Below are 72,089 nucleotides of genomic sequence, written 5' to 3' on the forward strand. Positions count from 1 at the left end.
TTGATAGGGTGTGGGCTTGAGTTACCAATTGGAAGATAAATTGCTTATCTATAGCTAGAAAGAAGGTCTTACTCAAATATGTCCTGCAGGCTATTCCCACCTACACCATGGGGATCTTTCTCCTCTCTCAATCTATCACAAATAGGTTGGATTAGCTTCTAAGGAAATTTTGGTGGGGCTTTAATGAGGACCATTCCAAAATTTAGTGGGTCAAGTGGGACAAACTCAGAAAGCCAAAGAATCAAGGTTTGGGATTCAAAAACTTCAAAATATTCAATTTGGCTCTTTTAGCAAATCGGGGTTGGCAAGTTCTCACGAAACCTGGCTCCCTTACTGCACAAAGCCTAAAACAGAAGTACTTTGCCCATGGTTCCATCTTGAATGCAAAAATGGGGCAAAGACCTTCTCTAGCCTAGAGGAGTTTGAAAGCTAGACTTAATTTATTGAAGGAAGGCCTATTTTGGAGAATTGGCAATGGGGTAAAGGTCAACATATGAGAGGATAGGTGGCTGCCAAGGCCCTAACTCCAAACCACTGCAGGAATGATGCAATGGTAGTAACTCAGGTGGCTAAATTGATTGATCCAGTTTTAAGAAAATGGGATGACAGCTTGTTAAATAATCTATTCTCACAGGATAGTGTGGACATCATAAAGGCCATCCCTATGAGTTTGGGCAATAGAAAGGATCGTTTGAGTTGGGACATCAAATGGCATCTTCATAGTAAGAAGTGCATACCAGCTTCATAGAGAGTTACAAACGAATCTAGAGGGTGGTACCTTATACAATCCGGCTCAAGATGGTTTTTGGAAGTCAATGTGGAAATTGCAGGATATACCCCTCCATGGTCCGTGAGTTCTACATGGAGATGTCATCCATGCCATAGGATGTAGATACTCAATTTGTAACTGTACACGGTGTTCAATTTGAGGTATTGACAGATGTCATCACCGAGCTACTCGGGATCCATTGCGTATTTAAGGCATCGACAATAGTGGATGATCAGCCTGAGGATGTACTAGATGTAGGCACATCTGTATCATCTACTGGCCCAATCAAGTCTATGGCCAGAGATGTAGACCGGTTGGAGGGCGATGGGAGTGATCAACCTCAGGATGACGATTGGAATGAGGATTTCTTGATTCTCACTAAGAGATATTGTACATCGTTCAATAAGAAGAACGTTCTCCCAAACATTGTTGTAGCCATTTTTCCAGATGTTCCATCTCATAGTTGCAACAAACGTGGATCCTATGGCACATAAGGCCACCTTCAATCAGACTCACACACAGCTCCTCCTATAAGTGGCATGTAGAGAGCCCATTGACTTACCAGTGTGGATATTTGAGAAGATCCGTTACAATGTGATCATCATCTCCACTGACAACCTACCATATGGGGTGATAATTACTCGGCTATTACTGGAGCGGAGGTGGCACCCCAAGTAGTGGAGTGGTTGACTGAGCAGATGAACCACCTAGACATGACCTCACATTGTTGGAGCATTGGACAAGGAAAGGGTTGTGCTTAGCATGAGCCTGTGCCTATACCAGATCTTATTCCACTGACCTAGTCTGGGGCCGATATTGCTCCCCATAGCAAAAGTACTAGTCAGCACCCTAATTAGTTCGATAGGATGGTCTCATATATTACTGCACACATGGATAGACAGATCATGTCAATACAACAAAGCATCTTCAAGGTTGGCCATCATTTAGATATCCTAACCAAAAAGGTTAACACATTGTCTGAGAAATTTCATACATTTATAAGCACCTCATACTTTGCTTTGTTGCACTTATATCGTATTTTTTATTTATATTTTAATATATTTCTTTTTCTAGTCATTATGTAATGAATGATATCATTTAATATATCTAGTGTTTTTGTATTTCCATTCTCAATCTTTTTTAATTTGAAATTCGATGTTTAATTTTAAAATAATTCACATTCGAATGTTATGACTATTGTTTGAACATAAACTAAATCATTTAAACTGTATAACAAAATGTTGGAACGAATAGTCTACACATTTGAATGAATAATTTACAATTTCACACGTAAGGTGGCTTAGTGTTTGAACATACATGATATTTTATACGTTTGAGTTATGTTTAAACAAAACACTACCATTTCTCATCCATCTTTCGTGACAATTTTCTTAAACAGTCATAGAAAATCATTTTTGGTGACGGGTTCAAGATTGTCACAAATTTAAAATGTCACCAAAACTTAATTGCGTGGTAGTGGGGAGGCAGACACATCAACCTTCCATAGATGTCAAAGAAAATTTCTACACGTCAAGAACCAATTCATCCTCCCCATTATAATTTGGGGATCTTTAAGATTTTTTGAGATTTTTGATAGATTTAGGGTCAAAGTTGCTCGAATTTGTGTTGTTCTGCATCCCTTCCATCATCATTCTCTCTCTCTTGAGTTTTTAGTGGCCAGTAAGATTGAGATCACCATGTTCAAAAATCAGATCAACAAATCGAAGAATGGTGTAAAGATCGCAAAACAAAATCGAAACACTAGCAACAAACACTAGTTCCAATACCCAAAAACCACTAATACTGCTTATGCAAATGCTCCAACCTATGTAGATTAGTGCTATTTTCTTTAATGATAAAAGAGGGATGAAACTTACCATCCTTGCCAAGAATACTAATAATAATATTATCATAACAATATCAATACTAGAGTCATTCAAACTTTTGGTATCTTTTGTTTACTTTAAACTCGCTCAATTTTTCGTTGGATGTTAGACTTTGGAGGAACAGAGGTATCAAATGAGATTTTTACGAAAAGTAAAATCCTAGTTTCAACCTGCTGTTGAGAGAGAGAGAGAGAGAGAGAGAGAGAGAGAGAGAGAGACCTAATTAGGGCCAGTTTGGGTGTTGAGATACTCTCAACACTTCTCAACACTCTCCACTACTATTCATTACTTTATTATTACTTTTCACCTCATTTTTACTATTATTTATTACTTTTTACTACTATTTAATATTTTATTATTACTTTTTATCTACTTTCTCACTACTATTCACAACACTTCTCAACACCCAATCTGACTTGTGTATTCTACGTCTGCCATCTTCTAGGGCCACTAATGAAAACGACCAACTGAAAGCAAGATTGATCTAGCAAATTAACATCTTCTTCGTCCTCTCTAGCTCTACCGCTGATGAAAGCTACCATTTCTCTCAATTTCTTTTCATGGGTAAATATCTCTCCATTTCTAACGAATTGTTCTCATACCTATTCTTCGTTTTCTCATTGTTTTTGGTTGATGATTTTCTTATTATTAGATCTGTGATTTTTTATGTTTTTTCACATGTTATTGGTTATCGAATTTTCTATTTTGTGTTCTCCCCTACACTTTTCATTTGTTGCTGATTTTTCTATTTGGAGGATCTGTGCTTGGTTGTTGATTTTCATGGATCTTGGTTGTTGTTTTTGGTTGCCAATGAATTATGGTAAATTTGGTTGATTTTTAATTTATGTTACTTAGGATGTGATGATGCAAAATTTGCACACTTTAAACCATTTTGTGTATACATTCAATATCCCAACAAAACACTGAAATATTTATTTTTTGGAAAATTTGGTGACCTACTTTTCCTTGCAATCCCTGAATATATGTTGCAATTTCGCAAGCGAGCCACTTTTGTATGACTTTGGAAAGCAATCTTTCATTGCGATTTCGTCACTACATTGCAAGTTAAGACCAGACCATGCAACCATTTATAACATATTAAAGCTCTTTATTTTGTATATTTTGTCCTTTTTTCTCTCTACCATAACATCAACCATAAGTTTTATCGGGAGTAGATTATGTTTAGTTTCTTTCCCTCTAGCCTTTATATTCCTAGGTACACATGAAACATTTTAGGAAATTTGTATAATCAATATAATCAATTTTTTAGAATATGAACTCAATTCCAATGGAATGTGGCTATATGTGTATAATGGTGTTGCCCATTGGTGAGCAGCAGTGGGCAGCAAGCTCACCAATGGGCAGCACTAGTCATTCATAGAGGTGTAACTGGTCCGGTCCGGTTTTGGATAAAATTTAGAACCGAACCGATATGCATCGGTTTTACATTTTTCAAAACCGATTATGCACCAGTTACCCTCCTAAACCTGTACTCCGATTTTATCGATTTTCGGTCCAATTTTTCATTTTTAATGTACTATATTATATATTATATAATATATATATATAATATAGTATATTATAGTATATAATACTATAGTGATAATATATTGTAGTATATTATATTTGTATTATAGACTATAATGATATATTATAATATATAATATAGTGATATATTATAATATATTATAATTTATAGTGATATAGTATTAGTATAACTATTAATATGCATTATATAATATTAGTATAACTATTAATATAATAAACAAAATGATATAAGATTTTAAAATTTAATATTATATTAATTAGTAATTTATCATATAATACAAAACTATTTTATATATAATTATATATTATATATAAAAATTATATAAAATAGAAAAAATTAAAATATATATATATATGAACAGGTCTGGTTCGGTCTGGTCCAGTTTTAGAAAAAGAAAAATCGAAACCAGATTGATTTTGACTGATTTTAAGAAAAATAAAATCGGTACCTGATCGAACCAAACTCGGGAGAGGACCAATCCCACTGGTTTGGTCCAGGCCAGTCCGGTTTACTAGTTCACCGGTTTTTTTTTAATACCCCTAGTCATTCATGTTGATTCCATGATGAAATGCTTTACATTTTACACTTGCAAGAACCACCAATTCATTCACAATTTTTTATTTTATTTTTTGTTATGGTCCGAAGATCTTTTGGGTAATTGAACGCTTACAATGGAGGAAGCTATTCTATTCATGATGCTTCTCTAAAATTCTTTTGGTTAATTGAAAACTGGGGTTCTTGAGTTGGAGTTATAGAAGTATTCGAATAGTTTCTAGCAAACAATCAATTGATTAGGTTTTAGCAAACTATTTTAGTCGCACCATCCCCCTATAGAAATAACCTTTAGGATTAGAGTTGGTCTTCATGCTCTGTTGTTCCATTACAAAATCTGACTTGATCTTTAGCAAATAGAGTTTGACAAACTGCCTTGAAGTTTGATAGCAAAAGTGTACCTTTGCTTTTGTGCCACGAAATCATGAATGGAAGAGATCAGGTGTCGGACAATACATTTATTGGAAAATTTCCTTTTGCTTGATTTGGTCCCCATATATGGAAGCAGTGTTTTTATTTAGAAATATGCTCACACTCAAACATATATAATATATTAGTGTGAGGGGGTTTTCTCCCCCCCTGCATTAAGGACCCTCATTTACCAAAACCCTAAACACTGGCCCCCGATAACCCGGGTTAGGTTACAGACACCCGTTTGCAAGTTTACAGCTGGCAAAGGAACAGATGTGACAAGCCACCCAGATACTATATAGCCCACCCCCATTGGAGATCAAACCTGGCGAGATAGGATCAAGAAAAAGGAGCGATTGATCCTTCTACCCCAGAAATCGGACTGATAAGATGAAGGCAGTTTAGAATAAGGCCAGTTAAGAAGCGACCGCATTAATGATAGTTCTGCCCGAGCCATGCGCCACATTAATGGTGCCACCACTGAAGCTCACCACCTTAGTGAGAGTTATGGTAGAGAATTATGACAAGAGTGAGGGCCCCACAAAAATAGAAAGGATATGTTCCTCCCCTCAGGCACCATTATAAATAGCCATATCCAGGTACGAGGAAGGCTCTCTGATTCTCCCATTCTCTCTCAATCTAAAAGCTTATTTGCAAACATCCAAGAACACTTACCTTAGTGTTTTGTAGGCCCATCATTGAAGGCCAGAGTCCTTGGGACCCCGCCAAGGGTGTATGAAACATCACATTAATAGTGGCACCATTTGTGGGATTCGAGTAAAGATCTGTGTAGGTCTTACGTGTACTTCGTGCGCCTGAGACATTTCGTTCCAGGCTCCTCGGGTGTCGGAGGTGACCAGTCCTAATAAGCATGGAGGCGTCTCCACAAGGAGATGAGATTCCTGGAAAAGAAAAAGGAGACATCTCAAAGGTGATTTCGGGCATCGGGATAAAAGTCGTCCACCCTCGAGCCTAGAACAGCACCTTGCCACTGTCGCCTAAACACCCCTCGACAGAGAAGAAAGCTCGAGACAAAAAAACACTTAAGAACCTGGATCCGAATGAGCCATTGGAGTTCATTCATTTAGACCCTAATTGACCAGAAGCAACCTCAAGGATTGGGAGCGAGATGACGCTGGAAATGCAAAATGCCCTATGGCAGCTTCTTGTTGAACATCAGGATGTCTTTGCTTGGGGCCATGATGACATGCCTGAGATCATCCAACACTATCCGAGCATGGACATGTCCATCAGAAGCGTCAAAATTTTAGCATAGAAAAGAACATTGCCATTATAGAAGAAGTCGACCGCCTGCTATCTCGAGTGGCTGTCAAACGTAGTGCTAGTAAAGAAGCCCAACTGTAAATGGAGGATGTTTGTTGACTTCACTGACCTCAATATGCGTGCCCGAAAGATAGTTTCTTGCTTCCTCATATTGACCTTATCGTTGACTCCACGGTGGGCCATCGAATGTTAAGTTTCATGGACGCGTACTTTGGGTACAACCAAATTTGTATGAAGCCTGAGGACGAGTAAAAAGCCTCGTTCATCACCGACCACAGCCAGTACTACTACACGGCGATGGCCTTTAGGCTAAAAAACTCAAGAGCCACGTACCAACGTTGGTCAATCGCATGTGGAAAAGTCAGGTAGGCCGCAATATGGATGACCTATTGGTTAAAAGTGGAACCATGAAACAACATCAGAATGACTTAAGGGAGGCTTTTGCTATATTGAGACAGTACCAGATGAAGCTAAATCCAGCAAAGTGTGCTTTCAGCGAAAGATCATGAAAGTTTCTGGGGTCCATGATGTCCTAGTGTGGAATTGAAGCAAATCTCGAGAAGGTGAAGCTAGGTACCCCAGTACAGAGCAACTTCCCTTTGCCCTTGTAGTCACCTTGTGCAAGCTACACCCCTACTTTCAGGCTCACCCAATGAAGGTCTTCACAGAGGCTCCCCTCAAGAAGATACTACAATGGCCGGACATATCGGGTCAACTCATGAACTGGGTGGTGGAGTTAAGCGAGTTGAACATCGAATATGTGTCATGCATTGCTATTAAGGGACAAGCGTTGGCAGACTTCATAGTTGAGTTTACTGGCGTCCCTAGCGAAGTTGAGCATGCATCACCGTTAAAGCCCTAGAAAGTCTTAATTGACGGCTCATCTTTCTGGGTTGAAGGGGGATTACAGGTGCATATCATCACACCAGAGAGGGAGAAGCATAATTACCCAATTAACTTGGCATTCAAGACTACAAACAACAAAGCAGAGTACGAGGCCTTGTTGTCGGGATTGGCGGTCGCCAAAGCTTTAGGCACTATGGAAATAGATGTGTGTGCCGACTCCCAATAGTGATCAATCAAGTGCGAGGGGAATTTGCTATAAAATGTGATAAGTTATGAAAGTATTTAGCGTTGGTGAAGACTAAGTGCTCCCACTTCAAGTACTTTCAAATTCAAGAACCAGAAGGCGAATAAGCTGGTGTGTGCAGCCTCCGGGCAGGAAGATCTCCCCCCACCAAAGCAAACGGTAACACGAATGGTCGAGATACCTATTGTGGGAATTGAGGTGATAGAGGTACAACCTAAAGCTCCTGACTGGGCAAGGGACATCATCAAGTACTTGGACAATGATGAGCTACCCGAGGATCGATAGGAAGCCAGGAAGGTTAGAGGTAAAATCGCAAGGTACACGTTGATTGAAGGGGTTCTATACCAAAAAGGGCACTCGGCTTCGCTCTTGAGGTGCATCTCCTTAGAAGAAGCCTAGTATATGTTGTCGGAGATGTATGAGGGAATTTACGATCACCATTCAAGTGGAAGAACTCTGGCTGGAAAAGCAATGAGGATGCTGACAAGGATGCTGACAGGAGAAAGACCCTTTACCCTCACATACAACCACAAGGCGATGCCTTCGGTGGAGATTGGGATCCCCACATACTGGGTGCAGACTTTGACCAGTCTTCCAACGATAGGAAACTCGAAGAGTAGGTGGACTTGTTAGAAAAGGTTAGGTTAGAGGCCGCAGTAAGGTTAGTGGCTAACAAGAGAAGGGCAGAGTGATGCTTCAATAAGATGGTGCGTCCAAGGACATTCGTAGTTGGGGACCTTGTGCTCAAGGAAACAGGAACAACGACACGGGATCGGGAAAAGTTGGGACCCCGTTGGGAAGGCCCATATGGGGTCTCTGCGGCCAATCACCCAAATGCCTATAGACTCAAGGACTTTCAAGGGAATGAACTGCCACACCTCTAGAATGCTGAACACCTATGCAAGTTTTATTGCCAGAATCAGTCTAGTTATTCTAAAGTTATGTTTCCATGAATTCCTTGCGAGATGCCTAATGAAAGAAGTGTTGTGCTTTAATGTTAAAATTTAGGAACGCAACTTTCGTCAACGTGACTCTCTTCTAAGGAAAATCTTCAATTAATTACCTTCCACATGAGCGTCAACAGGAGGGAGTGGGATCAGTAACAGACTGCCCGAACAACTTACCTCCTAGAGGAATAAGGAAATAGGTTAAGCCAAAGGCCGCCCTATTTTCCTGGTGGCGGAGGGCAAAATCGGCCCCACGACCACCCCAATAACTTACCTCGACCTCTGCTGTGATGAAGTGTGGTATTAGCACCAGCCTAACCCAAACTTACCCTTTCCTGCAATGTCAACGAGTGGGAGTAGGTTTAATAATAGACTACCAGAAGAACCTACCTCCTAACGAGCTATGATAGGTGGGCGGGAATCTCAACCTCCTCTTCTAGGAGAGTGGGACCTACCCCAAGGTAGCCTGAATACCTACCCCAATCCCCGTTGGAGCAAAGGAGCCCATCAGTCGCAATACCGTTTGAATTACCTCCCCCGTAAGGTGCCAAAGGGAAAGGTAGGCCTAAAGGTTGCCTTGCCCCTCCTGTGGTGAAGTGCGGGTTAGTCCTCAGCTACCTAAAGGAGCAGATTTACCTTCCTCACAAGCATTAATAGGCAGGAGCGAGTTCAGTAACAGGCTGCTCGAACAACTTACCTCTCTGCAAAACAAGGAAATAGGTTGAGCAAAAGGCCGCCTTATTTTCCCCACGGCAAAGAGCAGAACCAGCCCCATGGCCACCGAAATAACTTATCCCGACCTCCCTTGCAATGAAGTGTGGGATCAGCACTAGCCTGAGCCAAACTTAACCTTTCCTGTGATGTCAATAGGCAAGAGTGGGTTTAGTAATAGATTGCCTGAACAACCTACCTCCCGACAAAGGATGATAGGTGGGCGAGAAGCTCAACCTCCTCGTCTAGGAGAGTGGAACCTACCCCATGGCGGCTAGAATAGTTACCATGACCCTCATCGAGGTGAAGGAGCGGATCGGTTGTAGTACTATCCGAATTACCTCCTAGAGGGACAGAATGGGCAGTTTGGCTTGAAGCATTCTGACCCCTACCCGATGAAGTGTGAGCGGTCCTCAGCCATTTGAAGATGGAGACTTACTTTTCTCGCAGGCATTAACAGGCAGGAGTGAGTCCAGTAACAAATTTCCCGAATAACTTACTTCCTCATGGAATAAGGAAATAGGCTTAGCCGAAGGCCGCCCAATTTCTCCCCAGAGAAGTGCGGACCTCACCCCCTTTGGTTGCCCAAAGGCCACGATAAAGAAATCAGGACAGCAACACAACCGAGAGTTGTGGACCTCATCCATCCATGAACCTAGAGGCCTAGGGCAAGTGACTCGGTTTCGAATGTGCTTCCAAGTGTAGAAGTGTCAAGTTGTATCAAGGATAAGTCCAGGATCGTATTCCACAGGGACAATGGGTTATCAAAGCGTATAAAAGATTTGTGAGTAACAAGTGAATCGAGTATGAGAGATGAAAATAAAGTTAAAATGCAATGCAAAAAGATAATCGAAATTGAAATTAGAGTTTCTAAAATAAAAACAAATTAACGAACACTTGGGTTGGGTTTGGGACTCTCTTTATTTTGGATTCTAGATAATTTTCTCGATTAACAACCCAATCAAGGCATTGATAATCGGAAGATAAAAAGGTTAAGCTCAAGTTTTGCAATATTTTCCTAAGGGATTTTCTATTCTACTAGCCGAACACACATTAACAAACAAACGAGAGAAGCCTTGATAATTTTCAAGCTTTTGATGTGCCTTACGTCAACAACAAAACAAGAGCAAGAGCTTCAATCTATTTTCAATTTAATTCCAACTAGTAACTTAGTGAAATCAACATTATCAACAAAATATTGCATCGATCTAAAATCCAAAACAAATCATGCCCCATTCCACAACCCAAGCTTAAAATTAGCTACACATGATATTTCTAACAATAAAAATTAATCTAAGTGAAGCCATATCAAAAACTAAGAAAATACCAACTAATAAACCCTAGAATGAAAAATAAATAGTCTATAAAATATCAGCTCAAAGAAATAAAACAAACGAGACTAAATAAATAAATAACTAAGAAAACTAAAATGAAGCTGCCACTTCTGTCTAAAAGCAAAGCAAGAATGGAATAAATTCAACACCAGCTGCGCCGAATGACTCAAACGAAAAGCAATAAAAACTAATGGGTGAAAGACAAATAGCATGCCAAAAGGCTACCGAAAATTCCCCCGTTCTGCAACGAAAATGACCAGATCTGTCTGTTGCTCTCCCTAAACGAAAAGCAAAAAAAAATAAAAATGAAAGAAGAAGAAGCCATAAAACCCCCTGCTGGTGTAAAACCGAAAAGTAGAAATAAAACTCAAAAGCTCCCTGCTCTCTGCTGCCTCCAGGTCTGAACTGCCTGCTGCGTCCAAACGAAGGCCCCTCCTTCCTGCCCAGCAAGCCGCCTGCTCTTGCCTAAAACGAAAAAATAATTCAAGCCAATAGTTGTCCCCCTATCCTCAACGAAAAAGCCAAGCAAAAGCCAAATAGCTCACGGAACCGAAACCAGCTATCAAGTCCAAGCCGAAAAAGAAAAATAACTAAAAAACAAAAACTGCCGCCTAAGAGTCTAAAACCAAAAAGAAAGCTACCTCTTACTCTCTAGGTCTAAGTGTGGAACCGAAAAAATAAAATGTTAAAAAGGCTCGAAAACTGTCTGGCACGAAATAAATAAAATAAAGTAAAGCTAAGCACTCCTTTCTCCCCTGCTCTTTCGGCGTGAATTTCTTCCTGCGTGATTGGCTGCCCTCTCCATTTCCTCTGATGTCCGAATGTTTGGTCTGCTACATGTGTGCATTCACACTTGAATGATATCTTTGCTGTGTATTGCCCAAACTATCCCTGTTATGAGAGGAATAAAAATGAAATATTTATTTTCATGTGAAACAATTGCATTATAAATCTTTTTAAGCACCAAAATACTAGAATTTATCAATTGACTCAAGTAATGTGATCTATTGCATAATTAAGTACTTAAATCATTTTTTATTAAACAATTTGTTCGCTTAAGTAACTTAATCATGCAATTTTAGCGCTTCATCACACCCCCCAACTAGCTTTTTGCTAGACTCTAGCAAATAAAGCGAACGAATTCATGCAAATGTGAGATTACCAACTACAATTTCAGAAAATCCAAAAATCACATGCTATGTAATAGATTTGTTGAGTTTAAGAACACTGGAGATAGATTAAACTGAATTTTGTATCAACTGAGAGATTTATACACAATTTAGTCAATCAACCAAGGGAATTACATGTAACAAAGCTTGCTTTCTTTCAAGTGCATGGAAATGGGGTTAGAATTCCAAGATTGACTACCAAGAGACATTAACAGTTTCAATCACAACAACCAATCTGAGAAAACCACATGGTCTTACTCTAATTCAAAACCATTGTAGTGGCGGCTTTCACGCTATTACACTTTGAAAGGCGCCTACTTTTTTTTGTAAGAACCCCGGTAATAAGCAGCCTTTTCCACTACACAAACGTAATTTTTGTTTTTGTTTTTTTTTTTTTTTTTTTTTTTTATTGTTTAGATCCCTGGCTTGTCCCTTTTCTCATTTAATTCATTTCAAATTTCTTCCTAAGCCATTAGGATATGGTTCATTAGAGTCTCAAACAATTGAAGTGTAAATCAACCAACAATGACTCAATGTAGTCTTTCTAGGCCTTCCGGGTATGTGTTGTGTGTTTTAGCAAAACTTTTAACATCTTTCCCTTGGTTTAATAACTAAATAAAATGGATAAATCCCTCTTTTGACATATACTCATATTTGCACTACATTCCACATGTTCCATGACCTCAACAAATCATTTTCTTTTTTTTTTCTTTTTTTTTTAACACATTTTTAACAGAAAACCCTCCCCCCAACTAAATGTGACATTGTCCTCAATGTTCAGCAGTTGAATGTTTGATGATGTATGTTATACAGACATGAATTGGAGCAAAATAAACACTGTAGAACATATATTAAGACGAAAATGATTAAACAGAGAGGAAAAAATTCACCTGAGATATTCGAACGTACACAAGGAGTAGATTTCTGTCAAAGTTAAAAACACAAAAAGCAAAAAAAAGAAAAACAAAACAAACAGATACTCCAGAGTAGTGGACTCAAAACAAAATAAACAAAATGCAAAACAAGCAAGAAAGAAAATGTTTTTTTTTTTTTTACATAAACTTGAGGTTCTTAGCCTCCTGCTTGAGACGCTCATTCTCTTCATATAGTATCATGTCATCCCTATTCATGGGAACTGGCAAGCGGAATGAAGAATCTAATAGAGATTTCAACCGTTTATTCTCCTGCCGAATGATTCCTTCCCTTATGTGAGACTCTTGAACAATTCGTTGAAGTACAACAATTTGTTCTTTAAGCCTTTCAACCTCATGGTTTTTGGCTTGTACCCGCTGGGAAAAAGCAACAATGGAGGATGAGTAGCGAGTCCCAAGACTCACCAAGTCATAGATAGCATCGGAGTCTGACTTATTAGCCATACTCGTATTCTCTTGTTGCAACATGGCACCAATGGTAGCTGCAGAAAGGATAGGAGGTTGAGATGCAGAATGCCTCATGGATGGATCTAGAGAAATGTTAGAAGAATGAGCCATTGACAAGGGAATAGAAGGCTTAAAACGAGAATGTTGACAGAATGCAGATGAGTTATAGAGATGAGAAGAAAACTTGATGCGGATTTGATGAAGTTCAGGACTGATTTTATAGAGATAGCATAAAGAACCAGACGAGCTGTCATCCAAGTCAAAAAGTAATGTGATTTTTTTCGGTGAAAATGACATTTCTTAGAAACTCGGAGCCTCCAATCTCGTTTGTCAACAACATCATGCGATTTTTTTCAAATCTCCAGCTACACTTGTCAGGTCACGGACGGATCCGATTTTTTTATTTTATTTTATTTTATTATTATTTATTTATTTATTTTTCTTTGGATCACTTTCCAGCATGTAAAATTCAAGAATGAGAGATTTAATCTGCTTTCAACTCATTACTAACACTCCTCCCAAAGTGGACCAACATAAGTGTAAGGTATGCAAACAGAAAATTAAATTCTCTTCCACCCCCCAACTAGATTGTAGCATTGTTCTCAATGGTGCAAGAGAAGCGAAAGAATTTACACAAAGAGAGTAGTTAAGGGGCAAAACAACTAACAGAAGAACCGAAAATTTGAAGAAAAACTGGAGGAAAGAGGAAAAGGAAGTACCTGGATAACTTTGAAAGGAATGCAACCAAAAAAAATAAAAATAAAAAAATAAAAACTGAAGAACAAAAGAAAAAAATGAAAAGAAATGGATAGATCAAGAACCATCAATTAGGATCAAGCAAATGCAAAGTAGGTTCTTCAGGTGCAACCTCAATAGCACCATGAGGGAAAACTTTTTTTAACCAAATAAGGCCCACTCCACCGAAACCTTAACTTACCAGGATCAAAAATCTTACTTTGGATGTGTTTGTTGGCTAAACATCTTCGAAACATTTGGTCAGAGCAATATTTAAACAAGTGAAGGTCATCATAAAAAAAATTATTCAACCTCAGATTTGAATTTTCGAGTGTCCTGAGTACTCCAATGAAATGGTGTCTGTTATCTGAAGATGGTTTTATAGGTGCTGCCCAAGGTGGCGACTTTTCAAACATTGGTTGCCAAAGCACCTCATGACCAATCCCTGCAAAAGAAATATTAGAAGTATCATTAAGTATATTCACATCACTTAGAATACTTTCTAATGACAATTGTAAATCAGTGGAAGAATGATTCAAGTGAAAATCCTCATCAATGATATTTTCCAGCAAATTAACTTCCTGGACTTCTTCCAAATCCTGAGGTTGCCTGCAAGTATTAAAGATATTCAGCTCCAATGTCATGTTTCCAAAACTCAATTTCAAAATTCCACTTCTACAATTAATTAATGCATTAGATGTAGCAAGAAATGGTCTACCAAGAATTACAGGAGCTTGGAAAGTAGATGGATTTGACAAGTTCATATCAAGCACCACAAAATCCACAGGATAGTAAAATTTATCAACTTGAACCAAAACATCCTCAACTATACCCCTAGGCATTTTTATTGATCTATCAGCAAGTTGCAAAATGATAGGTGTGGATTTCAGTTCACCTAAACCAAGCTGTTCATACACAGTGTAAGGCAATAAATTGACACTTGAACCAAGATCCAACAAAGCGTGACCAATTTTTGAATTTCCTATTACACAAGCAATTGTAGGTGCTCCAGGGTCCTTGTATTTAGGTGGTGTATTACTCTGAATGATGGCACTAACCTGCTCAGTAAGGAAAGCTTTCTTATGCACATTTAATTTTCTTTTCACAGTGCATAAATCCTTTAAAAATTTTGCATAGGCAGGAATTTGCTGAATAGCATCTAACAAAGGGATGTTAATCCTAACTTGCCTAAAAACCTCAAGAATTTCAGCAAGATGCTTATCTTTATGCAACGAAACTAATCGTTGAGGGAAAGGAGCAGGTATAGGACAATGAATTTTCTCATGCTCATCAGACACATGCTCTCCATCTTTATTAGAAGGGTTAGAAGCCTTACCAGAATTGTATGGCTCATGTGCTGGAGTGTTTACCACCTTACCGCTTCTTAAAGTAGTCACTGCTTTGACCGACTTTAAGTTAGGATCCTCACTTATTGCTTGCACTTGATGAGGCTGCCCTTGTGGATTTGGTTGTGACTGTGCAGGAAATTTACCCTTCTCTTGGGTACTTAAAGATGTAGTTAACCTTGTGAGGGAACTCCGCATGTCATTAATTGCCAATGAATTCTGATTGTTGAGTGTTGCTTGACCTTGCATGAACTGTTGAAGTGTCACACTCAGCTGCTGAATCGTATCTTCAAGTCCCTTCTTTTGCATTGGAGGTGCTTGAATTGTGAGTTGAGAGGGCCTCGGAGCCAAGGTTGCTGGAGCTACATGCTGGTCACCCCTCCAACTGAAATTTGGGTGGCTCCTCGATCCTGGATTATAAGAATTAGAGTAAGGACCAGAATATGGTTTATGTATCATGTTTACAGCATTAGATTGGTCCAACAATACTTCCTTGAAAGCAGGGATCGTGGGACATTCATTAGTTGAATGCTCACGATCCTCACATATGCCACACTTCTCAGAAAATTTAGGGACAGCATGCACTTCATTTACTTTCTTCAATTCCATGGCTTCCACTTTTCTAGACAACAATGTTAATTTAGCACGCAAATCATCATCTTCATTTAAAGTATATTTTCCATGACTAGACTCAACTTGCCTAGACCTATCATGCACATTAGTTGTGTCCCAAGATTGGGCATTTTCAGCAAGATAATCAAAATATTCAAATGCCTCCTCAGGCTCTTTGTCAAAAAATTCTCCATTACACATGGTTTGTACAAATTGGCGCATTTTAGGTGTCAAACTTTCATAAAAAAAACTAATCACACGCCAATGTTCATAACCATGGTGTGGGCATGAATCTAATAGATCTTTGAACCTTTCCCAACATTGATAAAAAGTTTCAGAATCCTTTTGAGAAAAATTCATGATCTGTCTTTTCAAAGCATTTGTCCTATGTATTGGAAAGAATTTTTTCAAAAATCTTGTTTGCATCTCCTGCCAAGTGCCTATGGTTCTAGGTCTTAATGAATTCAACCATGTTTTAGCTTTATCTTTCAAGGAAAATGGAAACAATTTTAGTCTAATGACCTCCTCAGTGCAGGTCCGGTCCATGAATATAGAACAAACCTCTTCAAATTCTTTTAAATGCAAATAAGGACTTTCTGCATCTAAGCCATGAAAATGTGGAATTAATGGTATCATTCCAGGTTTACAATTGAAATTATGAGCATTCAAAGGTGTAATGATGCATGATGGAGTGGTGGTCCTAACAGGATATAAATATTCTCTAAGTGTCCTATTAGGATTTACCATTTCCCTATCATTGTGTCCTTCTTCTTCAGCCATGTTACTATGAGTGTCAAATGATGATTCAAATGCTGAATTAAGAGAAACAGATGATGCACTCGATGATGAGGTTGATAATTCAGTCCTAGCAAGTCTATGTGCTATCTCTAGCCCAACCAGACATGCAAGTTCAGCACAAAACAAGATAAAAGTAAACAAGAAAAATGAAAGGTAAAGATATCACCCAGGCTGTGAAGAGGTTCACAGCTCCATAAACGTCCTCTCAGGAAAAAGAGAATGCTCTGATAAGCACCAGTTGTCCCCGGCAACGGCGCCAAAAACTTGACTCGGTTTCGAATGTGCTTCCAAGTGTAGAAGTGTCAAGTTGTATCAAGGATAAGTCCAGGATCGTATTCCACAGGGACAATGGGTTATCAAAGCGTATAAAAGATTTGTGAGTAACAAGTGAATCGAGTATGAGAGATGAAAATAAAGTTAAAATGCAATGCAAAAAGATAATCGAAATTGAAATTAGAGTTTCTAAAATAAAAACAAATTAACGAACACTTGGGTTGGGTTTGGGACTCTCTTTATTTTGGATTCTAGATAATTTTCTCGATTAACAACCCAATCAAGGCATTGATAATCGGAAGATAAAAAGGTTAAGCTCAAGTTTTGCAATATTTTCCTAAGGGATTTTCTATTCTACTAGCCGAACACACATTAACAAACAAACGAGAGAAGCCTTGATAATTTTCAAGCTTTTGATGTGCCTTACGTCAACAACAAAACAAGAGCAAGAGCTTCAATCTATTTTCAATTTAATTCCAACTAGTAACTTAGTGAAATCAACATTATCAACAAAATATTGCATCGATCTAAAATCCAAAACAAATCACGCCCCATTCCGCAACCCAAGCTTAAAATTAGCTACACATGATATTTCTAACAATAAAAATTAATCTAAGTGAAGCCATATCAAAAACTAAGAAAATACCAACTAATAAACCCTAGAATGAAAAATAAATAGTCTATAAAATATCAGCTCAAAGAAATAAAACAAACGAGACTAAATAAATAAATAACTAAGAAAACTAAAATGAAGCTGCCACTTCTGTCTAAAAGCAAAGCAAGAATGGAATAAATTCAACACCAGCTGCGCCGAATGACTGAAACGAAAAGCAATAAAAACTAATGGGTGAAAGACAAATAGCATGCCAAAAGGCTACCGAAAATTCCCCCGTTCTGCAACGAAAATGACCAGATCTGTCTGCTGCTCTCCCTAAACGAAAAGCAAAAAAAAAAAAAAAATGAAAGAAGAAAAAGCCATAAAACCCCCTGCTGGTGTAAAACCGAAAAGTAGAAATAAAACTCAAAAGCTCCCTGCTCTCTGCTGCCTCCAGGTCTGAACTGCCTGCTGCGTCCAAACGAAGGCCCCTCCTTCCTGCCCAGCAAGCCGCCTGCTCTTGCCTAAAACGAAAAAATAATTCAAGCCAATAGCTGTCCCCCTATCCTCAACGAAAAAGCCAAGCAAAAGCCAAATAGCTCACGGAACCGAAACCAGCTATCAAGTCCAAGCCGAAAAAGAAAAATAACTAAAAAACAAAAACTGCCGCCTAAGAGTCTAAAACCAAAAAGAAAGCTACCTCTTACTCCCTAGGTCTAAGTGTGGAACCGAAAAAATAAAATGTTAAAAAGGCTCGAAAACTGTCTGGCACGAAATAAATAAAATAAAGTAAAGCTAAGCACTCCTTTCTCCCCTGCTCTTTCGGCGTGAATTTCTTCCTGCGTGATTGGCTGCCCTCTCCATTTCCTCTGCTGTCCGAATGTTTGGTCTGCTGCATGTGTGCATTCACACTTGAATGATATCTTTGCTGTGTATTGCCCAAACTATCCCTGTTATGAGAGGAATAAAAATGAAATATTTATTTTCATGTGAAACAATTGCATTATAAATCTTTTTAAGCACCAAAATACTAGAATTTATCAATTGACTCAAGTAATGTGATCTATTGCATAATTAAGTACTTAAATCATTTTTTATTAAACAATTTGTTCGCTTAAGTAACTTAATCATGCAATTTTAGCGCTTCATCAGCAAGGCCAAGGCCCAAGCAATCTGGATAAAGGATAGGAGGTGTGCATTTCAGCCCAACCCTTTGCCTAAGGCTGTTGTGAGATAGCAAGGGTCGGTGACATTCGGCACTGCAAGACTAAGAGTTCCAATGCCAGTGAGGTAAGCCGTGGCACCCGGAAGAACGGCGTTTCGATCCCCATCCGACCTGAAATTCTAGCAGTTCACTTTGCTACAAAAAAAAGGAGGAAAGAAAATTTTTATTAAGGAATAATGTACAACAAAAGAAGAAAGCGTCAAGCCACGATATGAAGTCATGAGTTCACTACACAACAAGTTACAACAGTAGGCCAAAAAGATCAATAGCAAGAAGAATGTGTGTATTTAATACAACACAACTTTTTTAATTGTAAGTTGCAAGGGCCTTTTTTTTGGAGCAAAATATAAAATAAGCTGGCCATTTATGGATTTTTTTTTCTTACCTTTTGAATGAATTTAGCCTTGAATAGTATACAGGCTTTTATTTTATAAGTAAAAATTTTTACCATTTCTCGATAGTATACATCCTTGAATAGTATACAAGCTTGGTATATTTTGTATATTAAGTTATGTATAATTAAGTTCCATTTCTTGGTTAATATTGTCACATAGCTCTCTCTCTCTCTCTCTCTCTCTCTCTCTCTCTCTCTCTCTCTCTCTCTCTGTGAGTAAAATCCAGCAAATCGCGCCACCCAGTATTTGTTACTGTTTGCCGAGGGGAGGAGGGTTGTGCTTCGGCTCCACCCACCTCTCCTCCTCGCCGGCCAAGGTACTGTCTATTTCCGTTTAGTTATGTCTTTTTCCGATTGGTTTTTATGTGTTTTTCTGGTAGCACCATCATTTGCCGATCTACTGCCTTTCGGTGATCAAACGCCTACAAGCGCCCCTCCAGCAGCTTCCCCAGGCGCCGATTGTCCTGTTAGCGGCATAAATTAGCTATTTTGTGTGGCGCGTATGGCTCACGCGTGACCTATACCGCATGTGAAATTCATGCGCCTCTGTGTCTCAGGGAGTCTTCTGCCGCCACGCGCGGCAGTTCTGGATTAGCGTCGTCGAATCTTCCAGATTCGACTATTTTTCACTCTCCAGATGTGGTGCGTGTGCATGGCCTACACGCACTGCCACCACCTGTTTTGGCCATTTTTCGGCGATTTGACACAGTGATTGGTTGCTACACTATGTTCCAGCTTTTCCTAATCCAGGATCGAGTGAAAGTGGATGTAATAGTTCCTTCCGGCCAGTTTAGACCAATATGTTGCAGCACACCCCTTTGTACTGCGGCTTTCAATCGTAGTCGTATAGTCTGTTTATCAAACTATATTAAAACCGTCACCAAGCGGTCTTGCCCTTATGGGAATTGGATGTGAGCCGTTTGTTTGATTTCGATCACCCCCTTTGTTTTTTTCTTTTTGTGTTGTAATGTGTGTTGGCTTTGGAAAGACTGTAGGGGACTGTCACCCCATCAAACTTGTATCTTGTATCTGACAGTTTATCTATAAATGTCCTACTTTCTGAGAAAAAAAGAAAAAGTTCCTTTTCTTGGTTTGTGTCATTTTACTAATTACCTTATTGTTGTTGGTCATTTTGTTTTATATAGGCCAACCTTGCTCTTGGGGATCTCATGTCAGTCAAGACTCTTGGTTTCTGTCATTTTACTAATTACCTTATTTTCTTAGTTGATACATAAGAAAAGGAAGAAAAGCAACATCATTTTAATCTTCCCAGCCAAACTTTCACGTAATTTTGAAAGTGATAAATGTTTCAGACGCAGGCGTAGAAGTTTTTGAAGATAAATGATGCTTGTCATGAAAGCTTGACTCTTGATATTTTAAAGAAAATATTGGAACTCTTGAAATTATAATATATTATAATGATACAACATTTATATAACTCTACTCAACTCATATATGCTCGGATCAAGATTTTCCGCCCTTGCTTTGACATAGAAGGGCCCTCCTCATCAACGTTTGTGGGGGACTATACTCTTTCACACTTCAATACTCGTTTAGGATAGGATGAGGATTCTTGAAGAGTCTCCTCTCTAGTTTCGCTTGGAGAAAATAGAGGTGGTGGTATGTCTATGTTCTATTGAACGGTGGTGGTTTCTTCATTGTTTGTTCTTGATTTAGCGTAGTATCTCTCTGTTGGGCTACTTGCAATGGATAAGCTTAATAGTTTGTGGAGTAATCTTCGGTTGACTGAGGAAGAGGATACGTCTATTATGATTGAAGAAGAAGCAGTTTCTGAGATGAAGAAGAAGGGCGATCTTAGTTTGATTGGTAAAATATTGTCTGATAGACAATTGGCAACACAAGTGGTAGAGTCTACTTTGAAGAAGATTTGGCACCTGAGTAAACCTACAGCTTTAAAGGAGGTTGGGAGAAATATGTATGTAATGATATTTGCAACTCATGTTGACAAGCAGAGGATTGTTGAGGGAAGACCATGGTTCTTTGATGGTCAGCTGTTTGTCATTAATCCTTTTGATGGCATTTCTCCAATACATGATCTAAAGTTTGATACTGCACCTTTATGGGTGCAATTCCATAATCTACCTATGTTTGGGATGAATAGAGAGGTTGGTGTAAGGTTGGGTAGTTCAATTGGTGAAGTCCAAGAAGTAGATGTCGATGATGATAATGTAGGGTGGGGTAGTAGTTTACGAGTGAAGATTCTGATTGATATGAAGAAACCTCTTGCTAGAGGCAGTACTTGTATTTTGAATGGAGTAAAAGTCTGGAGTCTAGTGCAGTATGAAAAGCTTCCACGCTTTTGTTTTACCTGTGGTCGAATTATTCATGAGAATGTTGAATGCCAAAGTAAGACAGATTCTTCTCCTCAATATGGTGCATGGTTAAGGGCTACTTCTAGTGCTAAAAAGAAGTGGGATTCATCAAACGAGTATAGTAAGATGATATCAACTAGTACTGGGGAGAAGCAAGACATGGTGACATCTGATGAAGATGCTGTGCAGGTGGAGAGGAAGAGTCAAGGTGAAGCTACTCAGGTGGAAAGTCAAAGTCACAGTGAAGCTGCTCAGGTGGAGAGGGAGAGTCACGGTGCAATTGCTACCCCGATGGAGAAGATGAGTAACGGTTCCTCATTTAATGAGAAGATACTGAATTCAACCATAAGTTCAGCTGCTGTTACAGAGAACTTAAATAGCAAAGTAGTTACTGACTGTTTTGAGGTAACGGTTACTAATGATCCTTTATTGGCTAGTAATGATGTGGAAGGGTCGGAGCTGAAGAGTTCTAAGGGGCCTAAGAAAACTGTTGTTGGCCTATATGATGGGTTTGTTGCTGGACCATCCTATGGGCCTACTGCTGGACCTATTACTGGACATGTAGAAAGACAAAAGAGGCAACGCCTTATTTTTCAAGCCCAAGGTACTGGAAATTCAAACTCATCCCTGCATGTTGCCCAGAAGCAAGGAAGAAATACTAGAAGTACTTGGAAGGAGAAAGCAAGATGGCATTCTACTGTTGATGAATCAAAGAAGAAAAGAAATGTAGAGGAGATTTCAGGAGGCAAAGCTACTGCAGGTGGTAAAAAGAGAGGTAAATTTACTGCCTTTTCTAGTGATGAAGTTGATTGCATTAAGAAGAGTAAACAAGAGGGGATGGATTCTAATGAATTGGTATCGGCAGAGGCTGTGCACCAGCCCTGCCAAAACCAATGAGTATTGTAAGTTGGAATTTCTGTGGGCTTGGGAACCCACTGGGAATTCAAACCCTTTCTGACTTAGTCAGAAAAAAAGCTCCTGAGTTTTTGTTTCTTCAAGAAACAAGACTTCATTCAAAAGTTATGGAAAAGTTAAAATTTAAGCTGGGGTTCTATGGTTGCTTAGCAGTAAGTTGTGAAGGTAAGAGTGGTGGGATTGCTCTATATTGGAAGAAACACTTTAAAAAGCTTTTCAAAATTCCATGTGCATGCGAAGGTTACTGAGGAAGGGGAGAATAGTGAGTCTTGGTGGTTGACTGGTGTGTATGGCCAACCAAATGTTAGTAGGAGACATGAGTCATGGGATTTGTTGAGATCTATAAAAGTCCCTAGTGATAAGGGATGGTTGTTAATGGGTGATTTTAATGAGATTATGAGCAATAATGAAAAGAGTGGGGGTAGAGTTAGATCTGATAGTCAGATGAAGGCTTTTAAAGATGTTATTGAGGAATGTCACTTACATGATCTAGGCTTTGAAGGAAATCCTTTCACTTGGTGTAACAGAAGAGAGGAGGGACAAACTATAAGTGAGAGGCTAAACAGGTTTTTTTTGAATTTTAAGTGGCATTCTTTCTATCCAATGGCCACTGTGTTCCATGGTATTGTGGCATATTTTGATCATGTGCCTATAATATTGAAGTTGACTGAAAGAGTTCAAAGGCAGGTGGGGAGAAGATTATTTCGTTTTGAGGCCATGTGGGTTGAAGCTCCAGATTGTAAACAGATTGTTCAAAGAGCTTAGAGGGGAGTTAATGGTAGGAGAGAATTGAGCACTGGGATTAAGAAGATTCAACACTGTGAAGAGAAGCTAACAATGTGGAATAAATCTAGTTTTGGACACGTGCAGAGAAGTCTTAAAGTGGCACAGGAGAAATTGCAACTGGCTCACCAGATGGATCCTCTTTCTCATGACAAACAGAAGCTGCAAGAAGCAAGAGATGAGGTTCAGAAATGGCTACAAAGAAATGAAACTATGTGGAGACAAAGATCTAAGGCTTTATGGCTAGCTCAATGAGATAAAAATTCCAAAATTTTCCTTCATAAAGCATCTCAGAGAAAGAAAAAGAATTGGATAAATGGTATGAAGGACTCAAATGGGGAGTGGCAGAAAAATGAGGCTAGAGATGAAGTTATTATTGAGTGCTTCTCTAATCTTTTCAAAACAGCTGAAGTCTCTGGAAACATGGAGTTCTTACAAGGACTAACAGGTAGAATAACCCTAGCTATGGTGGAGAATCTTGATGCTAGCTTTACACAAGAGGAAGTGAAAAGAGCCCTTGATGAGATGCACCCTACAAAGGCACCTAGTCCAGATGGCATGGCTCCAATTTTTTATCAGAATTTATGGTCTGATGTAGGTCAAGATGTTACGGATGCAGTTCTTTTTGCTCTTAATTCTGGCCATTTTCCTGCTGTGATCAATCATACTTTTATAACTCTGGTCCCAAAGAAAAACAAGCCTGAATTTGTATCTGACTATAGGCCAATCAGCCTCTGTAATGTGATTTATAAGCTTATATCTAAGGTTCTAGCCAATAGACTTAAGAGAATACTGTCCTCTATCATTTCCCCCTCTCAAACAGCTTTTGTTCCTGGAAGATTAATAACTGACAATGTGTTAGTTGCTTATGAGGTGGTACATTTTCTGAGAAGGAAAAGAAGTGGAAGAGATGGATTTATGTCTTTGAAGTTGGATATGAGTAAGGCTTATGACAGAATTGAATGGTCTTTTCTTGAAGAAGTGATGAAGAAGATGGGCTTTAGTGAGAAATGGATGAAACTGATCATGCTTTGTGTAAAGTCAGTATCATTTTCAATTTTAGTGAATGGAGAGCCAAAAGGTCACATTGTTCCTTCTCGTGGATTGAGGCAAGGGGATCCTATTTCACCCTATCTTTTCCTGCTATGCACAGAAGTTCTTATTTCTTTTTTGGATCAAGCAAATACTTATCAACAAATTGAAGGTATTCGAGTATGTAGAGGAGCCCCTAAGTTGAACCATCTGTTGTTTGCAGATGATAGTGTCATTTTCTATAAAGCAAACTTGCAAACTTGTTTAACACTTCAACATAGGTTGGGCATATATGAGCAAGCTTCAGGTCAGAAGATCAACTGAGAAAAAACCTCTATGGTGTTTAGTCACAATGTACCATCTTCTCAAAGGGAGGAAATTATGGAGTTTTGGGGTGTTCAACATTACCAACAATATGAAAAGTACTTAGGCCTTCCTCCTATGGTTGGAAGAGGGAAATATCAGGCTTTCTCACTTTTGAAGCACAGAGTTTGGTCTAAGTTGCAAGGATGGAAAGAAAAACTACTGTCTCAAGGAGGGAAAGAAATTCTGTTGAAGGCAGTGGCCCTTTCAATTCCTACCTACACAATGAGCTGCTTTAAACTACCTAAGTCCCTATGTTCTGAGCTAGAGGGCATGATGGCAAATTTTTGGTGGGGACAGAGGAAAGAAGAAAGGAAGCTGTGTTGGGTGAGTTGGCATAAAATGTGTAGTCCCAAACTTGAGGGTGGGATGGGTTTTCGAAATCTACATATTTTCAACAAAGCTCTCCTTGCAAAGCAGGGGTGGAGGATCTTGTCAAATGAAAACTCACTCCTCCATAAGGTTTTTAAGGCAAGATATTTCCCTTCATCTAGTTTTCAAAACTCTTCTTTAGGGAGTGCCCCTTCCTATGTTTGGAGAGGTATTTGGGAAGCAAAGAACAATTTACTTCATGGATGCAGGTGGCGTGTTGGAAATGGCTTGTCAATAAAAATTTGGTTTGATTATTGGCTGCCAAATCATAAGCTCATACCTGCTCAATCTGACTTAGGACATCTAAGTGATTATCTAGTGGCTTACCTGATGCATGATGATCAAAGAAGCTGGGACATTGACAAGGTCAGAAGTCTGCTACCAGTTCAAGAGGCTACTGAGGTGCTTAGTATCAGAATCCCTTCTGAAAATGTGGCAGACACACTTGTGTGGGAACATGAGAACAGTGGAATATATAGTGTCAAAAGTGCATACACTTTTTTCATTAAATTGGAGCAAAACAAATAGGATGCTGAGAGTTCAATAGTTGCAGATCAGAAATTGATATGGAAGAACAATTGGAAACTTCATGTATCTCACAGAATTAAAGTTTTTGCATGGAGGGTGTGCAAGAATATACTTCCTACTCTCAGAAATTTGAAAAGTCGAAAGTTAATTGAGGATGACAATTGCATTTGGTGTCAAGAAGAAATGGAAGATGTTAACCATGCACTGGTTTACTGCCCTTTAATTATTGATTGTTGGATGCAACTCTTTCCATCTCTCAAAACATCTACTCAGAGAGAAGATTTTTTACAACTTGTTCTTTCTGTTATAAGAAGAAAATCTGATGGTGAGTTGGAGAAGCTCTTTTTGATGGCAGGGGGTTTTTGGTATAGGCGTATTCAGTGGATGTATGAAGAACAATTTCTTACAGCAAACCAAGTCATAAAGCATGCATTATCTTTATATCAGGAGCATAAGGCAACTGCAGTAGCGTTGAAAGTTGGACTGAGGTATAAATGTAGATGGAAACCACCTCCTTCGGGCATGCTAAAACTTAATGTGGATGGGGCCCTCTTCAGTGATCAATGCAGGTCAGGTATTGGAGTGGTTTTAAGAGATGACAGAGGACAGGTCTTGCTTGCAGCTAGTAAACCAGAAGATGCACTTGCTGATCCAATGGAAATTGAGTTAATTGCTATGTTAAGGGGTCTGCAGTTGTGCATTCCTTTGGGCATATTAGAGTTACAAATTGAAACATATGCCTTGCTTGTTCTTCAGGAACTGCAAAAAGAGGATTACTCTTCAACTTTGTGGGGTACTCTTATTCAAGACATCAAGTCAATACTTAACAGATTTCCATCATGGAAAGTGCAACACAAAGGGAGGGAAGCAAATGGAGTGGCTCATTCTTTGGCACAATATGCATGGAATCTTAATGATATAGTTGTTTGGTGGGATTCAATCCCAGAATGTACGTATCTCCCAAGCTATGTGGGCAGATTTATTTTTGTAATGTTTGATATTTGCTTATTTGAATAAAGTGCATTGTGGTTATCAAAATATATATATATATATATATATGCTCGTATAAATTTGAATAATTAAATAAGTATTATTTTAATATTATAACCTTTTATTTATTAATGAGAATATCTTAGACATGATTTATACGAAGGATAAGAGAAAACTATGTTCCTAAAACTATTGATGTAATTGTTTGAATCCTCATGATTATAATCTGCCTACTACTCGTTGGAACTCAATACGAGATTACAACCTTAATTTGAATAGGTATATTAGAAAATTAATTATGTGGATTTTCAGTAAGTTGTGAATTTTCAATCAAGTTTGCTGAGAAAATCACTGGTGTTGGCGATAATATGTTTGGATGAACTTTGATTCATGTTCGGCTACTCCAAGGTGGCCAAGGTCTTCTATTTCTCTTTATTTTTTTTATTGATTTTAAAATAAAATGCTTTAAATTTTGATATATTTACATAATTAAAAAAATAAAAATTTCCAGTATAAATAGGAACTAACGATGTTAAATATGGTACATGGAATAGATCATAAAGGACGGGTACAAATTTAAAGTTTGCCATAGCACTGGAGGCGGCTCAGTACAAATTGAGGTCTAAAATAAAAGTTTAAAACATGGCATTTGATCTATTGTTATAATATAATGATATACATCATGTTAAATATATATAATATTTTATAAATCATTTAAAATCAATATTTGCTACTCTATAGGATGCAAAATTATATTCAAATGTTCTATAACATTCTTGTGACGTGTTTAGTTGATGATCATGAGAATATGTTATGAAAATTTTCAATAACATTCCAATTGTTATGAAAACTTCAATAAGATTCTACAAGCACTTTATGCATTCAATTCTTCTATATGCAACCGGATTTGCAGAACAGGTGCGACATCGGCTGACGTGTACAGCCACGTCAGCTAATATTTAAATAATAAAAAAAAAAAGCAGAAAAATGAGAGGGAAATCGAAATAGAAGCATGAAATGTGGCTGAAGCAGAGAGAAGATCCAAAAAGGGCCGAACTTGCTGAAAAATCTCGTCAGAAAGTCGCCGGCGTGGAGAAAATAGGTTGGTGAGGTCGTCGTCCGTCACTTGTTAGCCCCCTTTCCCTTCAGCCCCCAACTTGCATTGATAAATATACATATCAATGCTAGTTCGATCAGAGCATTAGTTTAGTTATAAAAATATATTTAAACAAAAACATTAAAATATATGCCATGTTTTAGAAGATTTTTAAGATAAAATACAGTCTTTTTTACACACCATACTTCAAAAATTTTAGAAAATATTATTTATATTATATCACCTTATATCACATGTCTCTTCTGATTTATTCTACTCTCAAGCATTAACAATGCTCTTATGCGACATGGATAGATCAATAGCGAGAAGAATGTGTGTATTTAATACAACACAACTTTTTTAATTGTAAGTTGCAAGGGCCTTTTTTTTTTTTTTGGAGCAAAATATAAAATAAGCTGGCCTTTTATGGATTGTTTTTCTCTAAAAGAATATACAATAGATTTATATGGACTTTGTTCAGTTGCAAAGAGAGAGCCTTTGCATTTTGGGGGGCGATTGGTAGTCGCCTAAGTAATTGCCTTGCCTTTGTGCCACCCTTAGAACGAGAGTTATTCCTAGAAACGTTTATAGGGGCCGTGCGACTCTTAATCGAGAAAAGAAATAAATAAATAAATAAATAAAATTAAAATGTATACCAAAATATATTATGCACTAATGACCTTATGATGAAATGTAATATGTCTCAAAGCAAAAGAAACTGACAAAGTGTATAAACACAATCCAACTGAAATTTAATTTATTAGTAATCTCTCCATGATGGATAAAAGGAAATATATAAGTACTGACAGCTTTCTCAATTGCTAATTGACTGTCTTTAGGTCAATTTGGATAAGTTACAACCATCGTTTCATTTTCCTATTGAAGATGCTAGGTCCATAAGTTGAAATACACATGTCTACAAGAAGGGGGAATTGCATCAACACAAAGAGGGTGACAGGAATACTAGCCAAAGATATGACTGGAATAACCATCCTTGATTCTTCACGTAGCATAAGTAAAAGACCTGCAGAAAAGGCTATCATCATGGTTGCAATGGAGAAGAAAAGAGTGGAAAGGCCTATTATCATTTTTGTGGGTAGGGATTTAAAGAAGTCTTCTTCTGCATAACGTGATGTAAGGATTCCCAAGAACATCAGTACAGAAGATGCAGAGGAAAATAGTGATAGAGCATCCGATACTATAAAGATCCTAAACAATTTTTTATTGAAGAATATTGGCAAGCCTGTGTCTTGGTTGTTGCCTCCAGGAACGGTAAAGGCTGCAGCAAACATAATAGTAAGTATCAAAACGGCTACCACTGTGCAAGAAGTTGCTGTATCCTTCATCCATTTCTCACCCTCTTTCATCAAGTCCTTGTGGTTTTTCGTAAACAACTCCCATGGAGTCACACCATCTTTGTTTACAAATTCCTTGATTTTTTTATGGGCAATACTCTCGACCTCCTACATGTGTAACACAATTAAAGACAAGTTAGCAAAATATATATTGAAGTAAATATCAATCAATGACAAGAACCAAGAATTTTGTCATGAAATTAATAGAGGAAAAAGTAAATATCAGATTTAATTGTTTCATTCCTAAAATTTTATTGACTAGATTCAAATAAAATTATGACCTTCTATGAAACAGATAGTGGAGGATATATTCCAGTATGTGAATGAAATAGGAAAAAATAAAGAATATTAATATTGATATCCCCTTACAACTTTGTTTTAACTGAAAACTAGAACCATAACCCAAACTAATCAACCCCATTGCAAAACCTGAGATTGTCAAAACCCAAAACAAAAGAAATCCTTATCCTAAAATCTTTACCAAAAATATTGAGTGTATTTATGTGTGATGGAACTCTGAGATTTCGACAAATTTCAAACTCACAATGACTAATTGTGGTCTCACCCAGGCAATATATATGCTATTCATCTTAAATTATTAAAGTTTACATTTTGCATCCTTTCAATATTGTCCACACCTAAATATCATTCACGCCCGATTTAAATTGTTTTTTTTTTAAATAGAAACAAACATCTTCATTCGAGATAAACAATTACAGACATTTATCAAACCATAAGGTTTAAGAAAGAAAGTCTCGAATACAATCCCACCACATTTCAATATTATCAACTCTCCAAGCATTACAAGCAATCATCAGGTGTATCTTCTATCCAAACCAAATCAGACTATAAAAATAAACTTTCCTTTGCTAGAATATGAGCTATCTCATTGTAAGTTCTATAAGTAAACTGTACTTTCCAATATGTTCTATTCTTCAGTAATTGTTTCATACCTTATATTAAACTTCCATAGTATGATAAATCTTCATTTGTGTTGTTAACAACTTTAACTACCACTTGAGCATCTCCCTCAAACAACATCTTATCAAATCTGAGTTCTCTGCACACATCCATTGCCTTCCATAAAGCATAACATTCAGCAACAATAGGTTGATCAACATTATGCTTCTATCCCTCCACAGCTACTAACATTTCCCCATCTTCATCTCGGCTTACAACCCATATGCCCACCTTCCTTTCCTTTTTATCAACTACTGCATCCCAATTGACTTTTACATAATCTGGTCTTAGTTTCTCCCACCTCAGATTTATGCTACAACTCCCTCCATTCCTTCTAGTGCTGGCCTTGTCTGTCTATTGAGATGTTGATATCCTGTCAGACCATGCTTAGCATATCTTATTACTTGACTTGGAGATTTGAACTTGTCTTTGAAAATGCACTCATTTCTTCTCAGCCATAAGCCCCTCATCACAATAGCTACCTCCTCTAGTTCGGATTCATTCAGTTTTTCTATGAGTTTTTCCCACAGAGCTAGTAGATTAGATTCTTCAATCTTTATCTTCTACAATATACTCAATGACTCTAACCAGACATCACAAGCTGTAGGACATTGCCAAACCACATGCATAATTGTTTCCTCATCTCTTCTACAAATGGGACAATAGGGGTTTCTGTTATTGTATTCAAAAAAAGATTTTCCTTGGTAGCTAGAAACTCATTGACAGCTTTCCAGAGAAATAATTTAACTTTCCTTGGAACATTCATTTTCCATATGCTTTCCTTGCCTTTTTTCCTCTCTTGATGCCTTGAATTTTCACCTCTGCTAGCTTTTTTCCTTTCAAGCTCCAAGTAGTATGCACTTCACACAAAAAAAAAAAAACAATCCTTTCTTATGGTCACCAAATCATTTTATCTTCCACATCCATGCTACTCAATGGCATACTACATATCTGATCAACTTCCTCTTTACTGAAAATTCTTCTAATCAATGATTCATTCCTCCCCCCTCTGCATTGCATTAGCTCACACACTCTTGCTTCATTATTTAGAACTGAGACTGGAGACTGTACAATGAAAGCTGAAGGTGTAGCAAGCCATCTCTGACCCCATATTTTAATTCTATCACCATTTCCAACCTTCCATCTCAGTCCCTCTCTCAAAAGACTCACTGCATTTCACACACTTCTCCACATATTGGAGGGTCTGTGACCCAATTTTGCTTCTAGTAATGGCTTGTCTTTAAACTACTTTTCCTTCAGAATCTTAGCAGCCATACTAGTCTTGTTCTGTAGTAGCCTCCACACCTACTTAGCCAGAAGAGCCATATTGAAGCTCTCTAGCTATGTCCCTAAAGTCCAAACCCCATTTCCCTTTATGTTTCCCCATCCTCTCCCAACGGTACCAATGAACACCACTCCCTTTTTGTTGATTGCCCCACCAAAACTTGGCAAGCATAATATTAAGCACCCTACACAGCTTCTTTGGAAGTTGAAACACACTCATTGTGTAAGTGGGTACTGTTTGTAGGACTGCTTTTATTAAAACTTCTTTCCTAGCAACTAATAGAAAATAGTTTTTCTAGTTATTGATCTTCTTCCATACTCTCTCCTTTATGCTCCTAAAAGCATTGTACTTTGATTTCCCTATAACTGCAGGCAGCCCCAAATATTTCTCATAGCTACCTTTCATCACTGCTCCACCTCCCTCCATTATCCTCCTTTTGTCTTCTTCTTTTGAATTGAAACTAAAAAGACAGTTATTTTATCCTTATTCAGGAATTGACCTGATGCTTTTTCATATTTCCATAATAAACCTTGAATTTTTACACATTCCTCTATCTTAGCTCTACCAAAGAGTATCTAGTTATCAGCAAAGAGTAAATGATTAACTCGAGTCTCACCCCTTGAAACTACCAAAGAGTATATTATGCTCCCGAGTGACCAGAGGAGTTCCACTGAGATAATGCCTCATCTTGGCTTGGGGTCATGATACACATGCACCCAAAAATATTTTCTCGACACGAAACCCATTTTTCATGTATAACATGTGAAAATGCATGCAAATGCACAATGAATAACATTTTACCGAACACGACATAAAATACCCGAGCATAAATCAATTTCACAAACAACCCGTCCTCCAATCTAACTTAACCCTCATACTCCTCAGACTCAAGGTCTGGCACAACTAAAAGATTGCAGAAAAAGTGTTAGCAGAAAAATATATTTAAATTTTAAAAGTTCTTTGGAAAAATACTTATAGTGACGAAGGGCAACTCTGGAAGATCAAAGGTCACGCCAAAAGTGGCATAGTAGCGGCGGACAGTGTTTTCTAAGCAATGGCTATGAGTCTCAAAATGGAAAATGGAAAGGAGAGCTTGGTAGGCTAAGGTCGGGCATGGAGGTGGCTGAGTGGGTGTTAGTGGAGCTGGTGGTGGCTCGAGAGGGCGGTCCACGACGGGCCTAGTGGCGGATCTAAGTCGTGTGAAGAGGGGGGGAAACTCATTTTGGGTTGTGCTCATGTGGGGGAAAGGGCTGCCATGAGCGGTTGGGTTCGGGGGCTGGGGGTTCACTAGTGAAGGGGGGAGGCAGCTGGCTGCATAGGGCTGCAACATGGCAGTGCACGGAGGAGAACAACATGCAACCAAGAGAGTGAGAAGGAGAGGTCACAAGGGTGGAGACTAGCGTGAGGGAAATCACCAACGTAAGCTTCGCTGAAGGTTGGCGGCGATCTAGCTGAGTCACGGCAGAGATAGGCCACACAAGGAGAAGGGCTACAGGAAGGGAGAAAATTAGGGAGAGAGGAAGAGAGAGAGAAACCGAGAGGGTGGAGGCTGGTGGGGGAGGTCGCTAGCGAGAGGTGGTGGTGGTCGGCAGGCTGGGTGGGTCACGGGTGATTTCGTTGAGTTCAAAGGGGGGGTGATTTCGTCGAGTTCAAAGGGGGAGAGTGGAGAGAGAGGGAAAGTGGGGGGAAAAGGAAGAAAAAGAAAGAAAAAGGGAAAAAGAAAAAAAGAAGGGAAGTTAATGAGGTCCACTCTTTCAAGTCAGTATTTCAAAACCGATCCAATGAAAAGGATTTAAAATACTAGTTTAACTAACTTGAAAAGAATAGATAATTAAGATAAAATACTAGTTCAACTTCAGCAATAATAACGATAAAATACAATAATAATAATAATAATAATAATAATAATAATAATAATAATAATCAATTTAAAATAAAGGATCCAATAAAATAATTAGCTCAGTAAACACTTAAAAATTCAAGGAAAAGAGGGATGTCACACACATCTTCTTTATATTTCAGTTCTTCTTACTCATCATCACCAAAATCAATATTTTGGGCTTCCTCCTCCATGAGCTTCAGCTTCTCCATTTATCCTCAATTTCATTCATCTCTCACCATCGAAATCCCACTCTTGCCACTAAAGTACACTCAAACCACCTAAATCAGTCCCATATAGATGACATAAGTATTCGTTATTCTTACCCTCCACTCCCAACCACCTCTGATTATGTTAGAACTTGATGGATCCCACTTCATCTCAGTTTTCTTCTAGAGAGAAAAAAAATGAGAGAAGACTATTCAATGCCAATACCCATCGCGGCACATTATGATGGATGGAAAATATTGCGACTTTTTAGCAGTTGAAGGTTATACATGTCGGTTAGATGATTAAAAAAAAATTCTTATATTTTGAAGACGTGTTAATTAATGTCTTATGGTTTTCGTTTGTCACTAGTACATATAGAATCCTATTAGGCATATATTTAACACCCTTAAGAGGAAGATTTCAGTGCAGTTCAGTACTATTATAATAGTACTGAACTGCACTATTATAAGATATGAAGTTGGTCTCCTGGGTACTGAAGGTAGGAGAAATGGGCGAGGCGCGAAGTGGAGAACTCTGAACTCGGTAACAGAGGTTTCGGGGGGAAAAAACAAATTCTCTTCCGTTTTCGCGCCCGTAGCCAGTGGCAACGATATTAGGCCGCTGCAAGAAGGTTTTTGTTTTTCCAACGCATATTGTCGTCGTTATAGACTAAAATTTCGCTGCAAAAAACTAAGTGAAGCGCCCCGCTTCATTAAACCGTGTATCGATGTAAAAAATTTGCAAGGAGTAATATTTCGCTGCAAAAGAATATCTATTGCAGCGACTTTAATTGCAGCATACTTAAAAACGCTGCAAAAGGCCTAATTTCTTGTAGTGTTAATTTTATATATATCCTTATATCCTTAGCTAATTATATATATAATACCTAGTTCCCTAATAGGTCACTAGTCAAATTACCGTATACCAAAGATCAAAATAGAGTGCATAATCCATTTGTTATGAAGTACTTTCTTAGTAATAACACATTTGCATACTGCTAAGAGATATATTTCAAGAGTAACATTGTACGTACGCATGTCCCAGAATCAATAGAATCTAATATAGACGTGTTCCTTGATTTAATCGCAGTACTCAAATTCCAATTACTATTCAAAACCCTAGAATAGCAGTCTCCAAGTGTTATATTTTTGAATAAGATTCCTGATCATTTGGCTGAACTAATGGTGCCTTATTACACCGAAAGTTCAGTTGTTTGTTTTTCCTAGATATATTTGTCTCCCTCACCACATTTTGTGTCAGTTGTGCTAAAATAGCCACGGCTTGCAGTATGAAGAAGAGTATATCAGATAAATATATATAGAAAATGAGAGAGATGACCTTAAACCATTGTAGTTCTCTTTGCATTTGTAAAGCTGCACCTGGTATGCGATCGAGCATATTGTAAGCTGGTGGCATCCCTGCGATATGTAATATATTGTTCCAAGAGGGATCCTTTTCATTTGCCATTTTGTTCTTAATATCTATTCCATTTATAAGGCTAAAGATTTTAGCTTGGCGGCATAGGACAGCATATGAGAATATATTTCTTGAATTGCCATCTTTGCTGCACAGAAGATCTGGATTCTTTTTCAATACATCGCGAACGAACTCAAAAGCCCCTTTCTTGATTGCACGGAAAATGGCTGCATTAACATTACCTTTATTCCTTTTTTCCGGGTCTGATTTTACGATTTCTTCACACATAAGATTCAGAAGTAAACGAGATTGTTCATGGACCAACTTCATTTCCTTTAAATGCTCGATATCTTTGTCAACAATTGATCACAATTGACAATTTAATCAAACGAAACATTAACACATAGAAGAAGAAAAACAAAAGGGATAAAAAAGATTAAAGAAATGAGATAAATTTGGCAAATTAAAATTACGTACCCAAGAGTTGAATGAGTTTTGAAAATGGCCAGCTCAACAGGCATCGAACTACAAAGTAGAAACGAAATTTAATCAGGTACACACATTAGAAGATTGATCGAATATATTATTCCAAAATACTATGAAATTTGCTCATATTCCCATCATACAACCTAGGTAAGAAACGCATTTGTGAAACCTCATTTTGTAATTAAGTTTATTTGCTTTCATGGTATATTGAGAGAAACTTATAAGTTCATGATAGTTGTGTTCCAAATTTGGTTCTTAAGAAATGACAATTGCTGATATTACTGTTTTCTCATACAGTTTTCAAGACCAATGAAGTGGATGTAGCTGGAAATAAGATAATAGAGAAAAAAATATTGTCAGTCGGGTCCAAGTAGGCCGAATAGCTTTGATGCTTAACTTAGAATCAAGATATGTTAAAAGATAGAAATGAATCCTAGAGTTTTACCCCATATATGCTTTGGACCGTTTATAGTGTTTGGTCTGCATATTATATAGTTATGGGTTATTGTATGTTTATAGCGTTTTGTCTCCATGGTTATGGGCTATTGTATGTCCTGATCTAGAGTTCCCTTCTAGTCAACCGGTCTTGCAACTAGATAATTAATTTTTCTGCCACAGTTCATGCTTCCACTTGAGAATCTCTTCCACATGTCCGGTTCTTACCATACTAAATGCATATTTTTTATGTCCCATTGTATCAAATGCCTCTCAGCATCCTATCCTATTGCACTAAAAATGCTGCACATTGCATTCACTGGTTCGTAATACACATTCCCATCGTTATTAATGCTCTAATAATGTTCCCTGTTCTGATGGATGACATCACCTCAATTCTCGACCTTGTCATTCCTAGTAGGCACGCATCACCTCACCTTGCCATCTTGCATAACTATCGCAACCTTCACGTAGGCAAGGATGACTTCTTCGGCCCGACGACCCGTTTGCCATAAGTTACTCCCAAATTTTCACTCCTCATTTACTAAGGAGCATGCGTGAATTTGAAACGTCACTATTAACCGGCAGGCCAATTCTACAATCGTGCTGCGAGAAATCTTGATTGCATTTATATATATTATCAAGCAAGCATGGGCATGTGAATCCCTCCCATCAAGTCCATGTTGACTTTTTGCTTGTTTTAGTCCCACATAAGTGAGATTAATAAGAATAGCAAAATTCATGTATTATAAATAAGAAGCTTAGCCTATTAGTTTAAGTGCACCAGTTGAAAGCTTATCTAGTAACTTTTAACTTAGTTAAATTCCTCTATTAGCCTTTGTAAAAGGGGAAGAGGTGTAGAGTTAAAGATTTACTAGTGGGGTAGCTTTGTGGGTGTGGTGAGGAGAAAAATTGTGTGATTGTAACAATTTTTCACATAGTGAATTTTCTTCTCTGGGTCTGGTGGTTTTTCTCCTGTTTTGGAGTTTCCACGTAAATTTCTTGTGTTGTTATTATTTCTCTATTTTTCTTGTTATTCCTGCAAAGGGTAGATCCTGGGGGGGTGAATTTGGAGGTCCAAATTTCCAACAATTGGTATCAGAGCCACTAGGTTCTTTTTGTGGGGTGGAGCTTTGGTGTGGTAGTGTGGATACGTACAGTCTAAGGAGGTTCTGTCTAGGAGATTGGAAATTTTAAGTGTGTCCATTGTGACCCTCCAATCTTTCCTGGGAACTGACTTAGTGAGGTACTATTTATTTCTACAGTAAATTCATCAAAGTAATGTCAGGAAGTAGGCCTTCAAATCTTGTCAAATTTGAGGTGGAGAAATTTGATGGGAGAATCAATTTTGGCTTGTGGCAAGTACAAGTCAAGGATATCTTGATTCAATCAGGATTACACAAGGCATTGAAGGACAGACCAACACATGAAGTCAGCACTGGTACTAGTGTAACTGGTGAAAGTAGCAGATCTAAAATGAGCGATGAAGATTGGGAGGATCTGGATTTGAGAACAGCAAGTGCAATACGTCTGTGCTTGGCCAAAAATGTTCTTGCAAATGTGCATGGAATATCTACGGCAAATGAACTCTGGGAAAAACTTGAAGAGTTGTATCAGACGAAGGGCGTCTCAAATCTTGTGTACCTGAAGGAGCAGTTTCATACATTGCAGATGAGTGAAGGTACAACTATTTCAGATCATTTAAGTGTTCTCAATGGCATTGTCGCTGAGCTAGAAGCTATTGGAGTTAAAATTGATGATGAGGATCAAGCCTTGAGACTCATCTGGTCTCTTCCACCTTCCTATGAGCACATGAAACCTATTTTGATACATGGGAAGGAGAAAATAATTTTTTCAGAGGTTACCAGTAAAATCTTTTCTAAAGAGAGAAGATTAAGTAGTGGAAGTAATGTTCCACTTGAGAACTTAACGATGGTAGCAGCTGGAAATGGGAAGATGAAGAACTCCATGAAGAAGAAAGTAGTCTGCTGGGGGTTTGGACAATCTGAGCACGTCAAAAAAAATTGTCCAAGAGCTGGAGCAGGTTTGGCAAGTGGCTCCAAGTCAATAAATGGAGATACTGATATTGATGCTAATATTGTGTCTCTCTCCATGGAAGATTTTGATCTTTAAAAAGAGACATGTACATCCTCATGGCATGCCGCTAATTCCCAAAGTTGCCATGATAGAGGATGTGTTAATATTAGCGGGTCCACAAGTTTGCACACAGGCATTGGTTTGGCATTGATGCAGGGTGTGTGGTGGAAATTCATGTCGATGGCTGATGAACTTCCAGGAAAGCCAAACGTGGAAGTTACACCATAATTTTCAGCAAGGTTGTTTTCGACATGGGCCGAAGTGAAATGCTTGGAATTGGTTTATTCTGAGTGGGTATGCTTTTATGGTGAAGTATGATAGCGGAAGCTATGAAGATTTTCATTGAGGTGGAGCTTGGCTGTGGGACCAGTCAAAGTCGCAAGGTGAAGATTGTTGACTTTTTGCTTGTTTTAGTCCCACATCAGTGAGATTAATGAGAATAGCAAAATTCATGTATTATAAATAAGAGGCTTAGCCTCTTAGTTTAAGTGCACCAGTTGAAAACTTATCTAGTAACTTTTGACTTTAGTTAAATTCCTCTATTAGCCTTTGTAAAAGGGGAAGAGGTGTAGAGTTAAAGATTTACTAGTGGGGTAGCTTTGTGGGTGTGGTGAGGAGAAAAATTGTGTGATTGTAACAATTTTTCACATAGTGAATTTTCTTCTCTGGGTCTGGTGGTTTTTCTCCTGTTTTGGAGTTTCCACGTAAATTTCTTGTGTTGTTATTATTTCTCTATTTTTCTTGTTATTCCTGCAAAGGGTAGATCCTAGGGGGGGTGAATTTGTAGGTCCAAATTCCCAACAGTCCAGCTAGCTCTGTTGGCAAAAGTATCGAAGAGAGTGGGGAGAGAAGAAAGAAAAGAAAGAAGGAAAAAAAAGGAGAGGTTAAAATAAAGAAGAGGAAAAGGAGAGAGACAGAAAAGTATTATAAAAAATGCCCTTAGAGTTGCCTTTTGAGATCTTTTTCGCTTTTAGTGCCTAGGGTTCACCTATGGCCGCGCCCCCACCCGCCACTAGTGTCCTTGACACCGTCGGGGGACTCGGTTGGGGGGGAGGTTGGTAAAAAGTCCTTTGCACAAGCAGTCATGAGGCGGGAACCTTCTTCTTTCAAACTTCCAATGCGGTATCTGATGGACGTAAATGGCAAGCGATGTTTTATGTTTTCGGATTCTGAGATGACTATCATGTGCTCATTCAAATGCAGTCTGAGTTTGATTCCATGCATGCCTAGGTGCGAGAGGGTAGAGTGATTGATAGATGTGTTTTCAAATTGTTTCGGCGGACAAAGGATTTTGATCTTCACGTTGAATCTTTGTTGGCGCTGCAATGGATATTTTTACCAAGTCTACAGTTACATATGTATAGAACCAATTGTTTACAAATTCTAGCCACAAGATTTGGTCATTACTTAGGCACTGACAAGCAACCTTACACAAAACGAGGGCCACAGGTGCATTTGTGTGTAGAGGTGGATCTGAAGGAGGAACCTATCCAAGGTTTTCCAATTGTTTTGTCATCTAATAGGACAATCTGGCAAGAGGCAAGGTACAAAAAACTAGGTTTTTATTGCTCTAAATGTTGCAGACAAGGTCATACGAAAGTGGTTTGTCGTATGGGGGAGTCTTAGCATACTGCAGGGGGGACAGGGTACAGAGTTCCTCATAAGAAAGGGTGGAAAGAAAAAACAAGTGAGAAGGAGGGGAAGAAGGGGCATGATGGGGAAGGTTCAAGTTCGAAAAAACCTTATCAACCTTGTCTTCAGAAGGTATACCAGTTGGAAATAACAAGGCTGGAAAGATGCTGGTTTTGGCTGATGCGGACGGGGGTTTGAAGAAACAGGACAAGCATAAGTCATTTATTTTGCAAAGAGAGACAAATTATACCGATCTTGTTATTAGACCTTTTGAGGTAGACTCCAAGAATACGTTAAGTCCTGTTTTATTGGATACGAGACCAGATGTTTTTGTGTCATTGCAGGAGAGGGTGGTTACACTTGAAAATGAAGGAGGGGGAAGTGCAATTCGTCTTTTGGTGGGGATTCCAATTGTAGAATTGTTACCATTGGAAGATGTCCCTACAAGAGGTGTTTTTAGGGGGGACAAACTGTACTGATCTTTGAGATTTTAGCAAATATGGTGGTCGATGATGCTGTTGCAGTAGGGGAGGACCAATCAGTTTTTCATTTGGATGCTGAGAATGGAGGCAAACCTATAGCACTTGCTCCAGAGAAGAGTTATGACTCCGATCCTGAAACCCATGAGCCAAGAGTCATGGCTTCTAAAACCAAGAAACACAAGGTGAGACAATCACAACAGGTTTTATCCCGACCCTCTGAACTGAATTTATGATTTACGATATATTGGTGTGGAACTTGAAAGGGTTAGGCAGTTCTAGAAATAGATTAAAATGTTAAGTAAAGAAACATAGAGTGACTACTGTTGGGATTTCGGAACCTTTTGCTGCGGTTGATAAAATGCCTCACTTGGCTTGTTCATTGAGGCTCCCACATTATTGTAGTAATGAGGCTATGGATGGCAAATTGTGGATTTTTTGGAGTGAAAAATGTGAATGGGAGGTGTTGTCCATGACTAATCAGATGATCACTGGGTGGGTTCGAATTGGTGAGGCCAAGCTCCTAATTTCGTTTGTCTATGCAAAGTGTAGTTGTCTGGAGCGTAGAGATTAATGGCAAAGTCTAGAGAAAGTTGACCCCAATGAGTGATAATGGCTTGTTATAGGAGATTTCAATATCATCCGGGGAGATGGTGAAAGAATTGGTGGTAATCCAAGGCTTATTTCTTCCATGGAGGAGTTTAATGCTCATCTTGATCATTACGGTTTACTGGACCTTCAGATTGTGGGAAGTCGACTTTCGTGGTGTAATGGCCATGAGGGTAATTCAAGAAGTTGGGCTCGGCTAGATAGAGCACTCATTAATGTTCCATTCATGACTCAATTTTCTTAAGCTTTCTTCGAATATCTTGAGAGGAAGTATTTGGATCATTGCCCTACGCTCATTCATTTTCAAAAATTGGTTGTAAGCTACAACCTTTATCCTTTTCGCTTTCAAAATATGTGGTGTTCTCATGCAAATTTAAGCAATGTGTGGAGCCAATATGGAAGGAACCTACTCAAGCATTGGGCCTTTTACGGTTAGCAGAAAAATTGAAGAAAACCAAACTAGCTCTCCGAGCATGGAATAGACAAGTTTTCGTGCATGTTGGGCAGACAGTTAAGGACATGGAAGAGAGATTGGAGGTCTTAGAAAGTAGTTTACAAGGTGGCTATGATCTTAAGGTTGAATGTGATTTTCTGGTTACTAAACTTGAGCTTGACTCTTGGGAGCAACGTGAAAAAACCAGACTATCTCAATTGGCGAGAAAGAAATGGCTTATGGAAGGTGATCAAAATGTCAAATTTTTCCACGCTATTATTAATCAACAGAGGAAAAATAAAGTTATTTCAAACATACGGCTAGAGGATTGCACGCTCCTGGAGTCTCCAGATCAAGTTCACCAAGGAGCTCTCAATTATTTTTAAAATTATCTTTCGGCTCACTCTTTAGTTGAATAGGTTAATCTTTTGCCTCTCATTCAAAGTTCTATCTTTGAGGAGGATAATTTGTCGCTTGGCGTTGCTCCTACTGAGGAAGAAATTTTTGCCACGGATTTCCTTGCACATCGGGGAGTGGAAGGTCATAACAGTAGATTTGTTGATTATGCTTCTTTGCCACGTTTGTTGAAGGGTATGCTTCAGTTGGATAAGGTTGGGTTACCACATGTTAGAGTTTAATGGAGTGTTGGTTTTGTTTTGTTTGTCTATTGGTTATTGTTTTGTTTTGTTGTAATGAGATTTTCCTCCGCCATAAGTAATAGTCCTGGCAACTTGATTGTTAACTATAGGGTAAATGGGCCATGGCGTCCCATGGAGCCAATGGTCCAACGGCAGAATAGGTAGCCCAAGAAGCCGCCCCTTTCACGTGGAAGTTAATTAAGGTGAGAACGTCATGGGAGATAGGAGATCGTAATAGCCCAGAATCAAGTAAACCCACTCCTATAAATAGTCCAAAATATTTATAGACAAACTTTATATAAGCCATTTGTAAAAATGTGAGTTATACATTTTTAGGTGAAGTTTACTTTTTTATAAGGGTTTGTATATATGAGGCTTGAATATTTAAAACTTATACAAATCATTTCTCTTTTTAAATATTTGCTTAATTAATCATTAATTTCGTGATCGCAAAGGAAGTATGACCATATATGTCCACATAATTACATGTTGCCAGTGCAGAAAGAAAAATAGTTATGCTATCTTAACACCACAATAGAGAAATGAACCTTTGCAAAATATATTGATACTTCTTGCAAAGCGAAATCCTTAACTAGGGAAAGAAAGTTTTAACAACTACGTCGTACCTGATGATCTGTTAGTTTTTACTTCATTGCTTTGGCGTCCCTCGTCTTCTTGAATTCTCAACTGAACTTCATTGGTACCATTTTTCAGTTGAGTGGGTATACCTTTCAGATAAAAATCATGTTAATGAATCACAAAATTGGTAATTATCAAAAGCTTAAGCCAAATTATTAATGCATGCTTGCGTAGTCACGTACCATTCTATATATCTTGCAGCATTTAAAAAAGTAACAGAAATAGAAGAAGCAGATCAATTTTAGAAGATATTCAGTCTTGCATGTAATCCTTGTAAGAATAGTTAAAATTCATCGATCATGGCTAGCTGTTCATAATACTGGAACAAGTACCTGACAAAAGAGGGAAAAAAAAGTACTGTAACAGAAAAGAGAGTGGGCGTATACTAACGAGAGTAGATCAATTCTTTCCGAAACACGAGCGGATTTCCACTCGGGAATGCAGCTGGCATAGAAGCCAATGCGAATATAGGGCTGTATTTCTCTGATCTGTCTGGAGCAAGAGCCAAATCTGGATATTTTTGGATTAAATCCAAAGCAATATCTGTACGTGTACATAAAACAATATTAAAAAAACCCAGATACAATTATATTGTAATGGAGACTATATATAATATGGGAGGTGCTATCCAGCTCCATGAATTTGCTCCTCAAAATTACCATTAGTGCAGTTGTATTTTTTTTCTTTTACATATATTTTAAACATATTTAAATATTTAAAAAATATACAAATTCACTAATAGTTACTTTTTTAATAATTAAAAAAATTCATAAAAAAATAAATTAAATACACAAACGGCTAAACTGAGAGGACAAAACTAGAGGACCATTTAACATTTTCACATATATAAATATATATATATATATATTGACATAGATCAAATTCTTCGTATGTACGTACGTACATACCTAAAGCTCCAGCATATATAGCTTGGGTGCAGAGTGTTGAACCGTTATTGTCCTTTTCTGGACTTAGATCTTCAGGCGGATTGAGAGAATAAAAATAGCGAGCCATTTTTATATGTCCATTTGAAATAGCATTAACAACTGGAAGGGTTCTGCGCCCATAGTGGACAGTTCCCCTGCTGACCAACTTCTTGTTCTTTCTAAGCATCAACTCCGCCATCTTGTACTGTCCACTATATGTTGTCAACATTAGAGCTGTGTTATCGTAGTTGTCTTTTACTTCCAAGTCATCTTCCGACATTAGCTCCACCAACTCTTTCACTATATGGAGATGTACCGCCTCAACAGACACGTGAAGAGCGGTCTTGCCCGTAGTAGTAATTTTATCGGTACTCATTGAATAGGGTTGAAGCTTAAGGAATTCTTTTGCACAAATATTCCAATCACCACTTTGCAAAGCCTTGCGTAGTTCCGCATAGTGAGTAGAGTAGTAGTCCGGGCTCCTTCTCTTAATTTCGGTTTGCTTCCCTGCCAAGTTTTCCTTGTTTTCTCAGAATGAAATGAAACCTTTTATTTTTTGGACAGCTAGATGCATGTCAGTTGAGTACATACTTGTGTGTAAAGATGATCATTAGAGTTAGTACGAACGATAAAAAGCATGCCACGTTTAGGGAGGAAAGATATATGCCTAAAACGCCTCTAGCTATAACATGGTGAAACTAGATTATATAGTTAACACCTAGTGCGCACTGTTGAAAGTTTAGTACGGGCTACTTCCCCAATTAGTTCTAATCTATGTCTCTCTCCTATTCACTTGGAAAAAAAGTACAGTAAATAACTCACAATATAAGTTCGCAACAGACGGAGATAATCTCATACTATGAATTGTGTGCTATTCTCGTCTGGCCTGTCGCAATATGTTATGTCACTAAAATCATTGAATTAAACTCGACTTATTTCAAGTTGAAACAAAGAGAAAAACCAAGACTACATCGTATTTTGCATGCACATATTCAATTCATCATGAATTTCTGTTCTATACTACGATTGCATGTTTCAATGTCAAACAAGGTAAGTATTAGTCTCATTTTTTTAACAACTTCATTCATTTTCTTTTATTGAAGTAGTTCAACATCGTCAACACCAAGATTCGACCATCTGATCAGTACCATTGACTTCTGGGTTTGAAAGTTCACATCAATGGTTGACCTCTTCTGTGAGATTTTGAATAATGGTCGCATGACACCGAAGAAATGTATAAAAAGAAATGAAGAGCCAAGTCGCCTCACCGGCCGATCTCTTCATGTATATATGTCCCCTTTTGTTATTACTTTTGTTATTATTTCACTTTGCCCATGAACATACCGTCTTTGTTTAGAAGTTATATATAACAATTAGTCCAACACCGGCCATGGGAAAGCTCACCCAAAGAACTGATCTACTGGTCCAAGACCATTATAGTAACTCGCATGAGGTAGTAAGGGAAGTGGAGTAGCCCCCGATCTATGCACAGCGCAAACCCATTGAGCAGTACTACTGGCCAATGAGTCAGTGCTCGCATGCCGAGCTCGCCTTCCTGGCATGCATGGCAAGCTCCTTGTTTATGTGAGCTCTCGCTTTTGCCCTTATGGCGAGCGAGCTCCCCATTTCAAAGGAGCTCCTCCCATCTCCCAATGAAGAGCCAGCAGGAGAAGTGAGCGCGCACATCCGAAGTGCACACCTGTACCCGCCTATCTTGTTATGGCACAAAACATTCAAGTGTTCGGCATTCGCGTGTTTTTCACAACATTGTTATTAACAAAGTATTAAATTGACTTCCTATTGATTACATATTGACATGCCTATTGCCTATGTTTATTAAATATCTTAACATCAAACATTAATATTAAAATCTTCGATCCATGATATCAAATCTAATAATTCAAGTTAGAAAACGTACATCTGATCTCCATTGTAGCTTAACAAAGAGTTGACTCAACAAAGAGGAAATGATCATACCCTAACAACTTTTCATTTAAGTGTTTCCTAATAGTTAGAGGACAATTATATATGTTATAGGGGAGAACCATTAACCCTTTCCATACCTAAATAGATTTCTTGGCCATCATCGAAAACCTAGGTCTACATTTATCCCATAACTCATTAATTTGGGCTAGTATAAACATAGAGATATAGGTGTCTGGGACATCTAATTAGAGTAAAGCTCTTATATTCTCTCACTTGACCCATATATCCATAAAATAATATTTTCTTTTACAAATAAAATTATATGGATTTATTACAAGAGAATAGCATACTCTGATCTTATTGTGCACGTTTGATTTCAGAAGACCTCCCTAGCCCAAAATACATTATAAGAGTTCCGTCATATCAATGTTACATTAGCTACCAGTGTGAGTCAAGACGGTCCTTTGTTATATAACCAACAAAATTATTGTCATATATTACAACACTTGTAACTTCATTTAACGTGGTCTTTAGTAGGGATTACTCAGGCTAATGATATAATGCCTTGGGAATTTATGTCTATTTCAAACATTATCATTTCATCATTCATCCACTCCATTCAATATACATATAAAGTGTAAATACAAGAAAATATAAACAAGCATAATAAATATCCTCAAGTGTCCAAAAAAATGTTTAATATATATGTTATGGATGTGGAATGGTTGTAAACTGTGGATTAGTGTTTTAAAAGTCCGGGATTATGAATGTGGATTATGAGTATTAACCTTATGGTGGACTAGTACGTACCTTTAGGGTACGTTGTGCTTGAGCCACTGTAAACCTGAGGCACCAAGTGGACTAAATTAGAATGGGTTGCATATCATGAGGCCGTGGATTTTAGTTTTTTTTTTTTTTTTTCTTCGTTATGGTTCAGATTATAGAATTTTCTTATTTAAGCTGGTTTAGTGTTGGTATGAGTTATTAGCGTGTCAGTCACAATTTTGGTCTAGGTTGTAATTCTACTACTTTTTTATTAGAAGGCTTAGCTAGATAGTACACTGCAAAAGTTAAGCAGAACTCCTATGCACTTTTCCCAAAAATTAGTTAAGGTTGATTTTTTAGAAAACATGCATGCTTTTGTTACGAAAACAACCTTCATTATTTTCTGCACTCTTCTATACATATAAATAATAGATTGTAATATTTTATCATGATTGTAGCACTCTGTTTGTAGCTCTCTGTTTTTCTATTGCATAAAATGCGGATATGACTTCTGAAATCTTTACCTTATAATTAATATTACATTATCTATTTCAATGAACTGTTCTATTATTGTATTTGAAAGCCACATAGCATATTATTCTATTTTTGCATTCGTTCTAACCTTACCACGAGTGTAAATTGTGGGCTCTGCTATTATGTTCGTACCAAAACCTATCTTTCTATTTCTAAGTGCATGTACTTTGAAGACAAAGTGATTTTCTATGTTGGTCTTTCTTGTGTGCATACTCAGCAAGCCTAGTTTGAAAGGGAGAGATTTCACTTGGAGGGGCTTTCACGAGCCAATCTTTGAGGACCTCTTCAAGCATGTCTTGGAGGCTTCTAGCCAATCTCGATGGTCCCCTCGAATATGTCACATTCACCTAGAGTAATCCTACATGCCTCCATGGCTAATGCTTCTATTTTAAAAATTGTTTTTGAAATAGAAGATACATGTGTGTGTGAGTCAGTTATTGCAAAATTCATTTAGTAACAAAGAAAATTTCTCTATGTTTTTAGTTCCGTTACTAGTGGACAACTACGTCATTTGTAACCAGAAAAATGTTCCTAAAAGGTAATCCCAAAATCTTGTTTTTATTGTAATGTTTAATCAAATTTTCCACGACTTTCCACAGAGAACAACATAAGAGAAGAGAATGAAGAAAACATCTGGTTCAATGGGCATATCATCAGTTTTCTTCCTGGTCCCTGATTGTAATCTTATGCTTTTTTTTTTTATTTGTCGATAATCTTAATATTGTTTGAGAGAGAGAGAGAGAGAGAGAGACCTGGGTAGCTTCCTGCTTCAACCTTTTGATCAGGTGCAATCGTTGATCTATCCTCGTCCTCGTGAATATCACTAGATGGGGTATTCGATGAGTTTCTCTGCTCAGCCACTGGGTTAACTCCTTTCGATGGTGGTTGGGTCATTAATTTATGTAACCTAGCCCAAACAGTTTTGGCACAATTGATATGATTGATTTGAGACAGTATTTCCACCGAGCATGAAATTTGAATCGCATGCAAAGCTGCAGCATTCTTCTTCTTCCAAGCTTTTAATTCCACTTCACAATCTTTTGATTCTGAAGGTTTTGTGGTTCCGAAAATATCCCAAAGATCTTGAGCCAAGAAATAGTTTTTAATACAAGCACTCCAATTCGCATAATTGTCATTTCTAAGAACCTCAAGAACAATTGTGCTTGAAAGCATATTTATCGGCATGTTTAATCTGTCGAAAGCAAGAAGTAATTAGATATTCAAACTTGAAACATATAGAGACATCATGACATGTATTTCAATTTCCTGTTATGTATATAAATAAGTAAATTTATCTATTCCTATTAACTTAAGACTTTCGGGACAAGTATTTTCACATAGTATTTGAACATAATTCTTGAATTCAAACCATGACTTCATAATTTGTTCTAATTAAATGTTTCATATGTTAGAATTACTTATTGAGGGAGAGTTTGACCCACCCTTAAAATATAGTATTAAGAATATATAACTTTATCGCCGGGCCGGTGCTAATTAATGCTACTGAATGATGACAATTAGAAAATGGTAAACAGTGAACACTGTGGCTCTAATCTTCATAGAAGAGAGTGTGTATTTCTATATATTAATGTAAAAGGACCTATGTACATACTTCTTTATATAGGACCTCTTCCTTACAAAAGAGGTCTAGGACCTATATAAAGAAGAAGAAAACAAACCCCAAACCCATCTTGGACGAAAACTGAAGGAAATAAGAGAAACATACCGTAAAATTTATATATGAAACACTGATGATATATTTTCAAGTTCTAATTCTCAATATAAAAATAATAATTATCGATCGTTTTGAAGGAAATTATTCTACCTGTCTTAGTTCATAAAGAAATTTGTGTTTTGTGGTTTTGAAAAAAAAAGAGAGGAGTAATTTCAAAATATATCAAATGCCAAAAGGGGTAAGTAGGTGCATTCATAAATGGTAATTATAAAGGGAATTAATATTTCCCTTATCAATATCATCGATTCTTTATTGAATTTAAGATGAACATATTAATGAGTGATACTAAAGATAAATATAAGGGTTCTTCACAAATTTGTAACAACCTAGTCCAATATTATAAGGAATAGATTATGGAATAATTTATTTGGGCCTAAATTTGATTTAATGAGATATATTGGATAAGCCCACAAACAATTATTTTTTAATTTTGAATACATATTTTAGTTAGGTTCATAGGCTCAAAAGTATATTCTCAGGCCTTGTAAGGCTATTTAGTGGATGATTTTAGGATTGTATTAATCGGTCAATATTTTAAGAAGCCCCATTGAGGTTTATTTGATAATTTTGAGTAGGTTAGGGGCCCAAATTTTATTATAGTTGATTATAAAATTTAATTGGGCCCATTAGTTAGACTAAAGCCCATTTAATATTTATAAATCAAGTGGGCCCAATTCTATTGGTACTAAGCCCAAGAATTTATTTAAAAGCAAAAGTATATATATTGGGGAAGTTGGACGAATTTAAGATCAGCCTGTTAGGGTAGTTAAGTAACTTACTCATGAAATTACAAGCAAACTCTAGAATTTAGTTGGATGCTTAAAATGAATCAACCCATTTGTTAGAACCTAGAATAGGACCCAAGAAAAAATCCTAGAACCTATGAAAGCCCGAAAAATGGACTCTAACCCATGTGATGTGAAAGGCCCAACGAACCCCCCCCCCCCCCCCCCCCCCCAAAAAAAAAAAAAAAAAACAAATGTACTGTACTTCTTCCCCCTCATGAAGTCCTAGGTTTGCCATCTTAACATCCCAAGCCGCACCACCTCCTCCCAAGTCCTTGCCTCCCTCTATTTTGCTCAATCATGGACAGTCACTGCACCTAGCATCATTGTTAGAGCTTCCACCGCACTCTTAGCCTCTATGTCAAAATCCAAAGGAAAGTGACCCCTGGCCACACCTCAACACTGCCCTTGACAAGCCATGACACGCCCTTGATGACACTCAGCAGCAAGAGTACCCACCACAACTAACGTTGGACAGCGGCAGATGGCAGTGGCAATGCCAAAACTAAGTGGAGAGGAGAAGAGAGAGAGAGAGTGCGAGAGGGTGAGAAATCAAAAGGGGAAGCATCGCGCAAGGATGTCGATAGGGGGAAGCCGGACAGATGGAGCAGAAGAAGTGTGGCCGACAAGCTCATGGTGGACATGGGTGGCGCGATGGTTCATGGGTTGCGGGAAGAAGGAAATGGGGAAGAAAAAGTATGGGTGTAACGGGTCCAGTTCGGTCCTATTTTGGATAAAATTTAGGACCGAACCGGTATGCACTGATTTTGTATTTTTCAAAACCGATTATGCACCGGTTATCCTCCTAAATCGGTACTACGATTTTACCGATTTCCGATTTTAATGTACTTTATTATGTATTATATAATATAATATATTATATTATAGTATATAATACTATAGTGATAATATATTGTAGTATATTATAATATATATTATAATTGTATTATAGACTATAGTGATATATTATATATATAATATAGTGATATATTATAGTATATTATAATATATAATGATATAGTATTAGTATAACTATTAAAACAATAAACAAAATGATATAAGATTTTGAAATTTAATATTATATTAATTAGTAATTTATCATATAATTCAAAACTATTTTATATATAATTATATATTATATATAAAAATTATATATAATAGAAAAAATTAAAATATATATTTAAGCCGGTCTGGTCCGGTTTTACAAAAAGAAAAATCAGAACTGGACCGATTTTGACTAGTTTAAAGAAAAATAAAACCGATACCGAAACGAACCAAACTCGGGACCAGACCAATCCCACTGGTTTGGTCCAGTCCGGTCCGGTTTACCGGTTTGCTAGTTTCTTTTACACCCCTAAGAAGAATGGGCTGCGGTTGGTGCAGCGCAAGAGAGAAAAAGATGGGGAGGGAAAAAGTTTTTAGGTTTCCTACCCTTAGGCCAAAACAACATAGTATTAGTGGAAGGGTTGGGCTCTCTCTTTCAGCCATGGGCTTGGCCCAAAATTCACAGTCACTTCACAATAAAACAAGCCCACTACACACAAAATAAAAGAAGCCACTTAATCTACATATTTGGGCCCCACCTCACAAAAAAGACATTTTCAGACTTGGGCTCCACCACTAAGCTCTCCTCTATTGGCCTCTCACCCTCCCATGACCACCTTAGTGTAACGTACAAGCTCAACTGCTAACAACCCAAGACACCAAGCCTATCACGTCGTCTCCCTCATGGTCTAAACAACACACTTGCATGCATCACGTGAACCCTTCACCACAGACAGCCCATTACAACCAAAAGAGCAGCTGTCATGACCCAAGCCACTACCGCACATCCAAACAGCCCCTAATTTAGCAACTTGAAAATAGAGCATCCTAAACTATTCAATCCCATGTTGGAAACTCCACCCATCCAGTGTCATGCCTCCTCTGAGATGCACCATAATTGCACCACATAGACCATGGACCACTAAAACCATGATGACCCACCACCTACAACTAGTTCCTTGCAATGCACAACTCCACCCATGCACAACCCAACCGGGAAGCCACTCAAGTGGAAAGCCACCGTAGCGACTTTGTTCATGCTTCATGCTCGGTTCCAGAAGGACACAACCCAACCTTCCACTCCTCTCGGTTGCCCAACGTTGGTATGTCCCTCACACTCTCACTCTCTCTCAATTAGCCTCTCTCTCTCTCTCCATCTCCGAGATAGATAAATTACAAAAATATCCCTACCCAAACTTGTGTTGACTGTAGTTATTATTTACTTGATTTCCTATAATAAAATCAGGAGAAAAGATACATGTGGATGTGGAGATATTTTTAGGGTTACGAGGATTTTAGTTTTCAAGTTTTAATTGCAAGTACGTGCTTAAGTAGAAATTTATGCAAGTTACGTGCCTATTTTATGATGATTGATATTCGTTAGCTACTGTTGTGAAGAAATTCAGAGAATGTTAAAAGGTCAGGTAAGCAGTGCTACCATGCTAAACTTTACCAAAAATTTATTGAGATTAATTTTGTGGGAAAAAAAACTTGTATATTTTGTTAGAAAAACTATCTCAGTTATTTTCTGGACTAGTCTCTATATTTGAACATTGAAACATAACATTCTATCATGACTGGTGCAAATATGAACAATTCATGTACTATATTTTTTTATTGCATAAAATGTGAATATGAGATCTGAAACTTCGATTTGAGTCTATGATATTAAATGCTCAATATACTATTTTTGTTATTGATTTGTATTTGAAAACCCTGAGGCATAAGATTCTATTCTGCTTCAATTTCTAAGCCTGCCACAAGATATGATAGTGACTTTTGATTTATGGCCCTGCCATGGATATAATAGTTGCTTCCAATCCTACACGAGACATAATAGTAGCCTCTGTTCTGACTGCTAAGTGCAATTACTTTGGTGACATGGTGGTTTATGTTTTACTTGGCTATCCACAAAATGCAAAAACCTATCACGGGGGTAAAAATAACCTTTGTTTTGAGTACACTCACTTTGATGACAACAAAGTGATAAGTTCTATTTAGCTAACTACAGATATGCACAATCTTGTCATGGGAGTAAATATGACCTCCATTTTGAGTGCACGCATTTTAGTGACAAACAATAAGGTACATTTTGCTTGGCTATCAGCAAACATGCACAACCCTGTCACGGGAGTAAACATAACCTCTGTTTTTGTTTATGATGTTGTTCAATACACTTGTACATTAGGTCTTTTATATATATATATATAGATATATATAATTTGTCAAAGAAATGTTTATGAAAATATCATTGCTATTGTTTTTTAGAATTGTTTGTTTATGTTCTGTCATATTTACCATATACCTGGAAACTCATGCAGAATAACCTGACTACTTATATGTCTTGAGACAAAACAACCATGTCCATGTTTCGTTATCATGCATCTTGTGTAAAATAGTTACAGTTATAGTAAGTTAGCATAGGAGAAAATAAACAAAAGTAAACACTTACCTTCTGGCCAGATTCTGCTGCCGATGCCGACGGCTTTGAGTACTCAAACTTGAAGCCTGTCGGTGATACAACCGTTCAAAATAACCAATAAAAACTTCAAATTATTTACAAACCCCACAAATTAAATATATAATTTTTCTAGTTAGGGAGAACCACACTACGTACGTTCTCCACTTAGTAGTGCCTATTTGAGGTTGTTGCAGGTAATAGAGTTTTTCACTGCAGTGTTCTAATTAATTATAAAGCTTTATAAAAATAAAAAATAAATAAATAAATAAATAAATAAAAAAGAAAAAAGAAAAATTCTACTATTGAAAAGCCGTTTACTTTGGTAGATTATAAGTGGTTAAGGTGGTTTTAAAGTTAGTGAAGATCAAGCAATTTTTTTTGCATATTCTCATGACACTACAACATTTAAGGCTTTCTTTGGCATTAAAATCGGTGATATTTCGAGTGAAGATCGACAATCTTAGAGAATACCTTCATTTTGTGCAACTGATTAAATAGATTATTGATATGAGCAAGATTGGCAATTATATTTTGGGGTTTGGTGGATGAGACTCCTTGTTATTTGAAGAGGGAGTGAGAAGTTTGTTTTTGATGTTCTTGAGTCGGGATCTTGGACTTCTTCGCATGCACGAGATATTTTTGGGTCGTAAATGCACGAAATTAAGATTTACAAAATATATGTCGAGCTAAATTTACAAAACTGAAAGTTAAAGTTTATATAAGCTTATCAAACAATATATAATAATTGAACTTAAAAAAGGTACCTGGAAAGACATAGTCAGTCTCGCTGCACGCAATAAGCAAGCAAAAGGAAAATTGTGCTGAAATGAAACTCCCTAGTCTCGATGCTTTTATAAGCACGAAAACGAAAGAAAATAAGTCTCTTTCATTTCTTGACGTTGAAAAGATTTGAGTCACAGAGAGAATAGGACGAAAAGCTTTAAAACTTTTGTTTCCTTTGATAATTAGGCACGTTTTCCAGTGAGAGAATTGAAAAGCCGTGGACAAAATTTCAATTTTCATTTTTTTCATTTTTGGGGTGGTGTTTTTGTGCGAATCAGTAAAAAATAGGCTGTAAATAAGCAATACTAGATAAGCTATTGAGATTGATTCGATCTTGGCTCGATTTGTTTACTAAATAAGTTATTAATAAACATGAACTTTTAATTGGCACAATTCAAATAGGAAAAATCTAGTTGTAAGTACAATTGTATACTAATATGTGTATCAATCTATTATGATTGGTCAAAAAATAGATTTTATTAAAAACAATACTAATTTAAATTTTAAGTATGAAGGAATCAATATTGGTATACAGATTAGTACGCGATTTTATTTGTATGTAGTAAAATTCATTCGAATAAGACTCGGGATCGATACAGACTTTTGTAATATTTTCTATTTATTAATATTTCAGTATTATCTATACACAATTTATCTATTTATTTGTTTTATCATTTTATGAAAATTTTTAGAACTTATATTACGCAAATTTCTTTTCTATCTGTTATGCTAATTATCAAACTATGTTCTTCAGTATTTTCATTTAACTCTTTAACATGAATGATGAGTATTGTTGGATGTTTTCAAATTAGCTAGCTCGGGGCCCGAGACAAGGGCCTTAGCTGCCTACCCACGTGAGCTGCCACTATTGATACCTAATACTGTCGTCCGTGAATGCCACAGATTCATAACTCCCATTAATTGCATGGGTCCATTAAAGAAAAAAGTTAAGTCCAGCAGCGGTGGGGCCTACCGTTGTAAAATAATAATAATAATAATAATAATAATAATAATTCTTTTTATTTCATAATTAATGAATTATTTTTTAATAATATTCTAATTTTTTTTTAAAAAAAAAAGTTTTTTTAACATATGACAAAATACATGTAAAAAGAAATTCAAAAAAAAAAAACATTTTTATACTAAGTGTAGCTCCTAACTCGCTGTAGTGCTACCCTAAAAACAAATTGATCTTATGAATTTTGTTGGATCCTACGATGTAAGAGCATTGGCATTGGCTTCATCAAAGCCAATGCCAAATGCAAAAATAGATGAATTCAAGAAAAAAATGCTGCATTGGATTAGTCAAACCCAGAAATGAGTAACTTTGACCTACAGTAAATGTATCGGATCTTTCATATTTGAAGTGTTACTGTGCACTTCATCTTCATATTATTTTACTCTATTTTATCTATCTACCGGTCACTTTTCGTTTCCCTCTCTCCCCGTTTCCTCCCCGCGTTTTCTCTCCCCATTTCTCTCATTTTCATTTCTCCCAATCCCTTCGGCTCTACACTTCGAATCTTCGCAGCCATTCGATTCTTCAACGGCAAGAACACTCGGCTCTGCACGATCTTCTTCTCCAAAGGAAGCCGGTTTGTTTTCTCTCCCACTTTCTCTCTTTCTCTCGTTTTTAAGCTTTTTTTTATTCTTCCTTGGATTCTTGGTGCAGAATCATTCGGGGGTTTCTTCTACCAGTTTCAAGCAGATCAGATTCGTGCGGAAGGCATCCGATTTCAGGTTCGGCCGATTGCTTTTCTTTTTGAACCCTAATCTTGGATCTGTTTTTTATTTCCATTCAGCCCCGATTGGGGCTTTTGCTTTCGGATGTTTGGGTGGAAAAAATAAATGGTTACTGAGCATTCGACTGATGTTGGGTCATTGATTTTGTGAATTTCTTGCAGATTTTCACGTTCTTCCCTAGCAATTGATGAATATGGTTATGAATATGGTTATGTGTATGATAGGCATGATATTATGCAAAAGAATTAGGTGCCGAAACATTATTAAACATGATTACAATCTGTTCCTGCACATTGAATCTTAATCTCTGTTCCTGCACTTTCCATGATATTTAACACAGTTCATATACTTTATGGGGCTGTTTGCTACCCATTTAGCTTTGATAACGTTTCTCTTGCTCTTAGATTTCAATTGTTTATTTTTTGCATTTATCTTAGCCTAAACATCTTTTCACATCACAATCGTGGCTTTGAAAAGGAATCCTACCACGAAAGAGGCCGAACAACATTCAAATACCACATTGATTATTTAACTTTTTCTACCTCTTCATGATGAAAGGGATCACATCAAAAGGTCCCTCCTCATTAAATTATAAAAAGGGGGGCATAATTATTATTAAAGATTAGAAGATTAGGTATTTAGGTCACATTAGTGCTAATTATCTAGAAAATGTGAAAAAGTAACAAGAAAAGTTCATGTGGTTGGTATCATTCAATAAAAGCAAGATGCCATGCATGTACATTACATGGTTTTAGCTATATTCTGATCACATCGATCTATTTGGCCCTGTCCTTGATGACATCTATCCCCATCTCGGTTGGGTCGGTTGCTTGCAGTTCATAGTGGATGCCTTCCAGCACTCTCCTCAACCCATCTTTGGATGTTGCATACAGCATTTTTGCCCTTATTCTTGATGCTGTTGGGGACCTAAAAAAAAAAAAACCCAAAATTGACACTTTTCATTAACAATATGGTCTAAATGTTAACATTCTGTGTTTATTTGTTTGGATTCTGTGGAGAAGTGGGTTTGAAGTTTTCATACTCTCTGACTTTGTGTTCATGGAGCAGTGTTCATGAAGTTAATGGAGCAGTGTTCATGCAGTTACTCTCTGACTTTTTCTGTTTGCTGACCTGAAGAAAAATACTAAAAACATATCCCATTTGATTTTCGTGTGTGAAGATATGTGTGTAAATATGTGTGAAGATATGTGTGAATTCAGGTGTGAAGATATGTAAAGTCACTGTGCAAGAGGAGAAAAAAGGGCCTTGGTAGAGTAATCAAGCTGTTGGTAGGTTTTACATGTTTCATCTTTTTGTTTCTTTTATTTTTAATTTCTTTGTTTGGATGCCTCGTTCGACATGTTTTCAAGGATTATAGAGTGCATTAACTTTAACCATTACAAAAAGCATAAAAGGGCTCTAGATTAAATGCTTTTTTTTGCAATTCACCTTGATTTCCAAGGTGTTTCTGCTTTATACTGGCTGGTATATTAACTTACAACTACTCATCTTTTTTAGGAATTCATAGAGTACTCTTGCACTTGGTGGCACAAAATAAAGTCATTACAAATGAAAAGGTTATGAGAAACAATTTGCTCAACTTCAAAGACCTGGATAATTTGAAGCTTGCAGAGGGCTTGGCTAAAATATGTTTTGAGATGCATTTGTAGAAGTCACAAGCTTTTGTAAACTAGATTATTAATTCAAGGAGGCATTTCATCTTGGGAGTGCTTTTGTTGATACTCCCTTACGTGCTTACTTTCTTAGCTAGGCCCTTAAAATCCTTGTGAGATTTGATTACACTTGCAATTTTATTGGAAGTGATATTGTAGAGTAATTTGGGTGGTTTAGCCACATGCATCTGTTTGTATATTAGCATTATAGTATTCTAAAGGATGTGGTTAAGATACCTCTGTTAATATTAATATAAAATGTTAATATTAGAAGAATGGTTGGTAAAATGTGTTTGTTGGATAATTAGGTAGAGGAAAAAAATTAGTTGGAAAACAATAATTTAAGTATCAAATTAAATTATTAATTAACCAATGGTTAGTGTAATTGCAAAATATGAAAAAAATATAAATATTATTATTAAAAAAAATATAAATATTATTATTAAAAAATAATATTATATTATTATTTTGATGAATCAAATGGCTAATCCAATGTAGGGATATGGCTAAGGAGGTTTTGGACTTATGGAAAACATGTACTTTTCATCAAATTTTAAAGATGGCTTTGATGAAGCCAATGCCAATGCTCTAATATATATGCAAGGACTCGTTTTGTGCCGAGTCAATGGCGATTATTTTTTTTTAATCTTTTTTTATATCTTTTTAATATATTTAAATATTTTTAAAAAATAAAAAATATTAATATATTTAAAATTAATTTTTTAATTACTAAGTAAAAAAAAAACTACTGAACAGTACACATGAGCAGTACCATGCTAGCTTTATGTAAATTTAAAAGGGTGGACAGTTGACGCAGCATGTGATGTAAGGCCATGCACGTCAGGCTTCTCAGAAATTGACAGAATTAGGAGAGCTAATTTATGTGTGGAGATAAGTTGAAGTTCTCATATAGTTTCGAATACAAATTACTAAGATCCTTAAAACCTTATTGGGGTTTCTACTCATCAAAATCCATCAATCCCAATTTAAATAGTGAAACGAAAAAACGAATTTTTTTAACATTGCATTGCACAATAAATCCCAGTCCTTCAACTAATTCTCTCATTATACGAGTCCTCTTAAAAAATGTTTTGCTCTCTCTTCTATTAAAAGTTGGTTAAGGCAATGCCCTCACATCAGTTCTATTTCATGAGAAAAAAGCTGTGCAAATTAATGTGAGCGATAAAATATTATCACGAATTAAATTCTTATATTATGGCATCATGTGGCGACTGTCATTATTAATCAATGCCGAGTACGTCAATGTACAGCCGACGAGTTCTTGATATATATGCGACGCTATTATACGTCCTTGAAAGGTCACCTATTGACATCTCCCATAATTAAATTGCATAGATCACACTTTAATTAGACTAGCTAGGGCATCCACCTTTGTGCCGAGTCCATGGCGATTATCGCTGTGCACAATGAACGCATTAATGGTCATCTTCTCTTTTTAATATTTTTCTCTTAATTTATTTATTTATTTTGGTCGTTGGGTTGTTGGAGACGTCAATATCAAATTTGCAAGGGTGGACAGTGAGCACAGAATATATTGTAAGGCGATGCGTGTCACGTTATGGAATCAAATTTTGATAGAACTAGGAGCCAGCTTTATGTGCGGAGATAAGTTAAAATTGTCAAATATTTTCGAAGACAAATTTCCGTTAGTTACGTAGGTTAGATAAAATGAGATAATATATTTTATTAAAAATTAAATAAAATATTATAATAATGTAATTTTTTTTATATTATTTTTATTTTATAATTTATAAAAATTAAATTATTTATTATATTTTATATAAAAATTATAATAATAAAATAAGATAAATTAAGATAAAATAAAATGAGATATTTTAAATAATCAAACTAGACGTACAATATCCTTAAAACCTTCTTAAAATTTCTTCTAACTAAAATCCATAAGTTCCAATACTATTTTTCAAAATTTTTATTAGAGTCCTCTTAAAAACTGAGGTAGTGCTTCTATCAAAGGTAGGCTTGGTTAAATCAATGTGCTCGCATCAATTCTTTTTCTTGGAAAAAAATCTGTGCAGATTAATGTGGCGGATGAAATATTATCACGAATTGAATTGTGTATATTATGGCGTAATGTGGAGACTGTCATTATAAATCAATGCGGAGTACGTCAATGCACAGTGGACGAGTTCTTGATATCTGACACTATTAGAGCATTGGTATTTGCTTCATCAAAAGCCAAGCCAAATATCTAAAATGATGAATATGTGAAAAAAAAAATTGCATTGGATTAATCAAACTAAATAATGAAAAACTTTGACCTACAGTATTTTTAATGTTTCCTTCATATTTGAAGGGTTTCTGTATACTCATCTTTTTAATATTTTATTCCATTTTATTTCATGTACCTGGTCTATTTTATTTCATGTGCCTGGGCGGAGTGGATCAGAGTGGAAGAAGATCTGTGAAGAAATACAGAGAGAGTGAGAGAGAGATGGGAAGCAGAGCGGGTGGGGATGGATTGGGTGGGGACACTGGGTAGTTGGGTGGGGGCGCAAGGATTGTAATGCCCAAAAATGTCCAAATACCAATTATAAATAAATAAATATATTCAGTCTCCAATTTTATCATTTAACTATTTTAATTTTCTTAATTTATTTTTATTTAATAATTAAAGAAATAATTATTAATAAAATTATACATCTTTTTGTTTTTTTCATAATTCAAATTATTTAAAAATATTAATAAAAAAATAATTCTCATAATTACCTTCACAATATACTAATTAGGTTGAGGGAAAAAATTAGTTGGAAATCAATAATTTAAATATCAAATTAAATTATTAATGTACATATAGTAAGTTTAATTGCAAAATATGAAAAAAAAAATATATTATTAAAAAAATAATATTATATTATTATTTTGATGAATCCAATGGCTAATCCAATGTGAGATTATGGATAGGAAGATTTTAGAATTATGAAAAACTTGTACTTTTCATTAAATTTTAAAGATGGCTTTGATGAAGCCAATGTGGATGCTCTTAGAGCACTGGAGTTGATTTTTCTATATGCATTTTGAAAATTATATTTTTTAAAAATTGACTTTGTATATAAAAAAAAAACTCCTATATTAGATTATACATTTTTGAATCAAATAATAATAAAATAGTATTATTTTTAATTTTTTAATTTTTTCTTAAAATTATTATTATTTATATATTTTACAATTAGCACCATGTGTTTAAAAATATCAATTTCATATATCCAAATATTACTAATTTCATATATCAAAATGATCAATTTTATCAATAAATATTAATATGTACTAAAAAAACACTTTGTATCATCAACTTAATACAAATTTCATATATCAAAATCATCTTAATACAGATTCCACAAATTTTATTTTAATGGGTAGGAGAGAGAAAAAACATTAAAAATAATTTTTGGAGAATGAAAAATGATTCTTCACACTTGAAGAATCACTATTTATAACTATGCAAAAATTTAAAGATGCATAAGCCAATGTAGATGAATTTAGAGACATATTATTCAAATTTAAAGATAAAAATAAAGATGAATAAACCAATACTAATGCTCTTATACGTCCTTGAAAGGTCACTGATTGACATCACCTATAATTAAATTGCAGAGGTCCCATGAAAATGAAAACCCTTTTGAATTTTGCAAGGCCCTATTATTTATCTAGCACTGCATCAAGTCAATGGGAATTAAAAACATGAGTTTTGCTATGTATTAGTAAAGTCACGTATTAATTTACGTATCAATACTAATTCATTCATATTTAAAATTAAAATTAGCACTGTTTTTGATACAATTTACTTTTTGACTAATCATATTAAATTGATAAACATATTAATGCATAGTTATAATTGCTACTAGCTTTTTCCTAAAAACATTTTCCTTAACGTGGCACATTCGACTAGCATTGCGTCATTTGTAATTATTAATAACTTTTAGTATTTCTCTATATTTATAATGCGAATGCTTAAATATATGAAGATATTAAAAGAATTATATTTATAACATTAGATATGTTATTTGAATCCTTAGGAATATAATTATATTTTGTAATGTTATATACAATTACTTTTATGTATTCTTTGCATATTTTATTGATGTGATTAGCTACATTAATTATTTTTTAATACACAATCAATCACATCAATGGATTACACAAAAGCGTACGTAAAAGTGACTGCATATAGGATTTTTGAATTATATTTTATATATGTATTGTTAACGTTGTGTTTCGCACACTTTTGAGCTTGGTTCTTAGCGACTCAAGTCTTCAATCCTAGGCAAATACAAAGGAAACACAGTTTAGATGAAATGAGGTGAGATAAGATGAAATATTGTGAACAATAGTGAAATCTTCGAGTTAAGATAAGATGAAATAGTTTGTAAAAAAATATATTTGGATAGTGAGGTGAGATGAGATAGTTTTTAATTTTTGGGATTTGAAAAAGGTGTGGGTCCCACTGTTTTATAGAGTAGCCAAATTGTGTACTGTTCACACAGTGTTCATGTCAGTTTTGCATTGTTCACGCACTGTTCATGTTAGTTTTTACTATTTTATATTGTTTATTTATTGTGCATTTAAGTTGATGTTTTCAAAACTTAAGAAATTAAATATTGCATTTGGATAGCCAAAACTACTGTATAGATGAGATGTTTTCATCTGTACTGGGTAACCAAACCATGCCTTAGAGTTTTGTGCGAGAGAATAGAGAGTTTAGAGATAATTCCTAATAACTAAGGATTCACCTTTTATACTCGATTTCTATCATCAGCTGCCCATGTCTCGTGTTAGAGGGATGTGTCTCCTCAGCAGTCGCTTTAGTCAAGTTTCATTAATGCTGCGTGGCTTCTGGGATGGCGCAATTAATGCAGTATGGCTCCCTATCTCGTTTATCTTTCGAATTCAAGCCGTCAGGTACTCCCTTCCCTATCTGTCAGAGGATTAAGAGCTCTCCGCAATTTGCACTCACTTGATCATTCAAGACTATATGAGACTAGGCTCCGTAGACAGATGCCAAGTTGGTGTGTTCCCTCATTCTTTACGTTACGGGGTGTTTTCCAAGCATTTGAATTCGTAGGCCGAGGTACTTTAATGGGTCAATGGGTTGCTCGACTGACCAGGGCCTCCCTCGTATTTGGGCCTCTGCATGAAAAATTCCCTTATAGTTACCCCACCAATTCCTATTGGACTGATCCGATGGGAATTTCTTCTTTCATTTTCTTTCACATCTTTACGCGGTCGATGTTGCTTGGTGTTCTCCCTCCTTGGGAGGAGTGACCCTTTCGCCTCTCAGCTTCTCCACATGTCAAGCCCCTAGGCTCCTTATTGGGTCCTTTTGTGATTTGAACCGACGTGCGACGCTTCATTCCCCGACTTTGTAAGTACATTTTCTGACGATTGGGTTCTGGTACTTGATTGTACCTGTTTTGTCCCATCCGCATTGATGGTTGTCAAGCGACTCCCCCCACTTCACATCATGTGGTGTGTATTGCGAGATCTAAATCGTTCCATTTCCCACATCCAGTTCGAGGTTCTTGGAAGGCCAATCGTTGATTCTCTATATAAACTTCTCCTTGTCCTTCATGTTTCCCTTTCACTTCATCTGCTTTCTCCATGCATCCTAGTTTCCTCATTCTTCTTTGCTTAACTTCTCATTCCCTTTGTCACATTTCTTGCTCTCAACTCCAATGGCTACCAAGAAGACTGTCAAACCCACAATTTCTGGGGAGCAAGATGTGCATGAGGTCCGTACCTTGGAGCAAGGCCACACCGGTTACCACTGGCGCTTGGAGGCTACTCGTGAGTTCTTCTTGTCGTTGATTTCCACCTACCATGTCCCGGATATGGTGGTTTTTGAGATCCTGGGTCGCAGGAAGGGGCCATTGACGCTAGGGGTTTTGCCTCGTTGCTCTCTTCCCTAGCATGTTCTTCTACGGGCTAAGGTTGTCTTAGATTGCCTTGGACTGACTTCCTTCCAACTTCACCTAAACGCTTGGAGGATTCTGATGTGCTATTGCATTCTTGGTGACATGCCTTGTTGAAGTTGGCCAAGAGGTTGGTGACAGGTAGCAAACTAGTTCCCCGCCTTCATAGTGAGTAGCCAAGAGGCAACCGAAGAGGAGAAACGGGACCTCTCTTCCTTGCTGCAGTTGGCCCTTCGCTGCGCGAGTGCAAAGAGAGAGAGAGAGAGGAGAAAGGGCGCCTGAAAGTTGAATTGGCTGTAGTGAAAGAGCAAGTCGAGTTGGCCCGAAATGACTCCTTGTTTGGCAGCAACCACCTCGACCTAGGAGTCGGTTTGCAAATTGACTACTACAGTGACCGCTCTTGAAGAGTCGTTGGGCCAGCAGCAAGCGGAGAATGCGGAGTTGAGGGGCCACCAAAACTCTAATGCTCAGCAGCTCAAGCTGCTGGAGGATGAGTGTCTATCCCTTAGGCATGATCTATCTCTTTTGTGTCCCGCGGGGAGGTAAGTTATCATTGGAGATTTCGCTAGTGAAGATTTATGTTGATGGAGATTTGGTTTGATGGAGATTTTGAATTTATACATTCTATTCCTAAAAAATTTATACTTTCATTAATAAAGTTTATACAACGGACAGAAATATAAATTACAAATGCAAGACTTTCGGGGCAGTGGCGGTCTACTTCCCTTGCTCATCACTATATGTGCCCCCTAGTCCTCCTCCAGCTCGGTAGGGGAAGTTGTCGACAAAGATCGGTTGCGGCTTCATGTGAGTTGCATATCTAACTTCTTCCATTAACCTCCTCATACGAGGCTTCATCTTCCAAGGGGCACGCCATGTGTACCCCGCCAGCTTTGGATTTCAGCTCCTACATGTGGCATTCCCATGCCAAGACCTATTCTCCTTAGATCTCTCTTACTCCTTGAGAGGTTGGGAACTTCATCTTCAGGTAGTAAGTGGAGGTGCCTTCAGGCTGTTGAGGGTTAGCTAGCCGATTATGGGATTGTAAGACTATAGGGCCCTCACCACCAAGAAGTTGACCATGGCAGGGGCCGTACAAGGAGAATTGCCTGCCAAAACGAATAGTGTGATGGTCTCGACTGGTTGAACTATCTCCCCAGAAAAGCCTTTGAGCGGCATTGGAGCTAATTGGAGTTGGGCGTGATCTATTCCCATCAGGGTGAATGCTTCCTAGAAGAGGATGTCCACTAAGTTGCCATTTTGGTGAGGATCCTTCTCGTGGTGAAGTTGGTGATTAACATGGTTACGACGAGGGCTTTGTCATGTGGATAAAGCACCCTTTCATCGTCGCTTTCTCCAACGGAGATTATGGGGGTCGGCTCGCTTCCTCTATACTTGGTTGGGCAATACTAAGCTAAATATACTTCTCGGCATCGAGCCTCTCAGGAGTCCTTTAGCCTAGACGAGGTTGCACCTTTGCATGCAAACCCTCTGTAATGGTTCTAATTTCCCCAAGCGAGAGTCCCTCCTAGCGCTGCAATTGGGGGAGGTCGTGCGGCAGTCTTTGCTCAACTTCCCTTTGCCTCAGGCTTTTAGCTCTCCTCGACCTATTGCCCCTCTCAGAGCTTATCTCCCGAGACTTCCTCCTCCACACTTGCTCTAGTAGATGAGCGGAAGGATATCTTTGCGCTGGCCAATCCGCTTGTTCCCGTCCTCCTCTCAAGGAGTGGCAGTCTTATGTGTTATGGGTGGCGGACTTGTGGTAGGTGCAATAACGGCAAGCTGGCTGGTTGCCATCTTGGGTGGGTTAGCAGTCGTCTTTTTGGCTAGAGAGTGCTGATCAGTCAAGCCGAAATCCTAAGCCTTTTTAGGGGGCCTCTTCACTTCTTCCGTCGAGTAGTCTTATTTACTCCTGCTAGGGAGTTTGGCCCTTGGGCGCGACTTTCCCTTTCTTGTCCGCCCACTCAAATTCTTTCTTCCTTAGTTTGGTTAGAGTGCAGAGTGTGTCCTTGGCATTGATAAAGTTATCAGCCTGATCCATGAACTCCTATAGTGTGGCGGGAGTCTTTCTGGCCAACTCTGTCATGAACTGGGACCGTGGCCATACTCTTCCCAGAAGTGCTGCCAAGGTTATCTTCTCATCCTAATCGTTAGTGGTCATGCGCTCCTTGTTAAACTTGGATAAGTACGCCTTCAGGCTCTAGTTCTCCCCTGTTTGATGGTGAGGAGGTATGCCACAAGGCGCCTTTTTCTCTTACTTGCCATAAACTGCATAAGAAATAGATAGGCTAGCTCCCTGAAACTGTCTATGGACTTGGGAGACAGGAACCCAAACCACACTCTTACCAATCCTTTTAAAGTCAGCGGGAAGGCTCTACAGGCCACCTCCGTTGGGAAACCATGCAGGGTCATGTGTGCCTTGAAGGTTTCCATGAGGGGGACCCAGAACTTTGGTGGTAAGAGCACCTCCATCACTTCCTCGCTGTAGGGTAGGCCCGTTCTGGTGAGTAGTTCCTCCACCGATGACGAGGTACCCATCTTTCTTACCATCTTCTCATACTTTTCCTTCAGGTTATGCAACTCGTTCTATATGTTCCTCCTCGTCGCCTTCCCTTATGGCGTTTCTAGACCCAATATGCTCACTATTGCTGGGTTTTGTGTCATTTCTTGGCTCATTGGTGGTTCCCTTGAGCGACTCATTCTCTTTTCATAGGGTATCCACGTCAGTAGTCAACTTTCCCACTAGCTATTTCATTGCTGCTAATCTAACTTCCATGTTCATTAACGCTGCTTCGTCCTGTCCTCGAGTCGTTTGAGAATGGATTCTTGCAACCATACGAAGGACACATAAAATCTATGAAGACCCCATGGACGGTGCCACTATTAACATCGTGTTTTGCACACCTCTGGGCCTAGCTCTCAGCGACTCAGGTCTTCAATCTTCGGCCTACGAATACAAAGGAAATACCGCGAGACAGTGGCCTTGGTAGTGGCTGAGGAGTCTTCGATGCCAAAGTTAGTATCATCTTAAAGTTTTGTGTGCGAGAGAATAGAGAATTCAGAGAGAATTCTTAGTACTCTTGGGGATTCACCTTTTATACCTGATTTCTGGATCAGTTGCCCATGCCCTGTGTCAGGGGATGTGTCCTCTCAGTAGTTTCTTTAGTCAAGTTCCTTTAATGCAATGTGGCTTATGGGGTGGAGTAATTAATGCAACATGGCTCTCTGTCCCATTTGTCCTTTGGGTTCACGTCATCTGGTTCTCCCTTTCCTATCCATCAAAGGATCAAGGCTCTCCGCGATTTGTGCTCGCTTATCCGCTCAGGGCTATGTGAGACTAGGTTCCATAAGAGGATGTCGAGGTGGTGTGTTCCCCCCTTCTTTACGTGATGGGGTTTTTTCGCACATTTGAATTCGTAGGCCAACCTCTACCAATATTGTATTTAATATTAAATTTAGTATTATGGGGTTTTGCACACATTGAAAAATATAAAATTTATTTAAAATTTTCTTTAATGAAATAGTTTTTATTTTCTTCCAAAAAAATTAAAAATAAAACATCTCGTTTTTTATTTTGGAGGCATTATATAAGGTGGAGGCATTAGGTAATGGCCTTACCATTGAACCGGCCTGACAGTTGACTCAAAATTAAAAAAAGTTATAAGACGTCTTCATATTAAGTGCGGAAAAGAGTCAAGCCCTATCCATTTAGTTTTTATTCGAGCTTGAGATGGTTTCATACATTTTATGAAGTTATTTTCACAAACAACTTATTTAATATTCAGGTGCGCTTGAAATTACTCCCAAGCTGCTTCATTTAAAAAAAAAAATAGATCATTTATATTTCTTTCATATTTTTATCTACAAATTTTAATAAACAAAACTTGGATCTTTAAAATCTTAGATCTTTAATTCTTCATTCCATATTCGAAAAGTCTTCAATCTTCAATATTCAATAGTTGTGACGCCTGATTCTGCTCCCAACTCTATATAAATATGAAAAAAAAAAATTAAGATTAAACGTCAAATATTAATAAATTTAGATAATCAAGAAATAAATTAATTTAACTTATAAAAATAAATGAATATTGAATGAATACATTATCAGATTCTACCACAAAGCTCTCCACATTATCCATGGCCTCTCGAAGATCAATTGGCGTCGACGGATGTCGTAACCAATTCTGAGTACAAATAAGTGTCTCAACTGTTTTCGGAGCCAATGAATTCCGAAACTGATCAAGTACACGCCCTCCTATACTAAATGCTGACTCTGAGGCAATAGTGGAAACATGCATGGCTAACAAATCTCGTGCAATCCTTGCAAGCATAGGATAATTAACCTCATTTTGTCTCCACCAGATCAACAAATCAAAAGATGAATTGAGTTCCTCACAACCATCTGATAAATATCGGTCCACCTCTATTTTAGAAGCAGCAGATTCAATCTCGTTATCTGGCTCATACCAATCCATATACAATTGTAATTCTTGATAGTCTTCACTTTCTCTTGTGGGTATAGATGTCGAAGCGGGCACATGTTCTCGGCTACTCGAGGTAGAACCAAATGTAGCATTATACTCATCGTATAAGTCGAATAGTAATTGTCTCACACTAGACACCAAATGTAATCCTCGGGTCTCATTATAAATTTTTTTCAAGTTGCGGGTGAGAAACCCTAACTTATTTCGAGGATCAAGCACAACGGAAACCAACAACAACAAGTTCATATTATCCAATGAGCCCCAATACTTATCATATTTCGTTCTCATGCTCATGGCCATAATCATCAAACAACTATTAGAACTCTGACTCAGCCTAACCAATTCTTTTTGGAGCATGCAAATCTCCACAAAACTTGTATTTACCGTGACATAAAGGGACCCAGAAAATCGATAAGTGGCATCATAGAACATCTTCAAAAATTTCACAGAAACCTGCACTGTCTCCCACTCATCAGCTCTAGGAGGCCCTATGTGTCCCTCATTAAAGTAAGATAGAAAATTGTAATCCTCACTCTCCATCCGCCTAAAAGCCTTTTCAAAATTTTCAGCTGCATCCAACATTATGTAAGTTGAATTCCATCGGATTTGCACATCAAGACACAACATTTTTTTACAATCAAAATTTTCTTTTTCTACACATTTCTTAAACTTGTCTAATCTAGTAGGGGAGGAGCGCACATTTCTAACCATTGTGATGTCATCATTACACTCCTTTAAACCCTCGTTCACGACAAGATTTAAAATATGAGCACAACATCTCAAGTGCATATACTTCCCACCCAATACATTCCCCGTCAAAAATGCTTCAAGTAAGAAATTGCAGTATCATTTGAGCTAGCATTATCAACAGTCACAATAAATATCTTATTAATGCCCCAATCAATGAGACATGATTCAATATATTTTCCAATTGTATCCCCTCGATGATTAGGGATTAAACAAAAATTAATGATTTTTTTTCTTCAACTTCCAATCATTATCAATGAAATGGGCAGTTAGGTACATATAATTCAGATTTTGTATCAATGTCCAGGTATCAGTAGTCAATAAAACTCTCATCTCCTAAACAACTTTTTAAGCTTGGCCTTTTCAGATGTAGACAATTTCATACAGTCTCTTGCAACTGTGACACGGCATGACACTTTAAATTTTGGTTCAAGTAACCAAACCAACTTCCTAAATCATTGTGCTTCAACAATTCTAAATGACAATTCATCAATAATTACCATTTCCGCAATGGCCAACCTCATTGCATCTTCACTATATTTGTGGGTTACAAGATTCCTTACCACGCTACTATTACTCTCTCCAATCCCCTCTTCGGGTCTTGCCTCACCCGCCAATGTTTGTTGATATCTATCTAGGGGCCTGCATTTATGAGGATTTTTTTGGACATGCAGATAAGCAGTTTTGCATAGTTGAAGTCCCATTCCTCTTTGAGTGGCAAGCGTAAATCTTGCTACAATAGTTACACGTAGACTTCGGATCATCTACTGGACAACCCTCAACTTTCGTAAAATGATCCCAAACAACTGATGGGTCATTCCCCTTCCGTTTCCTAGGAAGTGGACAAGTACTACTAGGGGCACTTGAAGGTTTTGGTGTTTGGGTCTCTCCCAAATTAACGGTTTGTTCATCATTATCAAGATCAATTGGAGTTGACGAGGAATCCATCTAACATGTGAAAAATTAAATTCAAAATTAATTAACAAACAAATTTCCCAAAGTAGAAATTAATTAACTTCAAAATCAATTGTCTAACTATCTTGAATTTGTGTAGCAATAACAACATTATTTTGTTTTCACTTAGACATATTTGTTACATGTTGAAAAGTATAGAAAGTAATCAGTTGATAAAAACAGTTGATAAAATCAGTTGAAATCAGTATATTGAGATTGAGTATTCAGTCATTATAATGGCTTAGCTTGAGATTGAGTATATTCAGTCATTAAAAGCATCTATTATATTTTACATCAGTCTTGAGATTGATATATAACACACATCACAGATTAATTTAACCTAAATATATAGGACCTTAGCCAAGTACTACTGTTGCTTCTTTTATTTTTTTTCAGTCTTATGGTTGAGTTATATATGTTGCTTATATAATTAAGTTTGGAAACATATATATAGTTTTGATTAATTTAAACAAATGAAGAACAAGTCCATATATGCATGGAATGTTTTATATTCCTCTATATAATTCCATATATCGCTCTGCTGCCAAGTCCATGATCATGAAATGCGAACTAATTCTCAATTTATAAGGCGTTTGTGTACGTACAGATCAAAGGCAGCTGAAAATTAGAAAGGTCTCAAAAGAATAATAAAACATGAGCATACTGCGTGCATGATCCTAAAGACTCAAAGCAAAAGCATATTAATATATGGAATTATATGCCAATTTTAAAATCATGGTTGCATTTCACCCATATTTATATTTTTTGTCCAATTCAGAGACAATTAATTAAATAAAAATTTCTCCATTTCAAAGTTATACTCGATTAGTCGATCCCACAAAATACAAATGCAAAAAGAATCCAAAGATCGAATAATAAATACTCATTAATCCAAAGATCGGTTTTCACTTTTTAGGCCTATTAACCAACAATCACAAAGATTAGTCTCAACACAACGAAATCTCAAATCAAGTACATCAAACAACTATTACCTTTCTAAATGCCGAGGAAGGGGCCGGCATCGAGCTGAGGAAGGGGAGCCGAGACGGTCAGATGGAGGCTTCAAGCTGAGGAAGGGGACGACGGCAGCGGCAACCGGCAAGGCAGAGGCAGAATAGGTTGGAGTCTGCCGTCTAGAGAACTGAGAGGAGAGATAGAGAGTAGAGAGAGGAGTGAAATCGAAGGGGGAAAGGCCAAAGGGGCCTTTTTACCCTAATACAAAACGGCACAACCAAACGATATTGAAGTGATTTTAAATATACTGTGAATATTAGTGAAAAAGTAATAAAAAATAATGATAAAATATTAAATAATCGTAAATAGTAATAAAAATAATAAAAAAGAAGTAAAAAATAATAATAAAATAATACATAGTAGTAGAGGCTTTTCAGAATACTTTAATATCTAAGTTATCATTTATCTTAAAGTAATATTATATACCACACCACCATCTTAGTTACATCTTACTATACATGATGTGGCACATCTATTACTATTTAATGATAAAAAAGCATGTAATAAATGATCATTTAATAGTAATAAATATATCGCATTTTATTTAATAAAATATAAATAAGATAATAGTATCATGATATATATAATTTTTCTTATCTTAACATCATGTTTGACGTGTTTTAAAGCTCTGGTCCAAGACAAGCGACATATATGGTTGCCTGCCCACGTGATAATTATTACCATTGGTATCTAATTATATTACCATCGTCCTTGAAATGCCACTGGTTGATATCTACAATAAATTGCCTGGCTCCTTGAAAACGAATTCGGAATTCTTGTGAATTTTGTTGGATCATAAGAAGCAATGACTTGCTTTGTGCCGAGTTAATGGCGATTATCGCTGTGCACAATGAAGACATTTAGGGCTGTAAATGAACCAGTCTGTTCGATAGCTCGCTCGGTACTCACTCGGTTAAACTCGAATCGAACTCGACTCGTGAAAAAAAAAGCTCGTTCGTTAAAGCAGATATTCGCTCGATTTGTAAATGACACATACTCGACAAAACTCGACTCGACTCGACTAAGGCTTGTTTAGGCTCGCTCGTTTATGCTCGAGTCGACTCGATTAAAACTCATTCATATATTGATAAATATATACATACACCTATGCATGTATATATGTATTAGCTAACAATATAAGCATACCACTTTTATAATTAAATATATAATATGTATTCTAATTACTTATGTCTATATAGTAAATATACTTCATAGGTATATTTTATAATTTGTATAATAATTAGTTGATAAAATTTAATAATTTCATATACTAGTATGTGAGAACCATATATGAAATAGATATATTCTATTATATTAAGTGTATGTATTAATAATATATGTAGGCATATAATATATTGTTATTTTGGATAAATATGAACTAGTTAGATATTAATTATTTATAAATTTTTAAAATTTTTATAATTTAATAGAGGTTTTACTTGTTAGTTGTATAAATTCAATATTAATTCTTATTTATTTAATTTATTAATTATTAAATCTTATTAAAAAAAACAATTCAAGCTCGAGCTCGAGCTCAGCTCGACTCGAACTCATTTGTGGGACGAGCTCGAGCTCAAGCTTGAGTTGAGATTTTAGCTTATCGAGTTGAGCTTGAACAAAGAATTAAAAAAAATCTCGAGTTCGAGTATTTTGAGTCGAGCCGAGCTCGGCAGGCCAAAACTCGGCTCGGCTCGGCTCGATTACAGCCTTAAAGACATTAATGGGACACATTGTCGGCCTCTCTTTCTAATTTTTTTTTCTCTTAATTTGTTTATTTATTTTTTCTAGTTTGGGTGGTTGGGGTAGTTAGGGTGGTTGGGGTTGTTGAAGACGTCATATCAAATTTATAGGGTGGACAATGTGCTCGCATCAATTCTTTTTCATGGAAAAAATATGTGCAAATTAATGTGACGGTTGAAATATTATCACGAATTGAATTTGTATATTATGGCGTCATGTGGCGACGGTCATTATAAATCAATGCCGAGTACGTCAATGCACAGCGGACGTGTTCTTGATATTTGACACTATTATACGTCCTTGAAAGATCACTGATTGACATCACCCATAATTAAATTGTATAGGTTGTAAGCCGGCTAAACTTGGGACGGAGTTATTATGTGTGTGGCTATCGGCTCTTCATAAAAAAAAAAATTTGTATAGGTCGTAAGCCTGAGCCTAATGAGGTCAAGTTGGATTTGTGCCTGATCCGACCGACCCGGCCACCAAAAGTCCAAAATGCATCAAACCGACCCGACATGTCCATACATGTGGGTTTGTACAGACGGATCAGATCTTTTATTATTATTATTATTATTTTTTTTTATCGGTTCTTGCAGGTGAGTTCATTTATGTTTTGATCAAATTCAGCACCCACTCTATCTATTTGGTCTCTTTTCCATACGAATCAATATCATTTCATTACTTAAGGAGTGAGCAAAACACTAGTACAAAGCTATCAAAAGAAAAACTCCAAAATAAACATCTTTTTATATACAATCGCTGTTAGAGAGTTCCTACTTTTTCAAAACTTAAATCCGTTT

The 72,089-nt window shown here is 37.1% G+C and overlaps 1 protein-coding gene, 1 long non-coding RNA gene and 1 other non-coding gene across 4 annotated transcripts; 2 read left to right on the forward strand and 1 right to left on the reverse strand.

The window, feature by feature from the left end:
* The first annotated feature begins 16,046 nt into the window (after positions 1-16,046).
* LOC122293842 lies at positions 16,047-16,154 on the forward strand. Its single transcript, XR_006237372.1, has one exon. It is a non-coding gene; the product is annotated as a small nucleolar RNA R71 (small nucleolar RNA).
* Positions 16,155-28,202: 12,048 nt separating this feature from the next.
* Positions 28,203-53,129, reverse strand: LOC122313797 (ankyrin repeat-containing protein NPR4-like). Its single transcript, XM_043129038.1, has 9 exons — positions 52,965-53,129; positions 52,192-52,247; positions 46,928-47,367; positions 42,933-43,457; positions 42,415-42,567; positions 42,012-42,113; positions 35,054-35,101; positions 34,499-34,926; positions 28,203-28,934 (listed from the first exon to the last, which is right to left on the reverse strand). Exons 1-9 carry the CDS (start codon positions 52,974-52,976, stop codon positions 28,326-28,328), a joined length of 2,373 nt encoding a protein of 790 aa, XP_042984972.1. The 5' UTR covers positions 52,977-53,129; the 3' UTR covers positions 28,203-28,325.
* A 1,170-nt stretch (positions 53,130-54,299) lies between these two features.
* Positions 54,300-56,672, forward strand: LOC122302207. Of its 2 annotated transcripts, XR_006240402.1 has the most exons (4): positions 54,300-54,578; positions 54,656-54,723; positions 55,947-56,015; positions 56,245-56,672. It is a non-coding gene; the product is annotated as an uncharacterized LOC122302207 (long non-coding RNA). The 2 variants fall into 2 exon arrangements; XR_006240400.1 differs by having other exon boundaries at positions 54,330-54,578; positions 54,656-56,015; positions 56,245-56,580.
* Positions 56,673-72,089: the final 15,417 nt, after the last annotated feature.

This window comes from Carya illinoinensis, chromosome 1, assembly GCF_018687715.1.
Source record: "Carya illinoinensis cultivar Pawnee chromosome 1, C.illinoinensisPawnee_v1, whole genome shotgun sequence".
Classification (NCBI taxonomy): Eukaryota; Viridiplantae; Streptophyta; class Magnoliopsida; order Fagales; family Juglandaceae; genus Carya; species Carya illinoinensis.

What these genes read in the sequence shown, in the direction of transcription:
- LOC122313797 (XM_043129038.1), bottom strand. An exon ending in GAAAGAATTGATCTACTCTC is followed by an intron (nt 42,114 to 42,414) that starts GTTAGTATACGC and finishes TTTATCTGAAAG; the next exon opens with GTATACCCACTCAACTGAAA. An exon ending in AAAAACTAACAGATCATCAG is followed by an intron (nt 35,102 to 42,011) that starts GTACGACGTAGT and finishes TCTACTTTGTAG; the next exon opens with TTCGATGCCTGTTGAGCTGG.